The sequence below is a fragment of the Marmota flaviventris genome, chromosome 4 (genome assembly GCF_047511675.1).
Source record: "Marmota flaviventris isolate mMarFla1 chromosome 4, mMarFla1.hap1, whole genome shotgun sequence".
Lineage (NCBI taxonomy): Eukaryota > Metazoa > Chordata > Mammalia > Rodentia > Sciuridae > Marmota > Marmota flaviventris.
This window is the reverse complement of record NC_092501.1, coordinates 144,116,460-144,187,894: the sequence shown is the minus strand read 5'-3', so window position 1 is coordinate 144,187,894 and position 71,435 is coordinate 144,116,460. Positions and strand designations below refer to the sequence as shown.

The following is a 71,435-nucleotide window of genomic DNA, read 5'->3' as shown; positions in this document are numbered from 1 at the left end:
CTATACAAACCCCACTTCCCAGGGATAACCACTCCCCCTGCTTGGTTTTCCAGATGGCCTCTGTAGGAGGAGGACATTGTGGCATCTTCAGGGCTTTCCACCTCTCTTCCCCTTTCTCTATTTCCATTCAATTCTGCCACTGCTCTTGCATCGTCATTCTGTTCTTTAACTATAATTAAGTCTGTTGTGCTTTGTCCATGAGTTTGTTGCAGAAAGTGATGTGACTGAAACCATAGAAAAGGGAAAGTATTCTTTCTATGTTATTAAGGCTGTGTCATGATTAAATAGAACATTTTTTCTAAGTTCTATATTTAACTCAACATAATATGGTTTTATTTAGCTTCAGATTCTGACTTTCTTACAGGGCATTTGTTTTCCCCAGTTTCTGGTTCCGTGGGGGGGGGGGGGGCGGCGGGGAGAAGAGAATTTGTATGTATCTTCTCCTGTGACAATACTATACTCTCACAATGCTTTTGACACCAAGCAGGTCTCCCTCAGACACCAGCTGTATGTCCAGGACTAATTCAATTCTGACACCATCTAGCTGGGGTCAGAGTCAAATCCCACAAGTTGAAAGGTTCAGTCCCACAGGTCTGCCCCTCCTTCAGACACCAGCAGCTACGGGTGTCATCTATATTTCTGACCAACTAGCTGCAAATAGGGAGTCCCACGAATGCTAGGAAAGCTCACAGAACTCAGAGAAACACATTTATTGATTTATTATAAAGGATATGACAAAGGATGAGCAGCCATGTGAAGAATGCATGGAGGAAGGGTTGTGAGAGGTGGCTTGGGCTTCCTTCCATGCACCCTCCAGGAACCTCCATGCATTCTATAGCCTGGAAGCTCATCAAATCTATTTTTTTTAAGTTGTAGATGGACCCAATACCTTTATTATATTTATGTATTTTCATATGGTATTGAAGATCAAAGCCAGTGCCTCACACATGCTTAGGCAAACACTGTACCACTGAGCTACAGCCCCAACCCTCATCAAATCTTGTTGTCCAAGAGTTTTTATATAACTGATCTCCAGGCTCCCACACCCTTTCCTGGAGTTTGATGTGTGGAGCTGAAAGTTACAACCCTCTAATCCTCAATCACTTGATCTTTCTAATGACGGGCCTCACACTGAAGCCATCTAGAGGGCCCACGCTTAGTCACCTTATTAGAGTAAACTCAGGTGTTATCAAAGGTTTTATTAACACTTTAGCTGGTGTGGTGACACGTCTCTAGTCCCAGTGGCCCAGGAGGCTGAGGCAGGAGGATCACCAGCTCCATAATTTAGTGAGGTCCTAAGCCACTTAGTGAGATCCTGTCTCAAAATAAAAAATAAAAAGGGGGGCTGGGGATATAGCTCAGTTGGTAGAGTGCTTGCCTTGCATGCACAAGGCCCCAGGTTTGCTCTCCAGCACCACAAAAATAAAATAAAATAAATAAAAAGGGCTCGGAATGTAGTTCAGTAGCAAAGTGCCCCTGGGTTCAATTTCCAGTACCAAAAGAAAAGAAAAAATAATAATACTTCACCCTCCTTTTAGCCTCCTATCATTCAGAAAACTCCAAGTGTTTCAGAAGCTCCATGACAAGAACAGGGACAAAGACCAAAAATATTCTATATCATATTCCCCCGCACACACACACACAAAGGGTATCTAAGCTAAGATCTGAAGAATGAACTGGTAGTACATTGGGAGAAGAGGAGGTGTGTGTATAGAACCGGAAGGAGGAGGAAGAGCATTCCAGCTTGAGGGAGAAACACATGAAAGTGTGCTGTTCCTGGGCAGGTGAGAGTGGGAACCTGAACTTCCTCATGACTCCTGGAGCAGGACTGACAAGGAACAAGTGGAAGAGAGGCCCAAACAAGCTGCCTCTGAAAGCTGACACCCTGTTCACCAGAGACTTTCCCTCCACTGTCACTTTTGTTTCCAAGGATGTGGGAGTCATCATGTGAAAGGACTTCTGCTAGAAATGCCTACATATAATACCTTCCTTAATTTTCCCAGAACACCTTAGAGATAAGGATTGTCATTACCAGTTAAGAAGAGAGGAAACTGGAGCTCAGAGAGGTTAAGGCAAGGTCACACAACTTGAGAGTGGTAATGTTGGGGTTTTAATCTGGGCATGTCCAGAGCCCAACTTGTTTTCCAACAGGAAGCACCCACATGGTAACAGCAATAGGGGATTCACCATTTTGTCCTATGCCACCAGGTTCTGGATTAGTTTCCTTTGCAAATTGGCCCAAGTAAAGTTAATCCTTGTTCCCCTCCCCTTAGCCAACATTGCAATTCTAAACAAAATGACCTTTCAATGACTGACATACTAACTGCTGGAGACATCTATTGTAGGAAAAGAAATGAGGAAACACTGGTCCTAAGACCTCCTAACCCATAATCTTTCTTCAATTTTTCAGAACCTGGAACATCTGATGGTCTTCAGATAACATCAAAGTATGGGCCAAGGACTTGCTAATCCTGTTCTTTAATTAAAAGTGGAATAATATTTAACTTGCAGGAAAGTGTGTTTGTCTAAAGAATGATAGGGACTGATCTAGGAAGCAAAGGTAATTGTTACCACAAGGATGTTCCAGAAAAAGAAAGAAAAACATCCCCTGAGTGATGGAGATGGCTTTCCAGTCTAGGTATGAGACTCAGCAGACTCTCTTCCTCTGTATTACCCCATTAACCTCTTTTCTTCTCCATAAAAGCCCATTTGTGTATCTGAGCTCCTTATGATGATAACCCTCTGAGATAATATCCCCCCATCTTCTCAGGATGCTTCCCCTTGAATAAAGCTGATTTCCTTCCCACTCTTGTCTCTCAAGTATTTGCTTTTGAGAGATAAGCAGACTTGAGTCTAGGAAGAGTATCTCTTTCTCTCTCATTTTTCCATTTATTTACTTATTTTTATTTATTTATTTATTTATTTTTTGGAATGGGAATTGAACCCAGGAGTTGTTAACCACTGAATCACATCTCCAGTTCTTTTTATATTGTATTTACAGATAGGGTCTTCTGAGTCACTTAGGGCATCGCTGAGATGCTGAGGCTGGCTTTGAATTTGTAATCCTCCTGCCTCAGCCTCCCAAGCCACTGAAATTACAGGCATTTGCCACAGTGCCCGACACATTTTTCCATTTTATTATTATGGTTTGGATATAAGATGTTCTCTGAGAGCTCATGTGGTAATGCAGGAATGTTCAGAGATGAAATTATAAGAGCTGTAACCTAATCAGTGGATTAATCCACTTAATGGATTAATAACTTGAATGAATTACTGTGTGGTAACTCTAGGCAGGTGGGCCATGGCTGGAGGAAATAGGTCACTGGGGGCATGCCCTTGGGGATTATATTTTATCTCTGGATTCACTTGCTGTTTTCTGCATGCCATAAGCTAAGCAGTTCCTCCACCATGCCCTTTTGCCATGATGTTCTGCCTTACTCAGGCCTAAAGCAATGGAACTTGACAACCAGGGACTGAACCTGTAAGCCCAGAATAAACTTTCCTCTTCTGAATTGTTCTCCACAGCATTGGAGAATGAACACAGATACATTTATTTATTCGTTTATTTATTTATTAAATATGCTATGTTAATACCAGCATGGTGGCGTTTTCCATTTGTATGTCCTGACTAATCTCCACCTTCTACATTTACTTTGTGTCCCATAGGCTGAACTGAAGAATTGACTTCCAGCTGGGTTTGGTTAATTGCAAGTACCAGAAAGAAACTGAAAGGTGGTAAACAAGAGAGACTATGTGTTTATTACTCTGGATTTCTCTCGGTTGGGATACTGAGGGTTGGTTGCTCTAAAGGCAACACTTTCTGGCACCTAGTTTGCAGCTAATGACCTAGAAAATGCTTTTACTATCCCCTCTATCAGCAAAAATAACTAAAGGAAGTTTGCCTTCATGTGTCAAGGACAACAATATATCTTAACTGTCATGCCTCAGGGCTAAATCAACTCCTTCTGTCATAATATAATTTGGAGGAGCATTTGTTTATCTTGATATTTTACAATCACACTGGTCCATTATGCTGCTGGCCTTATGCTAATTGGATCTAGTGAGCAGGAAGGACCATGTATCTTAGGTCCATTGGTAAAGCACACACATGCCAAAGAGGTCCTACATTGAGGACATTTCTTGAGGTCCAGTGATCTGTGGGGATCTCTTTCTAAAAGTGGGGCACCTTTCCCCACCTATCATGTAGGAGGCATGATGTTTACTGGGTTTCTCTGAATTTTAGAGGCAACTTAAACCATATTTTGGTTGCTGCTCCAACTTGATTCCAGGGCAATTTACAGGGCCATTTTTGAGTGGCATAGAGTACAAAGAGGCTTTGAAACAGGTCCAGACTGCATCACATGCAAGTCGACCAAAAGAACCCATAGGGTAGAAGAGTCTGGGAAACAGAAGTGCTTTATAGGAATGCTGGCAAGATCTAATGTAGTCAAACAAAGCTATGATCTCTTCTCTGGTTAACTTTTTTCCACTTGAAAAGCAGCCCTGGGTTGTTAGAGGACTTAACAGAGTCTGAATATCTGACCCTAAGCCACAAATGACTGGCTGACATAAACTACCCATCGTGACTTGGACATACTCAGCAACATTCATTGTAAAGTATGAATGATATTGTAGGGAGAAAAAGAAGTATCTTTCCCTCACCCATCACAAGGTTCATGGCTGAGGCCTTTACAATGAAAGACAGATTAACAACAGAAAAACATACAGATTTACTTAAGTTTTTTTTTTTTTTTTTTTTGCAGAGTTAGGGGTGTTGTGGGCCAGCCATGGGCTGTGTGTGTGAGCTATGGGCACTTGAGCTTATGGGAGGACTGGCCTGGTGTTGTGTGCTCTTTGGGCCATGCAACATGTGAGTCCTCTTTCCTCTTGCTCTGCCTGTGTTCCCACACAGCTCCTGAGATGGGTGTGACTTGCCAAGATGTCAATCAATCTACTGACCATAAAACATCATGAAGCTAGATTCAACTCCCTGAAATCTGATACCTTGCCTTATTTGGAACGAATATTCCATTGAACCTCACTTTGCGTCTCCACTCTATAAAAATAAAGAATTCAGGTGGCTCTCTCTCTTTCCAACGAACCTCTAAGGTCAAAGTCATCCCAGATTTTGAAAAGGTTTTTCTGTGTGCTTCTTTGCCATTTTCTTAAGTTATTGGTGCAGCCAGCTTTTGTGAACCTAGCATAGGTCCCCAGCCCAGCTAGCTGGTGATGGGGGGTGGGTACCAAGGATTGAATTTAGGGGCACTCAACTACTGAGCCACATCCACAGTCCTATTTTCTATCTTATTTAGAGACAGGGTCTCACTGAGTTGCTTGGCACCTCGCTGTTGCTGAGACTGGCTTTGAATTAATGATCTTCCTGTCTCAGCCTCTTGAGCCACTGGGACTACAACGTGTGCGCCACCATTCCAGGCTTTATGTAACATTTAATTTCTGCAGAAATAAGAACCCAAGGGCTGGGGGTATAGCTTAGTTGCTAGAGTGCTTGCCTCACATGGCCAAGGCCCTGGGTTCAAACCCCAGCACCACTTAAAAAAAAATGGTAAGTTAGTTAAGTGTATGGACACTTCAGGAGAGAAGGGGCAAGGAAAATTCTTCAGTTTCTGTGGTTGCTTCTTCTGTTTCTGCAAATGCCAAGGTGCCATATTTGGGGTAGTGTTTCCCTTAGTGTGATTCAAATCACAGTTTTCATCTTTATAGTGATACAAAAGCAATATACATTTAGTAGACACTGTAGTTGGAATTCAGTATTTGGATCTTTTCCAAGGCTACTGCTATGTGGTCCCATCCTCTTTTACCATTCTGGCCAGCAGCAGTGACCACAGCTCCCATAACCACAGCTCCCAGTCAGACCTGCAATCATGAATGCATCTAAACAACGTTCTGTAGTGTGATATGTTGCTGATCTATGATGCTCCGTAGGTTGTTTAGTTGGATTAACTGCATTTTTCACTTATATTTTTGACTTAAGATGGATTAGTCAGGATGTGATAAGGAACACCTGTGATGAGACCAAGCTCTGGCAGGTCTGGAAACCACAAACTTCAGGAGCAGGTGGTTTAGGCTCCATAGTACCTTCCTGCTGTTTCATTGCTCCTCCCTCAACGTACACCTGGGGAGCAGAATTTCAGGCATTATGGTTTCATCAAAGTAAACCTGGAACAGAGACTGCAAGAGGTGAGGCAAAGAGGAAGTTCCTTACCATTTTGAGACCTATCTTCTGTATCACCCTGCCTGACAATGATGATCATGACCTCCACCGTGTACCCTTTTCTAACCAGAACTTGGCAGTCTCAATTCACTTGATCTCTTCCTGAAGGTAGCACCTCTCTTACTCTCCTACCAAGGAGTTGTAATACAATGGGCTGTTAATGTTATTATTATTTTTTGTACCAGGGATTGAACCCAGGAGCATATAAGCACTGAGCTACATTCCCCACCCTTTTTATTTTCAGACAGGGTTGTTGCTTAGGGCCTCATTAAGTTTCTGAGTCTGGATTTGAACTTATGGCTCCTCTTGCCTCAGCCTCCCAAGTTGCAGTATTACAAGTGTGTGCCACTGGCTCAGATTTTTTTTTTTTTTTTTTGGTGCTGGGTATCAAACTCAAGCCTTCATGTATGCTAGGTAAGCACTCTACCATTGAGCCACATCTCCAGTCCCACTGTTAACATTTAATAAGTTTGCTTTTCCTGATCTTTATCAGACTAAGAGTCTACGGAAATGGAGATGGCAGAGGACCATATTAAATAACATCATAGAGTTAGAATCAGCAAAATCCAAACTATGGTTTATTTCACAAATAAGTTTCAAGAAAGCAAAAGGTTTTGAAGAAACCTATAGATTAAAAGAGATCTAAAACACAGATAAAAATAATCACAGGACAAGTGAAATGTGATCAGTAACTGAATATTTGACAATACTAAAGGAACTTTTGTTAAATTTTTAAATTGTCAAAATGGCCAGTTACTTGGGAGGCTGAGGCTGAAGGACTACAAGTTCTAGGCCAGTCTCAGCAACTTGAGACCCTGTCTCAATACAAAAAAAAAAAAAAAAAATAAGAAGGGCTGGGGATGTAGCTCAGTGCTTGCCTAACATGTGGGATGCCCTGGGTTCCATCCCAGTGCCCACCCACCCACAAGAAAAAAGGGTCTGGGGATGTAGCTCAGAGGTAGAATACTCTTGGGTTTAATCTCCAGTATTCCACCCCCAAATTGTCATACTGATATTTTGGTTGTTTTAAGAGATACACACAAAAATATATATAGATGGAATGAGCTGATAACTGGAATTTGCTTTAGAATAATTTAGAAGAGGAGGAAGTGGGTGCCGGCATAGATGAAATAACCATAAATGGTAGTTACTAAAGCTGGGTCATTAGTACATGTATGTTGTACTGGTCTAATTTATATGTGTTTGAAGTTTTCTGTAATTAAAAAAAAAAAGTTTAGAAAGCAAGTAGTATGAGAGTCTGAAGCGTTGGGACTTGAAAATGGGTTCAGAGCAAAGTCCTGTGATGAGATGCAGGATGCAGTGCCGAAGGACAGAATGCTCACCACTTCACTCTTGGTCAGGATTAAGTGGAAAAACTATTCCCAGTGGGAGACAGATGTTCAATTATTTCACTATGACTGGATCTACCCAAATGGTGATTTGAGCTGCTTCCAGGCTAAAGCTCGAATAAGAATCTTAAAGAGAAAAACGGGGGGGGGGGGGGGGGGGGGGGGGGGACTGGCTGGAGATATGGCTCAGTGGGAGAGTATTTGCCTAACACATACAAGACCCTGGGTTCAATCCTATCACCAAAAAGAAAGAAAAAGGGCGGGGGAATAGACCTATCTCCAAATGTACTGAAGTGCCACACAGGATAAAAAGCAACTCTGACTATCCAGTGTTTCTCAGACTTTAATTATGCATACACATCTCCTGGGGACTTTGCTAAACCTCAGGTTCTGATTCAGTACATCCAGCTTGTGGTCAAGATTCTGAATTCTAACAACTTTCAGGTAATGCTGTCTTCTAGCCCCACTTTTGAATATATAGAACTGTGTTTCACAAACTTCTTATACTTTAAAATCAATTATCTGGGGCCTTTAAAAAATTCTAATGGCTAAGCCCCTCTCCCAGATTTTCTGAATTCAGTTTAACTGGGGTGTGGGTATCATTTTTCAAAAATCTTCCAGATAGTGCTAATGATTCCTTGGAGGAATATTTTTGGGATCAAGTGACATAGTCAATTATTTCCAATTCATTAATGATGCATTAAATCGATCATTTATTCAATCATTCATCTGTTCAATTTTAACCCAATTGAATAGTCTATTTTAGAGAAATCATGTCTATGAATTCTCCATTTTTCAGTTTTTAGCATCTTCTAGAAATTTCTACCTTCTTTCTGCTGAGTTTTCACTGGGATACTTCATAATAAAATGAAACTCTGAATAGCATCCTTCCCACAAACTTCACACTATGTTGCTCCTTTTGGAACTAGACAATCACAAAGGAGAACAAAATTAAGTAGTCTAGACAAGGAAGAAAAAAGTCTATTTTCAGTTTATATTTTATTAGAGGTGACTTGCCAGTCAGATGATATGTTAAAATTATCCAGAATAAAAAAAGAATGAGTAGTTGTTTAAACTCTATTCTTTCTCAAGTACTTCACAAGGAAATAATTCATATAACTAAACTCCTAGATGACTTCAGCAAAGGGCCAAAGATGTAGACCTTTGCACCCAATATTTTTAGAAAGGGTAGAAAAACAAAATTTCTGTCTTGTTATGAATGTCCTCATAGATGTCTCCTTATCCACATGTGTGGAAGTTGTAGGGTACATGCAAGTGGACTTGTTGGGTTATTGGCTGTAAGAGTGCACTACTACACAAGATTCTCAGCCAAATCTGATGAGATGGGTATCAGATGCTACTGTCCCTTTATTGGGTGATACCACACACAACTCCATCCTTGGTACAGATATCAGCAAAAATAGCTGAGTAGAGATCTTCAAAATCTTGTATCTCTACAAAAGCAATGAATAAGCTTGTAAAAATGGTCAAGTTCAGAACTTTTTCAGAACTCTAGAATCTAAGTCAAAACTTACAACAGCCAAAGGAAAACTTAATGGAGAGAAAAAGCTAAATTTCTATAAGAGAACTCTGTGGCATTTTAATTTATCTAGTTACTATTTCTAGTTGAACAACTCAGCGGCAGACTTGAAGACAGAAGCCCACTTTTCTGGTTCAGGGACAACACAGATCTTATTCTCAAGGTATCTATGTTTTGACCTGGACAACTCTATGAAGGATGTGTTCAAGGGCTTTCATTTGTCTTGGTTCTTTCCCAGGGTTGAGGCCACTTTCAGGGTGACATTTGTCAAAAACATGTAGAGGCAAATGTATTACCTACTGCTTCCTGTGGCAAAGGAATACAGTTGGACAAAGAATAAACACACTAAAAATCCAGGGAAGAAAAAGGCTAGAGAAGGACATATTTCAGGGAAGAAATGTTTTGAAAGGCTCCCTTGTATTCCAGGGAATCTAGAAGCCACGTGCATGCCTTGAGCTGGACACATGCTCAGAAAACACCCAAGAAGACCCTGAGCTCTCACTGATGGCTGACCTCCAGGCCCTACTAGCAGGAAGTAAATGACCTGGCTATGTCCTGGTGTACCTCAACACAGGACCAGTTTGAAAAGAGGATGCGTTTGTCTTTTGGGCTTTTTGTTTTGTTTAGCTCCAAACATTTAAGGAAATCAGTGCCAAACCACTAGATGATCACTAAGCTAATGGACTAGAGACTTCAGTGGACACATATAACAAAGAATACACTTTAAATTAACTGAGCCACATCTCCAGCACTATTTTGTATTTTATTTAGAGACAGAGTCTCACTGAGTTCCTTAGCACTTCACTTTTGCTGAGGCTGGCTTTGAACTCATGATCCTCCTGCCTAAGCCTCCCGAGCTGCTGGGATTATAGGCATGCGCCACTGTGCCCAGCTATATTACCATATGTATCTCAATTAATCAAATCTCCTTTTGATTTATACGAACTTATTTATACTATCTATGTATATTACAAACCCAGCAATACATCATTTTAAAATTATTGCTTTATATAATTTTATGTCTTTTAAAGAAGCTTAGCGAGGAAAAGGTATAAATACATATACACACACTTGCATATATTTTATAATATTTGTCATGTTACCATCTTTTTTTTAACCATTTCTAGTTTTCCTCACTAGTTCATGTGGACTTCTGTTTCCACCTGGTATAATTTCTTTAGTTCAATATATCTTTGCCCCCACACACTTCCTTTATGCTGTTATTAACCAATATGCATTTCTGTGGGTAGCCCTTTCAATACAACTGTATAATATTATTTTAAATTAATCAAGTAGAAGAAATAGGCATTTACCTATAATTACCTAATTATATTTACCACTATTTATGTATGTGTGTATAAATTTGAATTACTCTTAGGGTCACTTGCTTTCAGTCTAAAGAACTTTCTTCAGTATTATTATAAGGTGGATCTGCTAAAAATTCTCTCAGTTTTTGTTTACCTTGGGAATGACTTTATTTGGCTTTTATTTTTAAAAAGTTTCGCTAGACATACAACTCTTGTTTAGCAGTATTTTCTTGTGAACACCTTGAATATACTATCTCACTGTTTTCTTGCCTCCATTGTTTTTGTATAATGAACAAAAAAAGTAAGCTTCAGTAATAGTTGGAGATTTCAATACACCAATCTCAATAACAGAATGATTAGACCAAAGATCCCCCAATAAACAAAAAAAAACTTAAGCACCACCCTATTCTTACTCGACCTGACATCTATAGAACACTCCATCCCCAAAAAGAAAATACATTCTTCTCAAGTGTATATGAAACATTCCTCAAGACAGACCATAGGTTAGGCCACAAAACAATTACAAAATTAAAAATTTTTGAAATCAAACGTATCTTCACTGACTACGATGGACTGAAACTAGAAATAAATGACAGAAAAAAGTCTGGAAAGTAATATGTGAAAATTAAACAATACACTCTGAAACACTGAATGGGTCAATGAATAAATCACAAGAGAAACTAGAAAATACTTTGAGGTGAATGGAAATGAAAACACAACACTCTAAAACTTATGTGATGCTGCTAAATAATCCTCAGAGGAAAATTTATAGCTACAAATGCCTATATTAAAAAAGAAGACCTCTATAATTATTTTAAGATGCTAAAAAAATAAAGATCTCAAATCAATAACCTAACTATATACCTTTGGAAACTAGATAAATGAAAGCAAACTAAACAAAAGCTGAAGGATGGAATAGTAAAGATTAGAGCGGAGATAAACAAAATGGAAAAAACACCAGAGAATCAAGGAAACCAATTTGGCTCTTGGAAAAGATGAAAAAAAAAAAAAAAAAAAAGAATAAACTTTCATGTAAATAACCAAGATAAAAAGAAAGTAGGCTCAAATTAATAAAATCAGACATAAAAGTGGGGGCATTACTACAATACCATAGAAATTTTTAAAAAATTATAAGAGAACCTAGACAAAACATGGTAATTCTTTGAAATACAAAAAGTACCAAAATTGGCTCAAGAAGAAATAGAAATTTTTAATAAATCTAATAAGTAAAGAAATTTGATTGCTGTTTGAAAATCCCCCAAAAAGGTGAGGAACAGATAGCTGCACTGGTGAATTATATCAAAGGTTTAAAAAAAGAATTAACACTAATCATTTTCAAACTCTTCCAAAAAATAAGAGCAGAATGGAATACATCCTAATTCATTCTCTAAGGAATGGTGGTACATGCCTATAATCCCAGCAAATCTAGAGGCTGAGGCAGGAAGATCGCAAGTTCAAAGCCAGTGTCAGCAACTTAGTAAGGCCCTAAGCAACTTAGAGAGACCCTGTCTCAAAATAAAATATAATTTTAAAAGGGCTGGGCATGTGGCCGGTGGTAAGTGCCCCTGGGTTCAATCTATGGTACAAAAAAAAAAAAAAAAAAAAAAAGAAAGCAGATAAACAAAAAGGACATAGTATGATTCCATTCATATTAAAAATTCAGAATAGGCAAACCAAAAGAGACAGAAAGCACATAGGTGGTTTCAGGGGTTTGGGAGCGTGAGGACAGTAGAGAATGACTGCTTAATGGGTACAGGGTTTCCTTTTGGGGTGATATAAATGTTTTGTAACTAGATAGTCGTGATGATTGCACAAATTTGTGAACGTACAAACTATAAAACTATACACTTAAAATAGTTCTAGGGCAGATTACAGGTATAATAGGGTGTACCTGTAATCCTAGCTATCAGGGAGGCTGAGGCAGAAGGATCAGGAGTTCAAGCCCAATCTAGGAAAGAGAGTGAAACCCCTTCTCAAAGCAAACAAAACCCAATTATATAAAATGGTTTCTATAGTGAATTTTATGTTATGTGAATTTTATCGCAATTAAAAAGGAAGAACTAAAGCAGGAAATTCACCCATTTGAAAAGGATTCCAGGATTAGTACTTTTCTTAGTCTGTTTTTTGTTGCTATAACAGAATACCTGAGACTGGGTAATTTATGAAGAATGAATTCTGCTGGGTACAGTGGTATAATCCCAGCAATTTGGGAGTCTGAGGCAGGAGGATTGCAAGTCTGAGGCCAGTCTCAGCAACTTAGCAAGGCCCTAAGTAACTTAGTGAGACTTTATCTTAAAATAAAATAAAGTAAAAAAGGCTGGAATGCCATCCTCTGGGTTCAACCCCTGGTAAACCCCACTCCCCCCAAAATAATAAATTCCTTGTAATTCTAGAGATTTGGAAATCCAAGATCAAGGAGCTTCACCTCAGGAAGACCTTCTTGCTGTCCAGAGCAAATTCTGCAGGGCATCACACGGTAAGAGAGAGTAAACTTGCCAAGAGAACATGCTTGTATAACAAAGCCACTCCTTGATGATCCATTAGTCCATTAGCCCCTGAGTGGATTAATTCATTCATGAGGACAGAGCCCTCCCTCCAAAGGCCCCACTTCCAAATACCATTAACATATGACTTTGGGGATTAAGTTTCCAACCCATGAATCCTGTGGGACAAACATTTAAACCACAGCAGTACTTTTGTAGGTTACACATTTATCCAACCAACCAACAAAACCCTAATTTGTACCTATTCTGAATGTCTGAATGATTATTTCTTCTTCTTCTTCTTCTTCATCATCATCATCATCACCATCATAATTTTGTAGTTCTAGGCATCAAACCGAGGGCCTCACACATGCTATGCAAGTGTACTATCACTGAGCTATGTCTCCAGCCTGACTTAGTATAAAAGGGCATAAAGAAGTATAGTGTGGTTCATGTTGAACGGAAAGATATATTTCTCTTAGTTTATGGTTCTATGTTTCATTCTAAACATAGTCAAGCACATGAACATATACACAAATAGGAAATATATACATTAAAATGGTGTCATACCTACCAGTAAGAATAAAAGATGATTGACCACATCAGAAAAACCATAGGATCCCAGTGTGGCAAATCCCAGTTGTGGCTTTAGTCTTTTCTGACATCATGGAGAGACCACACCCTCATGGAGGGAACCACTGGCTTGGCTTGATGGGTCTTTGGTTATGCCTGTCCTTTTTTCTTCAGCATTGTCCCTAACTTCTAACGGTACTTGGGGACAGTGAACCGCAGATTGGATAGCAATTCACCCTTTATCTTCTGCTAAGTACAGTGATTCTACATTCAGAGAGTAAGTCACACAGCTTTTGCTTAACTCCCTGGTTTTGTTGTTTTTCACTTCTGATAGTTGGAATTTTGTATTCAAGAGGTTCAATTTTTGTCAGCTTATGAATGGGCCACTTTCCTGAATTGCTTGCCTGAATTTTGGTACCATTGTTCTCAGGAGAGTCTCTCTTGGTCCATCTCGTGTTCCCTTGTTTTATGAACATTTAGGTCCCAGGTTTTGAGACAACTGCTGCGTAAAATAGGATGAAACAATCCTGATGGTGTTGTTTGTGAAAAGAATTTGCCAAATGCCTTCACCAGAAGCTGTGGAGTCTGCAGTTGTTATTCACTGATGAAGTAGCAAGCAAAGACATTATGGTAGTTGTCTACTATTATAGTTCAGTGATTCCTTGAACATATCGCTGAACTCCAAGATGAATTATGTCTGTACTGGGTTTAATGAAGTTTCTGTTGTTGATGGAAAAAAAAAAAGATGATCGACAACCTAGAAATTTTTTTATTACTAAAACTGAAAGTTATCTTTTATTATTTATATAAAAATTTCTTTTAAAAAATCTGCCTGTGTTTTATAGAAATTTCTTTTTTTCCTATTCCACATATCATTGATCAATAAGAATAACTTGACCAGCCTCAGCAATGGCGAGAAACTAAGCAACTCAGTGAGACCCTGTCTCTAATAAAATACAAAATTGGGCTCGGGATGTGGCTCAGTAGTTGAGTGCCCCGAGTTTAGTCCCCAGTACCACCCCCACCCCCCAAAAAGAAAAACTTGACAATTTTTTTAAAAACATTTTTTTAGTTGTTGATGGACCTTTATTTGCTTATTTATAAGTGGAACTGGGAATGGAATGCGGTACCTCACAGATACAAGCTCTACTGCTGAGCTATAACTCTAGCCCCTAACTTGACAATTAAAAACAATTTTTTTTGAAGTTGTAGATGGACAGAATGCCTATATTTTTTATTTTTATGTGGTGCTGAGGATCAAACCCAGTGCCTCACACATGCTAGGCAAGCATTCTACCTCTGAGCTACAATCCCAGGCCAACTTGACAATTTTATATTCTCCAATAAATGAATACTGTTCATGGATATGGATGTAATCATCTATTCCAGGAAACAATTCAAAATCTATTGGCTCTGTGTGCCCTATGCTCTTCTCTTTCTCTCCTTGTTTGATGCCTCCAATTCTGGGAAGTCTTTCCTGACCTCCTTGATTAAAGATGATGTTACTGATGGTCTCAGAGCCACATTGGTCCTTCACGGCTCACATGAAAAGTATTGTTAAATAATCTTCTAATTACTAGGTTAGGATCTGTCTCCCTGGAGATGATGTTATTTCCTTATAGGAGTGGACTTTGTTCTTATCTCAGGAATGGGTCCTGGTATCAAGGAGACAGGCAATGAATTGCTTAATAAAAGGTTAATGAATAAATGTTACACATAGAGCTTTTTGTGAAGAAAAAAATCTTTTTTTTTCTTTTTTTTTAATGGTCATGTTTCTGGTTTTTATAGAGAACAGGGTCAATCCTTATTCCTGTCTCATCCTAGCTTTTGACAACTACAAATCTACTTCCTGGTCTGTATGTTTATCTACTCCAGTTTTTCATAGAAGTAGAATCATACAGTATTTATTTTGTGACTAGCTTCTTTCACTAGCATAACATTTCTGAGGTTCATTTATACATCTCAGTACTTCATTACTTTCTCTGTCAAATAATATTGCATTATATGGATATACTACATTTTGTTTGTCCATTCACCAATTGATTGACATTTGAGTAGCTTCCACTTTTTGCCTATTGTGAATGTTGCTGCTCTTAACGTTCATATAAAAATCTTTGTGTAAGGTGCAGGGGTGCATGCCTAAATACTGACTCTGGAGGCTTAGGCATGAGGATTTCAAGTTCAAGGCCAGCCTCAGCAACTGAGACCCGTCAAAAAATAAAAAGGAGGGCTGGGGCTGGGGCTCCGTGATAGAGCACTTGCCTAACTCGCATGAGGCACTGGGTTCAATAAAATAAAATAAAAGGTAAAATAAAATACATAAATAAAGATATTATATTTACCTACAACTAATATATATATATATTTATTTAAAAAAATAAAAAGGGATGTAGCTGTACTTCAGTGATAGAGTGCCCCTGGGTTCAATCCCTAGTTAAAAAACAAAAACAAAAAACCTTATCTAGGAGTGAGATTGCTATGTCATATGTTAGCTACCATTTAACCTTTTCACAAATTGCCAAAGCATTTTCCAAATTGGCTGCGTGATTTTACATTCTCACCAGCAGCATATGAGGGCTCCATTTTCTCTACACCCTTGCAAACATTTATTGTTGTCTTTTTGACATAATGTCACTATTGCTAAAGTGGTATCTTACTGTGGTTTTTGACTTTTTCCTTAGTTATTCATAAAGTTAGGCATCTTTTCATCTTTTCACTGGTCATTTGTATATCTTTTATAAAAGTCTTTTGCCCGTTTAATTTTGTTGTTGTTGTTGTTTGTGGTACCAGGGATTGAATTCAAGGGCACTCTACCACTGAATTACATCCCAGGCCCTTTTTAGTTTTTATTTTGAGACAAGGTCTCACCAAGTTGTCAGTGCTAGCCTTGAACTTTCGATCTTCCTGCCTCAGCATCCTGAGTAGCTGGAATTACAGGTGTGATCTACCACACCCTGCCTATTACTGTATTTATTATTTGTCTTTCCTCACTAGAACATAAACTTCAAGAATACAGTGATATTTTTCCCTGTGTATCTCCAGCACTAGATCACTGACTGTCACCTACTAGCTGATCAATAAGTGCTAAGCCTATGACAGAATTCCTATCCTTATGAAACCTGCTGTATAATTTTTTGAGATTCACTTTGCCAAAGTAATCTAACCACAGCCCCAGAAGTTTCCTATCATTTCCTTCCCAGTTTCAATCATCTTCAAGATAACTACAATAAAATTCTAGCAATTTTAATTAAACCTTGACAATCTCATGCACATGAATCAATTTCAGATAGTAAAGAAACTAAATTTGAAGCACCAAAAATATTTGAAAACCAGTTTGAAGAGAACAGTTGGCAGTAGAGTTGCATCTATAGAACTTGGAAGCATAGTACAAATTAGCAGCATTAATATCTAACACATGTTCTTCACATTACATTTTATGTATCAGCTACAAATCCCAGTGCTAAAACTTTTTTTTTTTTTGGTACCAGGGATTGAACTCAGGGACACTCAACCACTGAGCCACATCCCCAGCCCTACTTTGTATTTTATTTAGAGACAGGGTCTCACTGAGTTGATTAGCACCTCGCCACTGCTGAGGCTAGCTTTGAAATCGCAATCCTTTTGTCTCAGCCTCTTGAGCTGCTATGATTATAGGCGTGCGCCACCAAGCCAGGTGCTAAAACTTTTAAAAGCATTTTATATCAAATATTTTGCAGAAATATTTTGATGTCATTATGATTCATTATAATGGTTATTGTCAAGTTTCCCCAAAAAAGATCTATTTTATTATTATTTTTTTAGTTGTCAATGAACCTTTATTTTATTTATTGATATGCGGTGCTGAGAATCGAACCAGTGCCTCACACATACTAGGCAAGTTCTCTGCCACTGAGCCACAATCCCAGCCCCCCAAAAAAGATCTATTTTAAAAAATTCTGGCATATATGAAACTTCAGCCAGACCAATTTTCCTAATGGCTAAAATGGTTTTAGTCTTTTATCAGCAAGTACTATAGTCCAACTATTTCAACTATAAATTGTTCTTATTCTGTCGGAGTATAGCCAAATACCTGAATGATAGCTCAGAGGTAGAGACAAGAAACAGGACCAGTCAGCAGAAATTTTATAATATACTCAGATAGAAGCTTAATTGCTCACCTATTTCATTTGACTATTTTGAGGACACTTTTTGTGAATCTTATTTAAAAACTGCTCCTGAGATAAATTTTAACAAGCATTGATAAATGCTAGTTCCTTATCTGATTCCCCATAAAATTTGACCTGGTTGGTTTATAAGCAGTTTTACTAAAAATCTCAGAACATGACAGAATAATATTGAAGAAAAATCAGCAATAATAACAGGACAAATCAAAGGAGAAAATTCAAAACCTTAATCCTGAGGTAATCCAGCAAAGTTATAGTATCACTTATCCTGAATTCACAAAGGAAAATGGAAATAATCCTGAGCCCATATTCATAGAAAATTTTGCAAAAGCCAAGATCACTGTGGGAACATGGTATTTTGGTCAAGGACTCATCCAAATAGTAAATTAGTCAAAAGTTTTCTAAAAAAAAGGGGGGCGGGGCAGAGAACATCTCAGGAATAACCAATGGCATCCCTGGCTTTGCTCTAGGAGAGTCAAGTAAAATAGAAGTGGCACTAGAATGTAGACCAGTGCAGTGTTTTTCAGCTTTTTAGTCTTGGGACCCCTTTAGCTCTTAAAAATTATTGATAATCAGTAAGAATTTTTGTTTATATGGGCTTATCTATCAATATTTATTGTATTTAAAATTAAAATGAAGGGCTTTTAGAAATACTCATGCACTGGGTGTGGTGGCACATGCCTGTAATCCCAGAGATTTGGGAGGCTCCGAGTTCAAAGCCAGCCTCAGCAATTTAATGAGGCACTTAGCAACTCAGAGACCCTGTCTGTAAATAAAACACAAAAGAGGGCTGGGTCTAGAGGAAATGGAGCAACTATTAGAAATGTAATAAAAGACAAGTAGCCAGCCGGCTGCCTGTTGGGGATAAAATTCTCAGAAGTCACTATAGACATCTTCTTGGCCACAATCTTTTAAGACTTACCATCCTCAAAGTGAAAACAGTTTCTGCAGTACAAGTAAGGGAATGGGGATTCCTTTAAACAGCTTTCCCCACCTTCAGATTGGTCGACTCTCCTGAGCATCATTTGTAGATAAGGGAGGCCTATAAGAGCAAACCTGGAAGCTTGACTCACCTTGTAGGCAAGAAAGCAGCACACCATTCCAATCAGGAGACTAAAGCAGCTACAACCAGAGACTCTAGAAGGTCACATTCAGGTTTATAGGAAGAAAGCCTTATGTTCGGTAGAGCATAAGAGGTCCCTGAGACATCACCAAGGAGCTGAGTTGTCCCCTTCTAAATTGGAACACACATTGTCCCATCCTGGTTGGATTTTTACACATCATTGACTTATGAACTTGAAGTTTCCTCAAGTTTTTGGCTTAATAAATGGAGTGAATATATTTAGTAATAACACCTACCTGAAACAATACATCTTGGAGCTTTTAATGTAAATCACATGGTTTTTTCTTAAGTACTACTTTCGAAATAAATATTTATATAACTATTCTGACTGAAAAAGATAAAAGTGCTGGGGATGTAGTTCAGTGGTTAAGGACCCCTGGGTTCAATCCCTGGTACCAAAAGAAAAAAATTTATATAAAACTAATAAACCCTCTCATTAACATATTTTATGACAAATAACTATATCTTCCAAAAAACTCTAGGAAGTGTGGTGTTGTTTTACATTTTCCCCGAAGTCCTTCATGTCTAGCTAACTAAAGACAGCTGGGTACTCATGCCTGCTTCTGTACCAAACTTACTGCCATATGCTGTTAGGTTGAATGAAATCTATGAAGAAAATTCAACCTCATGGACATGTTATAAAAGGGAGAGTATTTTAAAACCTTTTCAGATGATGTGGTTATTTAATACTGTCCCAAGACTCCAGTGACATATCTTTAAAAGGTAGGTTGCGATGTGAAATCTGAAGGTCTAACAATGAAGTTTTCATACTCTGTAATACTAAACTCTGTTGGTTTATCTTACACTTCAAATGAGTCTTTTCCCACTCATTATTTTGTAATGTTGCAAGTTGGTCACTTGGAAAATATGGTTTACTTAGTTATATAAATCTTTCAAATGCTGACACATTTCTTTATTCAATATAAAACAAACCACATTTGTTAATATCATCTGATCTGATCAGAAAAGTTTTGGGGAGCTACCAAGTGGTGAATACAAGTTTTCCAAAAATTTAATTTTCAATTAGAGGCTCCAATTTTCATTGGTGGAAAACACTATCAGTTGTTTTCATGGAAGGAGCAGTTTTGTTAGGTTTTTTTTTTTCCCTCCAGAAATACCTACCAAATCCTGTACCCAGGTCTGAATAACTAAATAGTTTGCTCTTTCAAGGAAAAAAAATGTCCAGTAGAATAACATAGGGGTTATTTAAGCTTTCAACTCAAAAGTAAAGTGCTTTTCCCAGGAATTGTCATTCTGGTTAGGTAGCACTATGCTTTATATATATTCCCCATTTTGTCACACACTCTACATAAAAGCAATATGTACTCAAGGATGAAAATTAAAGGCAAATGAGGGCCAAGCACAGTGGTACATGCCTGGAATCCCAGCGGCTCAGGAGGCTGAGACAGGAGGATTGAAAGTTCAAAGCCAGCCTCAGAAACTTGATGGGGCCCTAAGCAACTCAGTGAGCTTCTATCTCTAAGTAAAAAATTTTAAAAAGGGGTAGGGATATGGCTCAGCAGTTAAGTGCCCCAGGGTTCAATCCCTGGTACCATAAACAAATAAATAAATAGAGTCAAATGAGGTATTTTTTTTTTCAGTTGCAAATGAGGTCTTAACATGAAAATTGTGTGAATGTGGTACTGGGACAGAACTCAGGGCCTCCTTCATTTTAAGCATGTGCTCTATCAGTGACTTGCACTCCCAGTTCCATGAAAAAGGTTTGGAACTCAAAGATCCCTTACAAGGGTCTCAAAGACATCCAGGGTCCTACAGGCGGACTAGGAAAAGAAAAGCTGTAAAAGAGAGCAAGGAACATTTTCCTGATATGCTTTGTATCTACCAGGTTCTAGAAATTCTACAAAGTGGAAAAGATGTCTTACATCCATTATTTTACATAGTACTGTAAACAGAAGATCCTCTTAAACATGTATTAGTGCTTTTGTTTTAAAAACTAAGAAACACAAGCTTATAGGAAGTGACAGAAGAGATTTGGGACAGTGTCTGTTTCCAAAACTCATTACTTTTTATTTCCCACAGTGGAAGTTACTTTCTCCTTTACTACCGTGGATAGAGAAACCCCTATCTTCTATAGTACCCATAAATGTTTTTTTCTGCTATCTCCTAGCTTGTTTTCATTTCTGTGCAGGCTCCATCTTTGAGTGAAATTATTTCTACTACCAGTTGTTTAAGTCAGAGGTGACAAAAATATCACCTGTGAAGGTAAGCTTTTCTTGCTGTCAGCTCACTTTAGGTATTGTGTTTAATTTTCAGTGAGTCTGGAATTAATTAGCCTCCGAAACTTTTCAACTTAGGCCCAGTTAGCCATAATCAATCCATTCATCAATCAGGGATAACAGAAGTGAAATTTCTCAGTCCTCATCTCAGTCAACATGAAATAAATGTGTATGGAATCAGAGGGTAAGCCTCTTCCTTTCTTCTTCAAAAATTCAAAAGAGTAACTTTGCCAGGAAGATGGGTACATAGTTCCGGGTGCTGGTGTAACCTAGGAAAATCAACATAATCATGAGAAGTGAGCCGTGGTGACTGTTACTGACCAACTGGTCTTGAAGTTATTACAAGTCTACTAGGTGCTTCCCACCCACGTCAAATCTCTAACATATTTGTCTCCATGTTTCTAAACAGTGTTTTACTCTCTAAGCAGAACCAGGAACTGTAAATAAAGGCAATGGCTTTTTCAATTCTCCTTATCACTTCTATGCATTTCCTGTCTCAACATATTTGATAATTTTTGCGTAAGCACTGCCTCATATGGTCCCTGCCTTACAGTTTATGGCAGTTAAAATGTTTTAGGAACTGCAAAAAAAAAAAAAAAAAAGCAGGATTCAGGAAAAGAAAAGTCCAGATGCAGATAATGAGATAATTGCATACCCAATTATAGGTTACAGACCTGGTTGTGCCTCCCTGTGTTCATATAGAGAATCAGATTTCAGAAGAGTACAATCTTTGCCAAACTGTATCTCATCTGGTTCATTTCCCTTCTTTCTGGAATCTCAACTTAAAAGTTTGGTGGAAAAAAAGATTAATTATTTCATGTAATTATTCTTAGTGATATATTTTTCAATTATTCATATTTCTATCCTTCATTACTTTAGCTGTCATTACAGTGACATTTTTCTAGAGACAAGAATTCTCATTATATACTTTCTTTACTAGAAACTCCCCATCAGTTCTTGTTTGAAACTGTTCTCCTATCAATCTACCAGACAAGGGGTAAACTACAAATGAGAGGTGAGATGCTCAAACAGGCACCTAACTAGAGCTTCACAGAGATGACAGAACCATGTTTCCTTTCAGCTTGGAAATTTGTCCTCTTGAAGTTAAACTGCCAAAGTGTTCTTAAAACCAGAAAGAGACAACATATATACTTTATTAAAATTCTTTCACAGGAGAAAACACAAACATAAAAACACTGTAACATAGAGGTGAGTTTAGTTTCATGACGAAAAGCTGGGTCTTATCTAGTCTTTTACTCAAGTCCAGTACAAAATAAATTTCTTTCATTTCAATTTTCTTAAATTTTTAATTTGTTATATAGACAGCAGAATGCATTACAATTCAAATTACACAGAATAAATTTCCTTCATTTTATAGGTCACATTCTTGCTTATTTGTTGATCTTATTTTCTAAAACTATTGGTCTTAAATTTCTCTTGAGTTCTTTAACTTGTCATCCATCTTTCTGCCTTTACATAAGCTGTTCCTTCTGCCTAAAATACCCTCTGCCTAAAATACTCTCACTTTTCATTTTTCTGGTCAAAGTGCTGTTCTTTCAAACAGCTAGATCTCCTCTCTGATGCTTCCTCTTTTGCCCAGGGTTTTTCTCTCTTCTGACCACTTTCCTTCAATCCAGAGGCAAGGGTTTCCACCACAGAACCCCTAAACCATTCATACTTGGGCATCTTCTATTAAGCCATTTAGGATGGTGTAATGAACTCTCCTTTCTCCCCCACCTGGCTCTCTGTAGGTTCCTTGAGGGCAAGGAGCATGTTTTATTCATGTTTATCATCTCATCACTTAGTACAGTACCTGATTTAATCTAGATTCTCATAAATAGTAAATGAATTTTGAGTTCTACTACTTTCTACATTTAATTTATTTCACATTTCTTTTAAAGTTTCAATACTTTTCTCATTCTCTGAACATTAATGACCTCAAACTAGAGACAAATTGACCATTAGAGACTCAGGAAACCACTTTGATTTTAAGATCTGTATAATGGAGCTAGTGACACAGCTATTTTAAAAGCCTGTAGAGCAGAAGGGTGTAATTCAGTGATAGAGCACTTGTATGCATGAGGCCCTGGGTTTGACTGTCAGCACTGTGAATAAAAGAGAAGAAAAACAGAAAAGCAGGTGATAAAAGTAAATGCCTATCTGGACACAGTGGTGTGTGCTACAGTCCAGCTACTGGGGAGGCTGAAGCAGGATGATCACTTGAGCCTAGGAGCTCAAGGTCAACCTGGGCAACATAGTGAGACCTTGCCTCAGTAAAACATAAGTAAAGAGAAAAATGCTAAACAAATAAATTGAGAGCTGGATGCAATGGTGTACACTTGTAATCCTAGCTACTCAGGAGGCTGAGGTCAGAGAACCACAAGTACAAGGCCAGCATGGTTAACTCAGTGAGACTTTGTCTCAAAATAAAATATTAATAAAACAAAGGACTGGGGCTGGAAACAGTGGTATGCATCTATAATCTCGCTGACTCAGGAGGCTGAGCCAGGAGGATTCCAAGTTTGAGTCAAACACTGGCAACTTAGCAAGACCATTTCAAAATTTAAAAAAAAGTTTTAAATGTCTGGGGATGTAGAGTGCCCCTGGGTTCAATCCCTGATGAAAGGAAGGAAGGAAGGAAGGAAGGAAGGGAGGGAGGCAGGCAGGGAGGGAGGGCAGGGCAGGGCAAGGCAGGAAGGCAGGCAGGCAGGCAGGAAGGCAGGCAGGAAGGCAGGAAGGCAGGAAGGCAGGAAGGAAGGAAGGAAGGAAGAAAGAAAGAAAAATTGGGGATGTAGCTTAGTGCTTACCTAGCATGTGTAATGTCCTGGGTTCAAGTCACAGTACTATACATAAATACATAACATTTTAAAACCATTAAGCCAAACAAAAACGGCCAGAGAAAAGAGGACATATTGTATGGTAGCATTTATATGAAATTCAAGAATAGGCAAAACTAACTTATGGCTATAGAAATCAGAATATGGGGGGCTGGAGGTATAGCTCAGCGACAAAACACCTAACACCAGATCCCCAGCACCAGAATCAATCAATCAATCAATCAATCAATGAAACCAGAATATTGTATGGTTCTAATGAGAAGAGATTGACTAGAAAGGAGTACCAGGGAACTTTCCAGGAGGATAACAATGTATCTTCATTAGGGGCACTGGTTATAAGGCTACATACATCATTCAAAAATCATCCAATCGTACCCTAGGATCTGTGTGTCTTATTTAAAAAATCTCTATCAATCTCTCTCTCTCTACATATGTATATACATACACATATGTACATATATATACATGTGCATACAGATGTACATGTATATACACACAAATGTTTACACTAAGACTATAAGAGCAATGTGCAAAGTGTAAGATAGTGGACCACAGCAAGAACACACTTAATCTTGTAATTCATCATTAGTATACTATCATTTTTATTTCCTTACTTGTACTTTGTTTCTTTGGTACCAGGGAAAGAACCCAGGAGTGCTTTACCACTGAGCCACATCCCGAGCCCCTTTTTATAACTTTTTATTTGAGTTGCTTAGGGCCTCACTAAATGGTTGGCTTTAAACTTCTGATCCTCCTGCCTCAGCCTTCCAAGCTACTGGGATTATAGGCATGTGCCACGATGCCTGGCTCTTAATTGTACTTTTCTTAGGATAACAGTAATATCATTTTGGTTACACATAGCTCAGATCAACTGAGTGAGATAAATGTTAAAAGGAAAAAAACTGCTTGGGAATTAAAATCTTGCTAATAACAAAGATAAAAAATTGTTAATTAAAATAAAATAATAAATACTTTCATCATGAATATTTAGATTTGCTCAATAATTGAAACCATGTATTAAATTCCTGGTTATTCAAAGTTTTTCACCCACTGTAGATAAATTCTGCAATGTTACTACAGAGTCTTGAGTTAAGGCCATCTTCTAGTCCAAATAATTGGAGATTATTTGTTTCAAGTAACAATCTTACCCTGATTGACTTAATCAAAAGTCATGCAATGATGCATGCCTGTAATCCCACTGACTAGGGAGGCTGAGGAAGGAGGATGGCAAATTCAAGGCCAGCTCTGGCAACTCAGCAAGACCCTGTTTCAAAATAAAAAATACGAAAACTAAAAAAAAAATAATAATAAATATTAAAAAACTTTCTGGGGCTGGGGATGTGACTCAAGCAGTAGTGTGCTTGCCTGGCATGCATGCGGCCTGGGTTCAATCCTCAGCACCACATACAAACAAAGATGTTGTGTCTGCCGAAAACTAAAAAAAACAAATAAATAAATAAATATCAAAATAAAAAATAACAAGGATGGGGATGTAGCTCCGTGGTAGGAGCAGCCCTGAGTTCAATCTAGAGTACTTCAAGGAAAAAAAGTCACTTTCAGAATTCAAGAATAATCAAGAACTGGGTTTATAATAAGCAGAAGCAGGCCAAAGGAACTGAAGATTTTTGGTAACAGGAAGTCTGATAAGTATAACCCTGCCACAATCAGCAGCCTCTAGATGTTACTTATGTCCTTGCATCATTCATTCCAGAACCTAAAGATGAAACATACACACATTCAGGTTTCAGCTGTTTTTGAGTTAGGTCAATGTCTGCCTCAGGACTGTATGGGAACAGGAAGAGAGAGTCTGGTCCCTTTGGTTTTGATGTAGGTGGGGATTACATTTTCCTAAAAAATATATATACATTTATATATACATATCCCCATATACATATACGGCAGGAATTAGTTCCCCAAAGTAAACAGAGGGGCTCTTGGGAAGGAGGAATGAATCTGAACAGCTGAAAAACAACAATGTCCACTTCTCAATCCAACTCCTCATCTAGTATTGGAACTCTCAACAGCCAATTCAGTTAAGACAATAAATGGGTTAACCTGATTATTAGAAATTCTGCTTCTAAATAATTCATCCTAGAAATTTCCAGACTGATTAAATGCCTTCATCTAATTTTCTTCTCTCCTGAAACTCCATTACAGGTATGTGTGTGTGTGTGTGTATGTGTGTGTGTGTGTTTGTCTGTCTCTCCCTGTCTCTCTGCCTGCCTGCGTTATCTATGGGAAAAATGCAAAAAAGACAGCAATGATACTTTAATGCTAAAAAACAGAAGGACAAATATCAATTACTGATTTGTGAAAGTTGAATGCCAAATCAGTAATGGAAAAAGCTGAAAAGCAATCCTTTTTATATTTTACAATCTTTCCAAAGTATAGGAACAGGTGGCACCAGTTACCTTGTAGGATTGTTGTGAAGATTAAATTACATTTACATTTGTAAAAACTTACAGGCACACAATAAGTAAATATTAGTTATCACCTCTACCATCATCATCAAGTTTTGTTAAAACTTGTCATGGATCCTGGAAGATTCAACAGCACTATATTAAGCACCTTCACAGTCTACTTTTCCAGCTTCTCATTGTTTTTTTTGTCTTGCACCAGCAATGCCACACTGCTTGAACTTACCTGTGCATACCATGTTGCTTCTACTTGGAATGTTGTTTGAATTTTCATCTAGCTCCCACTCATTTTTCATCTGATAGGCATCACTTCTTTTAGGAAGCAAAGCAATGAGATAGATCTATTTGAAGGGCAAAGGGAAGAGAATGCATAAAGATCCCAAGGCTAGAAAGAGCTTGAAATGATTATGAAATTGAAGAAGATAGTGGTATTTCAATTCATGAGGCAGAAAGTGGGAGATACCATGTGAACCTGAAGAGAGAGGCAAGAACCAGTTTATGCAGGATTGTGTAAACCAAGGAAAGCAGTTTATATTTTTATTGTAAGGGCAACAGAAAGTCTTTGGAGGGCTTTAAACTATTTTAAAATACATTTTAAAATATGACTATGGGGACTGTATATAAAACTAGGACGAGAGAAAAGCATGAACATAAATGCATACTGCTGTGGTTCAGAATGAAATACCAGTGGTGGTATTGACAAGAGATGCAAAGAGGTAGGCCAACTGCTGGTATATTTTACAGGTGGTACTGGAAAAAAATTGCTGATGGATTCAATTTGGAGGTGATAAGGGACAATTTAAAAATGAAAACAAGGTTTCTAGTTTATATCTTTTACTGACATGGAAAATATTGGAGCAAAAACAGACTTGGGGTAGGAATAGGAAGTTTTATTTTGGATATGTTAACTTTTAAATGATAAGTGTTATTCAAGAATAGATGTCACTAAACTTAAGTGTTGAGGAGATGCCCAAATTAAAGAAATAAATTTGGTAGTAAGCAGCATGGAGAAGAAATTTTAAATTATGGGAGAAAACAGAATTACCTAGGAAGATAATGCAGAAAGAGAAGAGCAGGGGATTTAGTTCCAATACACAAAAGAGAGAAGGAAAAACAGCAAAAATAGACTAGAGAGGTCAGAAAGGGCAGTGTTTTAAGAAGCAAGAAGTGCTCAATAGAGTCCAATGTTTCTGAGCAATCAAGACAGATAAGAACAAGAAATGTCTTTGGTCAACATAGAAACTGTTGTTGCTTTGATAAGAGCAGTTTTTGTAGTGACTGGGGGGAAAGTTAAATTAAATAGAAAACAGAATGGGAGATGGGAAAGAGATGATAATGTTCATTTTTTAGGTTTAGTCATATGACTTTGCTGAAATTGGCCTTTTTTTTCTCTTTTGGCAGTGCTAAAGATTGGACCCAGGGCCTCACATGTGCTCTACCACAATGCCAGCTACATTTTGATGTTCAAAACCAATAATTTCATGATTTTTTTTAAAGTTTGATGGACAAAGTTTGGAGCTGATGCAGTTTTTTAGAAAATTCAGAAGCATCAGGAGAACGAGTTAAAGAAATGAAAATTTCAAAAACAATGGGATATTATTTATATTCAATCAGATAAGGTTTTTATGTTATTTGGCTCATTTTTTAACAAATGCATCCTAAACATCATACATGAAACCATGAGAAAAACAGCAAATTCCAATATTGGGCATACCATAAAAATACTAGGCCAGTAGTTCTCAAAACTGTCTTAAGTCATTAAAAATGAGGAAAGTCTGAGGAACTTCCACAGTCAAAGGTACAAAAGGAGACATAACTATACAGAAAAGAGAATATTAGGTTCTAAAAATCTAAGACAATATAAATTATGAACTTTAGTAAAAAAACAGTGTTCAGTACTGGTTTATTAATTCCAACAAATGTACAATAATAATGCCAAATATTACTAATAGGGGAAACTGGATGCAGGGCACATGGCAATTCTCTGGATTATATTTTCAATTTTTTGTTACATATCTAAAACAACCATAAGAATATGGTAATACATACTTTAATAAGGTTTAATTAAGGAAATGGTAATCACCCATTTATCCAAAACCCAGCTTAATGGTCAAAACTGTTACAGCCTCCTTTTGTAGTTTTCTCCCTATAGACATGACCACTTTTCTAAACTTGATTTTCATTTCCTTGCATTTTTTATTACCCTAAGCAATATATAGTACTGTTGAAATTAAGTTGGCATACTATTTATTTCTACAGCTTCCTCTTTTGCCTCATCATATTTCAGAGTTCAGTCTTGTTTTACTAGCATATAACATTCCATCTTGTTAGCGATCCAGTGTATTCATTCTTTGATAGATGTTCCGCATTTCTTGCTTCTATCCACACTATAGTTACTACACTTTTGTCCACATATCAAAATTTCTATAAGTCATACACTTAGGAGTAGAATTCTAGGGTTTAGAATTGTAAAATCTTCAATTTTAACAGATTTTGCATAATTGCTTTCAGAGTGGTTCTAACCTACCAGCAGGTGCGTTCAGACGTGTAGAGAGGGGTAACAACTCTAGAAAAGACTTACTTATAAACCAGGTAGCTTTTTGTTTTTAAGTACTAGGATTGGACCCAGAGCCGGTTTACCACTAAGCTATATCCCCAGTTCTTTTTATTTCTTATTTTGATACAGGATCTCACTAAATTGCTGAGGTTGTCATCGGACTCACGATCTTCCTGCCTCAGCCTCCCCAGACGCTGGGATTACAGCCCTACGCCACCGCGCCCGGCCAGGTAGTATTTTTGATTCACTCTAAAATGGGTTTGGGGTCCACGTAATCATTTCAGCAACAAACCAACATCAACTACTAGCACTTTAAAAGGTACTGACGCCGCTAACCTCGACACAGCCTATCCCGGGAGATTCTGACACACAGCTCCCTTCCGACGTAAGCGTGACGCAGCGACGGACGTCCACACGCTCGGGACGACGCGACTTGTTTGACGCCCTTGAAGGCCCCTTTCCGGGCTGCCTAACGCGACACAAGTGTCAGCTTGTGTTAACTGAATGCCTATTGTTTGCGTAAGGAGAAAATATTCCCACATAGTCTCCTTGTTCTCAGGGCCAATCCGCTTCCCTGGAAGAGCCTCTTTCGGCTGGCTTTTTCTTCAGGCAGCGCCGCGGGCAGCCCGCAGGCCCTTGTGTTGCGCGCGCAGCGACACCGCCTCCTTCTTTTCGGCCGGAACCGCCATCTTTCAGGTAAGGACTGTTCGTGGCTCCCGGGGCCCTGCGTTCCTTAGGCTCGAATTGCGACCCTGCGGCCTCAGATGACATGCACTGGGATACTAGAGAGTCTGTTTACCCAATCTGGGGTCCACTGTCCTGGGCGGTTGGGTCTGTGTCCTGCCAGACCCGGAGCAGCATGCGCTGTGTTAGGGCCTGGGCAGTGGGCTGAGGACCCGACCTGCGGTGCCGTGGCCCTGAGCTGCTACGGTTAGGAAGACGAAGCCGACTCACTGGGGACGAAGTGAGTTAATCTGCGGTTAATTTGACTAGGATTCAGTCTCTCATATCTCTGTGACTTCGGTCGCGGAGTCCTGGGCCCTCGTAGGCTGTGCGGGGCCGCGTGGCCTGATGCTTTTCTAACTCCTTTCAATGTAACGTGGACGGGTAGGCACTTCCGGGTCTTAAGAACGGGTTTAAAACAAGTCTTGGATTTAATCTCCAGTGAGCCTAAATGTCTGAATTTCTGGCTTCGTGGTTGGGTAACTAAGTGGCTGCCCGCCGAGTCAAATCTGGTTAATGAGTCTCAGATCACTCATGGATTGTGCGTGAATTGATAGCCTGTTGCTTTTAGTTTTGGCTCGGGATTGCGAGTGGATGAAGGGAATATATGTTAAGGTTGCCTTACCAGTGCTCATATATCAAGAGGGGAAGATGTGTGTTGAGTGAAAGCATTCCACAACAGCAATATGTCCGATTTAGGAGTTTAGGGGTGAATTTTAATAATTATTTAACAAACTGCTGGCTTCACCCCACATAGCGATTCTAGTTGGCAAATTTGATACCATTGTAGGCTTCAGGCATCATTGGTTTGCATGGGTAAGGTATCGTTTTGGAAAACTGGTTCAGTTTTGTGTGTGTTAGGTCTAGGCATAAAATAGATGCCAGGAAAATGAGTTTAGAGGAGAAGAACTTACTGATTTTGACTGTGGCTCCACAGTCCTTTTATCTTGAGAGGTTCATCCCTAGTTTATGAACTTAATTCAAGTTTACAAGTTTATACAGATGTAGAGATTTGATTATTATAACAATTGCTTAGTTCCTTTTTTGTAAAAAATTAAAGTCTTCCTTTATAATTGGCCTTGTGGGTAGGGGTAATTGCCCTGGATGGCCCAGTGTTCAAAAATGTGTTTTGGCCCTTGAGGGAGCCCAGGAAAGGTTCAAATCTGAATGTTTATAGGTGAATTTTTAGATGGTAAATTAGCTTTCAGTTCAGTTATGCTGTACTTGTGCTAAGAATTGCTTAGTGCTCTGTAAACATTACTTCAATGAATTATAAAAGTGTTTTTAAAAAGAGGGAAGAGAAAAAGGATCTTATCTACTGTATAAAAATGCATGGTTGAGTTTTATTGGGTTCTCCAATAAATTATCCTTTAGATACTAATTTCCAATGCTCTTGGCATTGTTCTAGCATGGATTGTACAGATAAAGTGAGGTAGAAGTCCTGTTAATGTTTTTATAAACTGTTGGAAAAAAGTAGTGATCGTTCATCTGATTTATCTGACTAATTTTATGCTTTCTTCTTTTAGTAATTCGCCAAAATGACGAACACAAAGGGAAAGAGGAGAGGAACCCGATATATGTTCTCCAGGCCTTTTAGAAAACATGGTAAGTTTGTTTACTTGAAGCCATGCTTGGCGTACATTTGGATTTTTATTAGTGTTTGTTGTGGTTCATAAATAGCATATTTTAAAAATCTGGCATATTTTGTAATAGATAAATAGAAAGTATGAATTTTATGTAGTTTCATAACTAAATATCTATGCAGGATTAAAACTTTGGGGAGAAGGTGTGTAGTAGACTGATTTTTTGCTTTCAGGAGAAATTTTCAAAAATATTATGATATTTTTATTTTAGACTTGTCTTGAGACTGACTACTGAAATTTTTTTGCAGGAGTTGTTCCTTTGGCCACATATATGCGAATCTACAAAAAGGGTGATATTGTAGACATCAAGGTAAATTATAAAATTGAGGAATAACACTATAGATGTTAGAAAAGTTGGAATTAATGGAGTGCTGGGTTTTAGGTACCAGTATTTATTACATCTATTGGATCCTTTTACTCTGAGTTTTATGGGAGGAAATCTGCTTGAGTTCATAAGAGTAAAGAACAGATTTTGTGGGGGGTGGGTATTGGGGATTGAACTCAGTGGCACTTAGTTGCTTAGTGTCTCGCTTTTTGCTGAGGCTGGCTTTGAACTTGGGATCCTCCTGAGCTGCTGGGATTACAGGCGGTTGGTACTGTGCCTGGCCAGACTGGTTTTTGTTGTTGTTGTTTTTTGTTTTGTTGTTGTTGTTTTTTTAGTATTTAAGTATTTTGTAGTAGATGAACACAGTACCTTTATTTTTATGTGGTGCTGAGGGGATCGGATCGGACCCAGTGCCTCACATGTGCAAGGCAAGAAGAGCTCTACCAATTGAGCTATAACCCCAACCCTGGACTGAGTGTTTATATCAAAGTGAAAAGGAATGCCTTAGTATAAAATTTATTAAAATGGAGATTATTGTTTTTATGGAAACTCCAGTGAGAACTGTGTTCTTTTGTGATCAGTATTTAAATATGTCCTGGCTCTTGAGCTTAATGATGATTGTCTTTTTGATTGCTTGAAGCAATGTGAAAAACACATTTCACCGGCTCTGAAAGCTCAAGATGCCATTTAAAGGAAATTTTACGACATCTTATTTACTTCAATAAAAAATTAAAGTTTAAGAGTAAGGAGGAGTTGGCTGGAATAACATTTGTCTCCTTTCCTATCCAGGGAATGGGTACTGTTCAAAAAGGAATGCCCCACAAATGTTATCATGGCAAAACTGGGAGAGTCTACAATGTTACCCAGCATGCTGTTGGCATTGTTGTGAATAAGCAAGTTAAGTAAGTAATGAATGGTATAGTTCTTTGTGATTAGGTCATATTCATATACCCCCACCCCTTTCACTTTGCCAATTGGACTTAATGTCTTTATTGGTCATTCAAGAGGGGCAAAGGAAGTATCCTCTTAAAACTCAGGCAGACTGAGTGTCTGTCATGTAACCTGTCAGAGGAAACAAATTGAAATAGATTTCCTGGAAGGTCCTACACAATCTGGTATTAAAGCAGTTCTAGTTTTATAACATAAAAAGTTTATTAAGTTTTAAATTGTACTAGTGATTTGATTTTGGTTCAACTAGTGGTTCAGAGGCTGTCACCTCATCACAACAGCTGCAAAGTAGGGGTGGTTAGAGGAAAAAGAATACCAGTAAAGGAAGGAGAATAAGGTGAGGGAGGTGGGGTAGGAAATGAGCAGGCCACCTGGGACTGATTGGAGTAAATAAATTCAATACATACAATTTTAATGTACTGATAAAAGAAAACAAAAGGATTGTTTACTTCAAGGCCTCTTCCAAGTAGATCAATAATTGAAAAACTAATCAAGCCATCATAACCTTGTTGGTTTATTCGGAGTAAAAGATTCATGATTTATCTAATAAGTGGAATTGTCAAAACCATTTTCTGCATTGCTGTTGTGTTTTTGATGAAACACTTATGAGAATTTCTGCTCTCACCAGGGGCAAGATTCTTGCCAAGAGAATTAATGTGCGTATTGAGCATATTAAGCACTCTAAGAGCCGAGACAGCTTCCTGAAACGTGTGAAGGAAAATGATCAGAAAAAGAAGGAAGCCAAAGAGAAAGGTACCTGGGTTCAGCTGAAGCGCCAGGTGAGAGCTTGACTTGGCAGGGTTTATTGGTGTTAATCTTGGGGAACTATTAAAACTGTTGCTCAGATATTTTTTATTGGAGTTTAAGAATTGAATTATATTTAAAGTTTATTTCCTCTTTTCCCCTTCAATAGCCTGCCCCACCCAGAGAAGCACATTTTGTGAGAACAAATGGAAAGGAGCCTGAACTGCTGGAACCTATTCCCTATGAATTCATGGCATAATAAATGTAAAAATTAAATAAATAAAGGCTCGTGGACTACAAAAATGATTTTTTTTAATTGAGCAGAAGTGTATATTTAATTGTGTCCCAGTTTGTTTGTTTCTCTGCCGTTCAAATTTAGTATTTTTATTGCAGAATAATGTGAAGTGACTTATGGTGGTGCATCAAGTATATACTCAATTGGTTAAGAAATGGCCAAAGATTACTTATGAAATGTAGTTGCTTGGTCTCTAAGTTACCTTGAAGAAAGATACACAAAATAAGTGAAAGGAAAACTGTGTAATTACAGTTAAGGTTAGGAAAAGTTGATTGGTTATAATTATAAAGAGCTTGATTTTAAGGATTATGAATTTACCTTTGAAGCCAACTTCCTTTAAAAAATAGTACCCTGTTCTTTGGGTGTTACTAGTTCTGAATCACTTTGAACAATAGTGTAAAAACATTTGTCTTTCTCCTACTGTAACAAAATAATACAGACTTTACTAATTTTGTAAACAAATTTTTTCAGAGTTTTAGAGACTGGGAAGTCCAAGTGCAGATGCTGACAGGTTTTGTGTTTAAGGGCCTGGTCTGCACTTAAGTTTTCTTTTTTTTCCTCTTGGTCTGCACTTGAAGTTGGTTTCTTTTTGCTGTTATTCTCCTGGGGGGACAAGTCCAGAAGAGAAAAATTAGTAGCCAGTGGGGTTGGGCTAGTTAACTGGGTTTGTGTGTTTTTACTTCATTTAAAAAAATTAACAGCCTTAGTCTTCATCCTTGAAATATTAGTATTCCTGAATTGTTTTTTCTTGCCCCAGTCTGTTTTATTTCTAACTAGGTTTTCCACGTTTCTAGTTCTGCTAATGTAGTTTGTACTTAACTGTGTGTGTAGCTGCTTTTAATTTTATTCCATTATGATCTGATGGAATGCAGGGTATTATTTGCATTTGTAACTGCTTTTAAGTAGTGTTCTGTACATGCTTCCGGACTTGACCATCTTCCTTTTTGTAGCCTATTTAGCAAATGTTGTGGTTGGAGAAAAGAGCCTAATTGGTGGCCTGTAGTTTTCTCTCAGGATAGGAAATAGATACTGCTTTTGCCTAAGCAGACCTGGACTTGGATCTCTCTGAATGCTTAACATAATAGCTATTAACTATCCTCACTTTCTAGAGGGTTGCCTTTAAGTGGATGATTATTGTATTTGAAATTCGTTTTTCACCACCACTTCCAAAAGCAACAAAACTTGGATCAGCTGGAGTTCCTGTCTTATATTTTCTGATGGGTCCTACTTAGTGGGCTACTGTGCACCAAATTGAAGTCAGCTTAAATTTACATGTCCCCCACTTTGTATATTTTAAAATTGAATATCTTTCATACCTATTTATTTCTGGCCCTGTTCATCTAGTCATTCTTCCATCAGCTACCAAGTTCAGAAGTTACTGTTATATGCTGCAAATTACTTGACCTGTGTGACTTTGTTTTCTTTTTGTAAAAGGAATTATTAAAGGATTAGATGGGAATAATTTATAATGCACTTAACATGCTCTTACAATCAGTAACTGCCAGCTTTTTATTATCTGCATATTCATATTTTTCACTGCAACTGAGTAGAGAAATATAGTTTTTAAGGATACACATGATCCCCCCACCCCTTTTTATATATTCTTAGGATTGAGTACTATATGAAGTTGAAATTTTTATTTTATTTTTTTTAGCTAGCAATACTGGGGTGCTATACCGTGAACCTCATCCCCAGCTCTTTTTAGTTTTTATTTATATTCAGTGGGACACTTAAAGGGCTCATGACAGCTACCTTAATGATAGGTTTGAGAAGGGATTACCATGTTTTATTCATTAAAAAAAATGACTCAGGGAGTTCAGACATGTAGAAACCCTTACACTACCATACGTCTAATCCTTTGTAACAGTTCCTACTAAATTGTTTTCCTTTTAATTTCCAGTTATAATTTTTCTACTCTATGCCTTATCTCTTAAGAAAAACTTGGTTTTTCAAGTTCCTTTGCACATGTGCTTGCCTTTTCCTTGCTTCAATGATGAATTCCTGCTTGTTCAATATAGCTTAAGTGTTATAGGGGTTAGCATCCCTGATGCAAGAAGAGAAATGAACAAAGTACTTGGGATCAGAGAAAGACTAGCTCTTAAATGCTCCCACAACATTATTCCCATGTTAGAGGTTTTGCTACTTATCTTCCCTTTGCCTTGGTTAAATTCTGTCATTCAACTTTGCATTCTTAGTTCCTAGCACATTGCGTATTCAATAAATGCTCTTTAAATTAGAGGAGTAATAGGAAACACTATTTAAAAATGAATAGGGAGAAAAAAAAGAAAAAGAAAAAAAAATAAAAATGAATAGGTATTTTAATTCTAGTTTCTGTGTGTTTAATTTTATTTTCATATGGATTTAAGAAAACAAGCGTTTCCTTAAATTTTGAGGTTCAGGTAAATACTTGCTTCATGAGTAATTGGGATTATTCAGTCACCTGTGTTATGTGGAAGCATCAGGAGACAAATTACTTTGTTCATTGCCCAGCGAATCATATTACTCTCACTTAGAGGTTCTTTATGTCCTTAAGGGCTATGATTCTGTTTTACCACAATCTCATGAAAAGAAGTATAATTGTGACTTTTCAAAAAGGAAATGAGGGCTGGGAGTGTCGCTCAGTTTCAACGCTTGGACCCTGGGTTCAATCCCTAGTACTACACAACAAAAAGGAAACGGAATATAATACCTCAGTTTAAGAGGACTGGTGAAGCTGGATGTGGAAGAAGAAAGGAAGGAAGGGTGACGGCTTAGAGAGCCACTATCGTTTGGGCACATATTCAGAAAATAAGAATGTGTTTATGTACAGCACCACTATTTTTTAAAACATCAGTGGAAATACTATGAATTTGTGTTTTTAGTGTTTTTGAATTAAACGCTTTCTCACAAGCACAGCACAAGATTTAAAAATATGTGTACCTTATAGGTTGTTGATTGGTTTTGATAAATTGATTTCATAAAGTGTTGTACAGAGTGCATTCAATCTTAAGTGCATGAAAATGCTTGTCTCAGCACTCTCATAAAGCATTGATTATTATAGACTTTGCTAATTTGGTTGGAGAAAATGTGACATTTCTTTATTACTGGGTTTGGCTTCAATTGGTTTCTTGAACACTTTCCTGGTTTCATTTTATCTACTCTTTGCAAGCTTTCTTAGGTCTTTCTGACCTCTCTCAATATTGAATGCTTTTATATTCTGGGTGATATTCAGCCTCATTGTTTGAACAATGATGCTGCCCTACAAAACACTCCATCTTCTGGCTGTGGCAGCCTCTTTGACTTGTGCAACATTCTGCCCCAAAGGATGATTCAATCACACTTAGCCTTCTTGCTGTGCCTTTGCTATGCCAAGCACATTTTTGCTTCAGAGGTTTTGTACTTGGATGTTTCCTCTGTAGGGAATGCTTCATAGGTCCCCATGGTTTCGTCCTAGTATTCAGCTTTTGCTCAGATTTTATCAAGTCTGTCTCTTTGTATCCTATATATTATTTTCTATCCCTTGTTATCCTTATAGTATTTACCATGACCCAATATATGTTTTGTTGGGAAGGGGGTCTGAGTTTTTATGAGATTATAGATACTTTTAGCACATTAGGGAATATTTACTGGTACTTACTCTACTGGGGAAGATGGGCAGAACAACAACAGCATAAAGCACCATTTTTTAAAAATGTATTTATTTACTGTAATTTGTTATAAATGACAGCAGAATGCATTTCAACTCATAGTACACATAGAGCACAGTTTTTCATGTCTGGTTGTTTACATAGAGTCATCATTCTTGTCTGTATACATGTACTTGGGGTAATAATGTCCATCTCATTCCACCATCTTTCCTATCCCCATGCCTCCTCCCTTCCCTCTTCCTCCACTTTGCCCTATCTAAAGTTCTTCCATTCTTCCCAAGCTCCCCCCCCAACCATCCCCATTATGAATCAACATCCACATTATCAGAGAAAACATTCAGCTTTTGGTTTTTTTAGGATTGGCTTACTCAGCATAATATTCTCCAACTCTATCCACTTAACTTGGAAGTGCCATGATTTTGTTCTTTTTTAATGCTGAGTAATAGTCCATTGTGTATATATACCACATTTTTCTTTATCCATCTACTGAAGGGTATCTAGGTTGGTTTCACAGTTCAGCTATTGTGAATTGTGCTGCTATAAACTGTGAAGTGGCTGCTTCCCTGTAGTATGCTGTTTTTAAGTTCTTGTGGGATAGCTAGGTCAAATGGTTGTTCCATTCCAAGTTTTTTTCCATACTGCTTTCCAGATTGGCTGCACCAGTTTGTAGTCCCATGAGCAATGTATGAGTGTGCCTTTTCCCCACATCCTCACATTTATTTATTTTTGGTACCAGGGATTGAACTCAGGATACTTGACCACTGAGCCACATCCCCAGCCCTATTTTATATTTTATTTAGAGACAATGTCTCACTGAGTTGCTTAGTGACTAAAGATGCTGAGGCTGGTTTTGAATTTGTGATTCTCCTATCTCAGCCTCTCAAGTTGCTGGGATTATAGGCAGGCACCACCGGTGCCCAGCTGTTTGTATTCTTAATAGCTGCCATTCTGATTGGAGTGAGATAAAATCTTAGAGTACTTTTGATTTGCATTTCTCTAATTGCTAGAGATGTTGAATTTTTTTTTTTGTATATTTTTTGATTGATTGTATATATCATGTTCGAGAAGAATCTGTCAGTTCCTTGGCCCATATACTGATTTGGTTGTTTCTTTTGGTGTTAAGTTTTTTGAGTTGTTGATATATTCTAAAGATAAGTGCTCTATCTAATGTGCATGTGGTAAAAATTTGCTCCCATTCTGTAGGCACTCTATTCACCTCACTGGATTGTTTTTTATCTCAACATTGTGAAAACTATGATAAGCCCCAGGCTAACATCATTCTAAATGGAGAAAAATTGAAAGCATTCCTTCTAAAAACTAGAACAAAACGGGGATTCCCTTTTTCACCACTTCTATTTAACATAGTTCTTGAAACTCTAGCCTAAGCAATTTGACGACGAAATTAAAGGGATACGGATAGGAAAAGAAAAATTCAAACTATCACTATTTACCGATGATGATTCTATACCTAGAGGATCCAAAAAATTCCACCAGAAAACTTCTAGAACCTAATAAATGAATTCAACAAAGTAGCAGGATATAAAATCCAAACATAAGCTTGGGAATCAATTTAGTGAAAGAGGGGAAAGACCTCTACAATGAAAACTACAGAATGCTAAAGAAAGAAATTAAAGAAGATCTTAGAAAATGGAAAGATCTCCCTTGTTCTTGGGTAGGCAGAATATATATTATCAAAATGACCGTACAGATTTAATGCAATCCCAATCAAAATTCCAGTGACATTCCTCATAGAAAAAGCAGTCATGAAATTCATCTGGAAAAATAAGAGACCCAGAATAGCCAAAGCAATCTTTGGCAACAAGAGTGGAGTAGGTGGCATCATTATACCAGACCTTAAACTATACTATTGAGCAATAGTAACAAAAATGGCATGGTATTGGCACCAAAATAGACTTGTAGACCAATGGTGCAGAATAGAGAACACAAGAGAAAAACCCACGTAAATACGGTTATCTCATACTTACTAGACAAAGGAATCCAAAACACATATTGGAGAAAAGATAGCCTCTTAAACAAATGGTGCTGGGAAAACTGGAAATCCATATGCAGCAAAATTGAAATTAAGCCCCTATCTCTTACCATGCACAAAACTCAAAGTGAATCAAGGACCTAGGAATTAAACCAGAGGCCCTGCACCTAATAGAAGAAAAAGTAGTTCCAAATCTTCATCTTGTCGGAGTTGGCTCTGCCTGCCTTAAATAAGACTCCTACAGCGCAATAAATGGGATTGATTCAAACTGAAAGGTTCTTAGCAAAATAAGGCACCATTCTTAAGGAGGTGACAATATAGAGGGACAGAAAGACATGAATACTTACACAAAACAAGCCAGAAGTTATTGGGGGAGTGTAAAAGGGGAATGGAAGTGGGGAGTCAGTGTCCACAGGGCTCTTGTTTTTGTCCTCTTCTTGATAACTCATTTCTGTCTTCATTGACTTAAGCCAACAGACTCAGAAAACTAGCAAATCAACCAAGCAGTCTCCTGTGCTTTCCTGGTCTCTTTCCTAATTAAATTTCCTGGTTGCCTGTGACAAATTTGGTTTCCACCTCCACCACTCTGATGCAACTGTATTCTCAGAACTTGTTAGTTAAAAAACTTGGAGACCTTTTTCCAGTTTAATCTGCAGCTCCCTAATATTAAACCAGACCAACAAATTTTCCTTTTCTACCAGAGGATTCTATCATCTTTATTCAGGTTCTTCTACCCATTTGGCACCTCCTTGATGTTCCACATTTGCTACTGTCTTCCTTCTCTATAAGTTCTTTCTGGATGATCTAAGCCAGTGGTTCTCAAAGTATGGTCCCCTACCTAGCTGCACCAGCATTATCTGGGTAAAGTTGATAAAAGTGCAGATGGAGGGCTGGTAAAGTTGTTCAGTGCCACAGTGCTTGCCTGCGTGCCAGAGGCCCTGGATTCAATCCCCAGCACAGAAGGTGGGAGGGAGCAGATCTACCCCTACTGAATTTGAAATTCTGGGGATAGGGCCCAGCATGGCAATATAATAAGCTCTCTGGCTAATTAAGTAACATGCTTAAGTTTGAGAACCACCTATCTTTGTCTTTAACTTTCTCTGATACACTTGAGTAACAGAGCTCACATTTGCTGAAGCTTACACTCTCTCCCTGTGAATGTCCTACAAATATTATACAATTAATTTAGAAAGTTGTGTAAAAGGAGAGACGAATTAAAAATCTGAGATTTGAGCAATGTGTGTTTATGTGTGCTGACAAAATTATGTGTCTGCCTTGAAATGCAAGTTTTTAAAATATTGAGCAACCACCACAAATTGTGAATTTATAAGTTCACCTCTTACCAGACAATTCCCTTTTGTTAAGAAAAATATTCTAACTATAAAACTTCTCACCTATTTTTTTTTAAGCCTGTTAGAGCCATGACACTAAATGAGACTGCATATCCCCTTGAAATATTGAATTCTGTCTCTTTATCTGGCCTGGTATCTTCTGAGGTCTTCTGTTTTTGTTCAGTTGAACCCAATCCCAAACTTATATTCTTTGAAGTTTTCCTCTATTGTGGCAAAAACAAAGAAACAGGTTCAGGGGCTGGGGATGTGGCTCAAGCGGTAGCGCGCTCGCCTGGCATGCGTGCGGCCTGGGTTCGATCCTCAGCACCACATACAAATAAAGATGTTGTGTCTGCCGAAAACTAAAAAAATAAATATTAAAAAATCCACCCCCTCTCTCTCTCTTAAAAAAAAGGGGTTCATATCTCTTCCATATTCCCACTAGTATAGCATTAACAATTTCTCTGTATTGGGATAGAAAAATGCTAAAATATTATAAAGAAATTCCTAAAATTTAGTGATAGAATTGGTAAAATACAAACAAGGTGGACTTATTCTTTTCTGAGCACAAGAATAATCATTTGAAACTGGGTTTACTTGCAATGAGTGTTTATGCCATATTTCTCCATTCCCAGCCCTACTTAAGGGGAGAAAATTGTATTATGCATGCAAAAAACTCAGCACAAAAATCTATTAGGTTCCTAGTTTTTCATTACAATAGGCAGAATCTGCAGCTGTTAATGCTAAGGTGGAAAATGTGTATAGAGAAATGAATAAACAACTGAGATTCTGTATTGTGTTTCTTTCCAAATAGTGAAAAGTGTGTGGTGAGGGAGCACCAGACAGACCATCTCATAAGCCATTAATGGAAAGGGCTCAGAGAAATTGCTCTCATACTTTTCCATCAAGATTAGAGCTTTATGAAATTATTTGGGTTGGAAAATAAATCCAGTGGGGTACTCTTTAGTTAGTCTCTGGAAAATGAGGTGATAGCTCAATTCAAGATGCAATTGGATTTTTACTTTTGCTCCACCTGAGCAGGAAAAGAAAATTAATTGCTCATGGGAGATGAGTAAGTAAATTGTTTTAAAATCCTTGAGAAGAGAATCCATATCTGTTCTTTGTAGCTCCTAGCGTTAACACTGTTGCCTGTGAAAAGTCGCCCTTTGCAAGAACATTCAATACCTTTTCAGAGCTTCCTGGTAAACTTCTTAGCAAGGTGCATGTTGCAATCCACAGGCTGGCCCCCAATCCTGTGGTCCCCACCATGTCTCTCCTCTATGAGACTACTCATATTTCCTCAGACTTGCCATTTACCTTCTTACCTTTTTGCACATACTCTTCACTCAACTTCATATGTCTTTACCCTCCCTCTGAGCCTCCACCTATCAAATACTACTCAGGCTTGGAGATCAGTTGTTCTTTCCCTGTAACTCCCTGATATCTCCCTCATCTCAGATTTGATCTCCCTGTAGTTGTCCTATTGGAGCTTACACCTGATCTGCTTTGTCCTTGCATTTACCTGTCCAGAGTATTCTTCATCCTGCTCTCCACACCAGTGGAAAGGGGCAGATTTACAGTCAGAGGGCTTAGGGTCTCTACTACTAAATGTAGCTTGTCTGAACCCTAATTTAGAAGTTTTTTTTTTTTTTTTAACCTGTTACACAGGTTTGATAAAGACTTAAATGTTAAGAATTGAGATAATATTTGAGAATATTTTTTTGCTAAATTCAATAATTTATAAATGATAATTAATTTCACTACAACAGGGATGTCTGTGAAGGCAGGCAGGAGTGTCTGGTGCTTTGTATGTTTAATAATATAAAGTTAGCTGTTCTTTGTGTTCTGTACTAGAGCCTTGCAGACAGTAGATTTTCAACAGTTTTGACTATTGTTAAAATAATATAGGGAATTAGTAGAGGACAGAAGCATCATTCCTATTCTAGGGAAAGTACCTCAAAAGCAGAGTCTGAGGCACCAGAAACTCATTATCGATGGATTTAGGATACACGGTAAAGATAGTTGATATTGGGTTATGGATGGTGGGGTGCGCGATGTTCATGAATTAGAGGAGGACCCTTTTTCCCAAGGGCTAGAATTCAAGCTCTTGTTGGACTGGTAAAGAGTTAATAATTTCCCAAGTCTGATGTTATTTGTGTATTACTAAATTCTGACCTTCATACTCATTCTAAACACCCACAGATTTGTGTATTTGAGTCTTTGCCTACGCATTTCTATTATCTTTTTAAAACTACTTCAGCATGCCTGTGTTATATTGGTTGCACCACAATTTTACATAACTCTGGACACAAAGAAATCTAAAATGAAATAGCAGAACACAAGCAGCAACACTTGAGAAATGCTATTTATAATTCTTCATTTCAGTAGCTTATTATCTCTACAAGGTCACAGATTATCTGTATTTGTAAATGAAAGGAGGATAGAATAACATTTTGAGTTCTTCTAAGCAAAGTGCAGGGTAAGTGCGAAATGGAGCATAATTGCCACTGAGCAAAGCATAGTCTTAGGAATCTTCACTGTTGGGTGATCTTAAACTAAAATAATCTTATTCCAGAGAGGGGATGTAAAGTAGGGAATGAGGTAAACAGATATGCTCAAGATTTAATAAAAAATGACTCATTTTTTTTCCCTTGAAAGTTCTGCATTTTCACCCCAGAAAAGTGAAGTGGGTTTGTGGCAGATCCCCTTAGCTGCTACCCAGCAGCCATGCTCTCTTCTATTTCTTAATTTTGAATGGGAGCAGCACTGTGTCCATCCTCCGGGAGTACCCATGATCACCTAAGCTAGTCATGGCAATCCCAACCTTCATGGATCATCTCTTTCTTGATTTCTTTGCTCTGGCCCATGAAATGTAAGGGAAAATCGATTGAGTTCTTGTGAGAATTGTTTTATTTCACAATAAAAGAGACAAAGCAAGATAATCCTTCCCTTTCTGTTTGGGTGAAAACTCAGTGCTGCAGAGCCATCTTGTAAACAGTGCCAGACCCCATCACGGAATTACCCAACAACTCCTAACAGCTTCACAGTGGCTTCCTAAACAGTTTTTTCCTTTTTAGTGCCTCTTCCTCTGTCAGGGAGGAAGGTGCCCTGTTTCAGGTCTTTCCTGTTAAACTGAAGTATAATGGAAGAAGATTGCCTTGTGAACAGCCAAAAGTCAGTACAACTTAAATAGGGCCAGTTACCTCAGATGTTTCCTGGTATGCTTCCTCCTGAGAGCAAGTTGCTTACAAATGCAAGGGATGATGGTCATAAGTATGACTTCTGTTTTTTCTAGTTCCTACAGTGAAGCCATCATTCATCCATTTATTCATTCAGAAAGTCAGCCAATAAACAAACATTGATTGAGGTCTTTGTCCCAGGTACCACTACATGCTGGGCACTAGCGATAGAAGTAAGCTAGGGTTCTTACCCTCTACAGACAGACATGAAACAAACATTCCACCAGAAAGTAATGACAGTTGTGATCAATGCTGCCAAGGGTGCCCTGAGAGTGAGTAACTAATTGCAAGATAGGGGTGGGCAGTGATCAGAGAAGACTCTGCAACAAGTAAACTGAATTACCATTTATTCTAGTCTATTTCATGATTATTCAGAATTCTTCAGTTGAAAAATGAGAAGAGCAATAAAGATGGAAAAGAGGAGACAGCAAGAAACAGGGCAGTAGAAATAATAGAATGTGGTGATTAACCGATAATGTGAGAGGGTGAGAGGTTGAGGTCAAGGACAGCTCCACAGGCCTGCTTGGGCTGCTGGGTGCATGGAGGCACCTTCATCAGTGTGTTCAATTCCAAAAATGGATCCCATTCTCTATTGCTTTCTGTCCTAGCTATTTCAAATGCAAATTTGCTGCTGCTTCCATAAAGATGTGGAGTGTATTTCCTCACCCCTTGAATTTGTGCTGACCTCATGACTTACTTTGGCTGGCAGAAGGCAACAGAAGTGATTTTTTTTTCTTTGGAGCCAAGGCTTCAAGAGGTCTTGTCCACTTCCACTCACTCGGTTGGAACTCGCCACATAAGAATAAGCCCTCCAAACTGCTGGATATAACACATGTGATTTTGTCACTGCTCCTCCCCCATTATTGCCTTTAGCCAGTTGTCAGACTTGAGCGATGCAGGAGCACAGTAGCCAGTTCTCTGCCTCTCCCAAGACCAGGAACTCTGTTAGTGCAGCAAAGAGCTCAGCCAAGATCTGCAGAGCCTGGCCTAGATTAAATGACTCACCCACTGACCGTATAGCCTTGTGAGCAATAGCAAGCAGGGATTGTTGTCCTATAGCTATTAAATTTTGTGTGGTTTGTCAAGCAGCAAAAACTGATAAAGCCAGGATAGAGCAAGGGAATGAATAGGGTGGGGCTAATAGGCAGTTGGACAGAAGAGTTTGGAAAACAGCAGATCAAAAGCATGAGGTCTTTATTAGGCTCCTGCCTTACTATGGTGGGCTCCTGAATTCCAAGAACTAGGCCATTTTTCTCTTTCTGTGTCCTCTTCCTCCCTTTCCCCCGCCCCCTCTCTAAACTCCACCGTGTATCTAGAAGTAAATACTTGAACAATGAAGTAAATCCGTGACTCAAGTGCGTAAACAGAATTAATGATGGAGAATTAGTCCAGAACCAGAGCTCTCAGCAGGTGGAATGCTCATTGTTTACCAATGAGTCAATTCAGCCTGCGCCAGCAGGGCAGGGGCTGCCAGGGTTTGGATGCTGAGCTGCAAACGACTGCCCCCAAGGGGACTTCACATGTAAGTGACTGTAGTTACCCCGAGTGATACTTGGAGGGGTTGGGGGGGGGGGTGGCTCTTGCCTCCTCCGTCCCTTTTTCCAAAAGAATGTCACCTCTCAGCACCTTTTGAAAATAAAAAGCAACATTCCACAGGAATCTATCCCTTCCATTGTTGCAGAAATATCCGACCAATTGCACTTTTCCCTTTTTCTTTCCTGCATTATCTCTAATCTCAGGTTGACCTACAGAGCTAGTGACCCAAACTGGCCACTGTGGGGCGGAGGGGGCCGGGGAAGTGCCAGATACAGCCTGAAAGCCAGGATGATGGTCTCTATGGCTGGTGGCCGTATTTCCAGGGTTCGCGAGCTCAGAGCCGTGCAGGTTCCCTAGCACTGCGCGTCAGACTGCGAAATGGTGCGCACGCCCGCGGTGACGGTCCCCTTGGATCACCCTACTCCCGCCCCAGCTCGCCGCTACGGGAAGGGGCGGGGAATAGGAGGAGCTGGAGGCGGCCACCGCGCTCCCCCGCAAGCCGAGCGCTTTTAAAGCCGCGGAACTTGACAGCTAGGCTGGCCTCCGCCACAGTCCTGGCGCCCGGTGTTCCCGCGCTCTCCGCTCGAGAGCCGATTCCAGGTGCGGTCGAGGCCGGGACCGCTCGGCTTGCGCGCTTCTCTGCCCGACGCGCTCCATGCGGCCACTCAACATGTCGGGGCACTTTCTGCTGGCTCCCATTCCTGAGTGCTCCTCCGACTACCTCCTACCCAAAGACATCAAGCTAGCGGTGTTGGGAGCCGGGCGTGTAGGAAAGAGCGGTGAGTGGCGGAGACCTGCAGCGACAACTGGAGGTCCTCCAGGGAGGGAGCTTTGGTGGAGGTTGGAGGGCTGGGGACCGGATGAATCTGGCCGTTTTGGTGCTAAGAGTGTCTCCCTTCAATCCCGGCCCCTTTACGCCCGCCTGCTTCTTCTGGGCGCATACTCCAAGACTTTCGCTGGGGTGGACGCCTGTTTGAGAATGGGGTTGCCGGAGGAAGTGTCCCTCCAGTATGTCCCTTCATAAAAGCTGAGGGAGACCAACTTATGGCACCTCCGGTCTTGCAGAACCTTGGGCTTCAGGGCGTGCATGCGGCTCAGAGGCCCGTCGCTGTTGTCTTCTACTCTTTGAATTGATTTTGCCTATTTCCTTTTCAGCAATGATTGTGCGCTTCCTCACCAAGAGATTCATTGGCGACTATGAGCCGAATACAGGTTAAAATAATTTTATAATCAATATTTTTGTGCCTTCATGTTTCTTTTTGCTGATCCGAGTGTGGGAATTTAAAAGCAAACTCTCTTTCCTTCTCTAGGCAAGTTGTATTCACGTCTCGTCTATGTGGAGGGAGACCAGCTATCTCTGCAGATCCAGGACACTCCTGGGGGCATCCAGGTAAAGACTGCCAGAAGCAAAGAGCCCCTGCTAGAACATTCTGGGGTGGGGGATGGAAGTGGGGCCAGGGTGGGGGTGAGGGGAGACCAGCATATAGCTGGTCAGAGGCTGTGCTATGGGTCCCAGTGACATGCTAAAGGTATACATTTAAATGTAAGAGTCAACCGTCTACAAGTGTGGGACTGGAAATTGTAGTGTTGGAAGTCCTCCAAGGTGAGGTTGGTTAGAAGTAGCTTCCTATGGGCTGGGGATGTGACTCAAGCGGTAGCGCGCTCGCCTGGCATGCGTGCGGCCCGGGTTCGATCCTCAGCACCACATACAAACAAAGATGTTGTGCCTGCCGAAAACTAAAAAATAAATAAATAAATAAATAAATATTTAAAAAAAAAAAGAAGAAGTAGCTTCCTCTTAGCTCCCTGACACTTCTCTCTGCTGCCCTGGCAGACTATCACTACTTAGGTGGGTCTTACCAGTTTCAGAGATCAACCATGAAACAATTAAAAAAGCAAACCCAGCCTCAGGCTATAGCTCAGTGGTAAAGAATGTGCTTAGCATGTATGAAGTCCTGGGTTCCATCCCCAGCATCACATAAAACAAAATAAAACAGAAAAAACTGGTGGGATTCTGGTGGGAGAGGGTCTTTCTGGTTAGCAAGTTCTTCTGGAGTGCTTCTGTTACTGGCTGTTCCCCCAAGTCAGGAATTGCAATCAGATAACCCCTTGGCCAGTTCTGGAATGTAACTTAACTAACAAGTTACTAATTGCTAATCCCTTCTAGGGAGGAGAAGAACCCAAAGAGAGGAATTTGTTTCTGTAACATTCTCAAGAAGTTGCTTGCTAAAAATATTTTCATAGATTTGGGAATAGATATTTATCTTGGCTTCTTTTCAAAGTTTTGTTTATTATGAATTAGTTCCCTAAAAATTGAGCCATTCTGGTTTGAAGTAATTCTTCAGTCAGCCAGGGTTCACCAGAGATTGCCTGTCAAGCAGAGGGTTTAAAAATATCCCATGGATATCAGCAAATAAAATAAGCCAAGCAGGGAGTTTAAGAATTTGCACTCTCCCTGTTAAAAGTCTCCTTTAGCAGAAGCTGGGTAGAACCTGTAAACTATATTTAGTGTTTTTCTTTTCCCAGTGTTTCTTCAAGGGTTACTTTGATGTTATAATTGAGCTTGCCTCTCATCGAGGGCTTCCTTGACCGATCTCATTTTGATCTTCCTCAGGCCCAAGACAACCTCAGCCAGGCCATTGATTCTCTATCCAAGTGCGTGCAGTGGGCCGAGGGCTTTCTTCTTGTCTATTCCATCACAGACTATGACAGCTACCAGTCCATCCGGCCCCTTTATCAGCATATCCGGAAGGTTCATCCTGATTCTAAAGCCCCTGTCATCATAGTGGGCAATAAGGGGGACCTTCTGCATGCCCGGCAGGTACAAACGCATGATGGTATTCAGCTAGCCAATGAGCTAGGCAGCCTATTCCTTGAAATTTCCACTAGTGAAAACTACGAAGACGTCTGTGATGTGTTTCAGCATCTTTGCAAAGAAGTGAGCAAGCTGCACAGCCTCAGTGGGGAGCGGAGAAGGGCCTCCATCATCCCCCGGCCTCGCTCTCCCAACATGCAGGACCTGAAGAGACGCTTCAAGCAGGCTCTGTCTTCCAAAGTAAAAGCACCCTCCACCTTGGGGTAAAACATCTCAGACAGACTGACGTCCTTTTTATTATGCATTTGTGCAGCTACAAAGACTGGACCTCTCCCTTTTTAATCACACATTCAGAGTTTATTTTTATAAAGACTTTATTGGTTTCCAAGTGTATGTGTGTTACTAAAAATTCAAACTGATTGCCTAGAAGTTGGGTAGTTTTTTTAAATAAAAGATTTTTTTTTTTTTTAACTGTAACTGCTAGCCACTTTTCCATTAAAGGCAAAATGGCAACATTGCTCCTTATTTTCTAATGTCTTTTTATAGAAATCATACTTGCACCAGAGCCCAGAACTGCTCAATGCTTGCCTTGAGTTTGAACTCTGATTGGTGTCTTTCAGTAGGGAGTGGGTTATGTAGAGGGAGTCTGCTGTGGGAGAAAGAAAGTATGTGGAGGAGGAAAGGGATTTGAATAACTGCAGGATAGCTTTAATTAGTGCACTTTGCCACAGTCATGAAATTGACACTGTGATTTTCACAGGAAGGGGTACATTGTGAGCTGATGCTAAAAAGTTACAAATCATGAATATTATTATTTATTGGTGCAAATACAAGTACAGTCTTTCTACTCATTAAAAAGAAAAAACAACAGCAATTAAAAAAAAATCTAGAATTCCTTAAGTCAGTAAGTGGGCCTTACCATCCAGGAGTTGTCTCAAAATTTTCCTTCCCTTCCTGTCTCCTTGACCCTCTGTTGAATATGGTGGAAATAAGGAGATGATCAAAATATGGTTTCATGAATTACTGTATATTGTATCTAAAGAAAATTTTTCTTAAGTTTACAATGCTTAAGGAAATAATGTGAACTATCCTTCCAAGGAACAGCTTCCATAGATGAGGTACATTAATCCACAGTGAGTGAGCTCCACAATTGTTGGAGTCCCATTGCTCGACTAGAATGGAAACAGGCCTGTATGGAAAGAAAAGTCTAATTAAAGTTTGAGGTGAATCCTTTTTCAGAGGAGGGTAATGGCGATTGCATCCAAGGCCTAGCACTCTACCACTGAACTATATGTCCAGCCCCTGAGGTGTGTGTCTTTATACAATTATCTGGAGCAGCTGTTTAACTAATGAAGTGGAGTACAAGACATGTGAGGTCTCTCAATCTAGAGGGAGGTGCAGGTGTTGGTGGGTGTGATAGGTTTTCCTCACTATGACCAAAATACTGGACAAGAACAACACAGAATAGGCCAAGTTCATTTTGGCTCATGGTTTCAAGGGTGGGCTGAGTCCATATCTCTAGGCCCAAGATGAGGCCGAACATCATGGCAGCAGAGTGTGGTGGAGCAGCACTTCTTCAATCATGCAGGGCCAGGAAACAGAGATAGTAAGAGGAAGGGGCCAGGAAAAGATGCAACCTTTCAGGACATGCCCTCAGTGACCCACCTCCTCTAGCCACACCCCACCTACCTACAGTTAGCACCTAGTCCATTCAAACTAGGACTGATTAGGTTACAGGTCTCAAAATCTGATCATTTCTCCTCTGAATATTTCTGAATTGTTACAGGAGCTTTCAGTGGACACTTTACATCCAGACCACAGCAGTGGGTAAGGCTTTGGAAATTCCCTCCAATGTTAATAGGGTATCACCCTATTACAGCCTGAGCTCTAGGTTTTCAGAGAAGCAGCCTGCAGACGGTAGCCTTGCCATTGCATGTCAAGCTTTTGTGTATATGTATTTCAAAGTCCAGTAATTGAGGTCAGTAACTAGGACAGTAACTCACATATGGTGTCTGATAAGGTTGGATATCACATTCCCTAGGGAAGAGGGAGTTCCCTCCAAGTTCTCCCATGTGGGTTCTGGTATGATGTTGTACTTTCAAAGACAAGAGGAATACACTCCAAAAAGAGACCTGGCAGAGCAAGCCGTGTAAGTGTTTGGAATCATTTCAAAGCTGTATATCACCCTCACATCCATCCAGCCTCCAGTTCTGTCAGTCTCTCTCCTGTTTTTCTCTAAAGACTCCTCTGCCTTAATATGGGTTCTTGTAGCTCTTGTCTAGACTGGGAGGCAAGCAGCTAAGCAAGCCTCTGTTTTCTTGGCTTCCAGCATGATATCCCTCCAATTCTTTTCTTTCTTTCTTTTTTTTTGTTTTTTTGTGGTACTGGGGATTGAACCCAGAGGCACTTAAACACTGAGCCACATGCCCAGCCCTTTTTTGTATTTTATTTAGAGACAGGATCTCACTGAGTTGCTTAGACCCTTGCTAAATTGCTGAGGCCGGCTTTGAATTTGCAATCCTTCTGCCTTAGCCTCCCGAGCTGCTGGGATTACAGGCCCTCCAATTCTTTCTTCACACCAGAACAACCTTACCTATACCAACCCTAATAATTTTGTTTTCATGATTGAAAAAAATATTCAGCTGGCTTCCCTATCTATAAAATACATATGAGATGTGGCATCAGAATTTTTATCACCTCTCCAAAAGCAAACACACATACCCAACAAACACTCCATACCAACAGAACTGTCTTCCTTTCTTAGTGCATACCAGTCTCTTTTACACCTCCTACCTTGGCATAAACGAACCTATTGGCAGACCTATGCCACAAACGAACACAATATTTTTTTTCCTGTTCTACACCTTAGGTCTGGCTAACTCATCTTTAAGACTAAAGTCACATGCTAGATTCAGCTCCAGGATGCCTTCTTTAATTGTCCCTCTCTACCCCTGCATTTGTATTATAACCCAACTATGTCACATAGTTATTTGTTACCCCACTATGTAGGGAGTATCCCTTGAGAGCAATAACTTCATTTTATGACTTTGTATTCCCAGCTTCTAGTCCAGGGCTTATGAATAGAGTGGTCATTTTTCAGTAAACATGATGAATAAATAAATGAACTATTTTTTTGGTGCTAAGGGACAATAATAGGAGATTATAGTGAAATAAATTATTACTTTGCAAAATAAAGACTCTAGGGCTTTTTTTATATTTATTTTTGTAGTTGTAGTTGAACACAATAACTATTTTTATGTGGTGCTAAGGATTGAACTCAGGACCTTGCACGGGTGAGGTGAGCGCTCTACCGCTGAGCCATAACCCCAGGCCCAACTCTAGGGTTTTTGCATAAAGACTTTTCACTAGCAGTGACAGAATGGAACTGATTGATATCACAGCTTGTGGCGATTGCAGATCATTACCTTTCCATCCAAGGACACCTCTGTCCCTACCTGTGGTATTGAGGGGAGCTCACCTATACAAAATGGCACAAAGGTTTAAAAAAATTAAATAATATATCTAAAGGAGTGTCAAAATACTTAAAAATATAATTTTTGGGATTCTATCATCTTTTAAATAGGGCCTTCTCTTTGTTGGTTTGCATGATCTCAGAACAAAAGGAGTTCTATCATTATCCATTGTAGCTTCCTGCCATGCATTCTAACATAGACAAAAGAACAACTGATTCTCCGATTCATGGCTGCAGTCTAAAGGTGTCCAGATTACTAGCTGGTGCCAGAGGCTTCTCTGCTCTCAAGGATCTGAGATCAAATATCCCATGGGGAAAATTTAAATCATAATGTAAAAGCTAAACAATGCACAAGTCGTCTCAGGCAGCCTCTGATCAAGTTGCCAGGAGTGAATGGTAAGAACAGAAAGTCCTCTGACCTGAGAGATCAGAAGTTGCATCCCAGGGCAGCCTCTGTGGGCTCAGATGAGCAGATGGGCCTAGCAGAAAGTGCTGTCTTCAGGCCAGAATCCACCGAGCACAAAAGCTGCTGGCCGGTGCTGGTCCCAGAGGGAGCTTGTTGCCTGCTGTCTCTTTTTCTCAGCCTCCTGCTGATTGGCAGTGAAGTCTCTTGGGGATAATGGTACTTAGGGAACATCTGGAAGGCTCTTGGGATGGTAGCCTTGAAAGTGGAAGATATAAACATGCAGTTATCAGGAAACAGAACAGGAAGTGGTTGGATTTGTGTGTAAAGAAGAGGACCCTTTGAGGGGAAGCTAAACGCTAAGCCAACTCAACCCCTCCCCTCAAAAGTGGAGAGAGAAGCACATGCGTGTGATCCCTGATACTTGGGAGGCTGAGGCAGGAGGACTGCAAATTCAAGGCCAACCTGGGTAACTTAATGAGACCCTGTCTCAAAGTAAAACAAAAAGGGCTGGGGGTGTAGCTCAGTGGTAGAGTGTTTGCCTAGCATGCAGTGAGGCCCTGAGTTCAACTCCAGTGCCCAACTATACCCCAAAAATGGAAAGGGAAGAACCATTAAAGATTTGGGTGTCATCATTTTCCTCTGAAGCACTGGAAAGAAACATTGGCAACTTGGGTGCATGTGGAAAGGACAGTGCCCGTACATTTTTTACCCATAGATCTTCCTGGCCTCTGAGGTATTATATCTGGGGTGAGAATCATCTCCATCTTCAGGAGGCAGGTGGAACCACAGCCTCTCTTGGTCTCTGCTATAGTTTGGATCTGGAATGTTTACCAAAAGCCAAAAGGCGTAAAAGGATTTGTCCTCAGCTTGGCACTATTGGGAGGTGGTGGAACATTTAAGAGGTGGGAGAAATCTTCAGGTTATTGAGGTATGACCTCAAATTCTTTACATTCCTTTTTTGGGTCCCTGCGAGTAGGGGAGCAACATTCCTCTGCCACATGCTTCTTCTGTGATGTGCTGTGTCACCACAGGCCAAAAAAGTAATGGGTCCAGCTGACCATAGACTGAAACCTCTGTGAGTCCAAATAAACCTTTTCTCTTTATAAGTTGATTAGAATAACCGAAAGCTGACTGACATAGAACTTCTTTACTTCCCAGCCGTCTCTGCCTCAGTAATAAGAATTGTATGTGTGCACGTGTGTGACGCTGGGGACAGAATCCAGGGCCTCTCACATGTTAGGCAAGTGCTATACTCTGCAGTTACACTCCCAGCCCCTCTTGTCTTTGATATTTCCATTCACTCGTCTTTCTCTGGTCAAACCTCAGTTAATAATTTTGCTCTAAACCCCTCTGCATGATTTAATTAATGTTGCAACCAGTGTAGTCCCAGAGAAATGGACGAAAGCCAAATGGCTAGATTGTACATCCTGCAAACATTCTGTACTTCACATGCAACTCAAGAGAAGCAAACTGGAATAACGGAAAAATAAATCAATCATAACAGAAGAAAACAAATTTGTTTTGCTTATGTCGAGGTGAAGGGCACAACGGAAGTTCTAAAGTTTAATAATATGTGTTTAGAGAAAGGAATTAAATAAACATCTGTGGAAGGCAGAGGGAAACAATAGAGTGAGTAGGAAAGATGAGGCGACTATTTAGTCATTAATTTTGGGCTTAAATGGCTTTTTTGCTCCTTGCATACGTTACAATTTGAACATCTCATTGTGCAAAGTTACTAATTCAAATTTACAATGCAAAGATATTGTGTGCAATGAATAAGCTGTTCTTACCATTTGATCGCTCTCTAAAAGGTGGAATGTTTTTGAAGGCCTTTGTTAAAATTAGTCTCAAGCTGCTTTGAAAGATGTCATAATGGGAAAAAAGAGATTATTTTCTAAACACTGTGCAGTTAGTGAAGGGCTGTAGGAAAAATTAATCTATGTAGGTGATGATTTGTTTGCAATAGCAGGATAGTTTACAGCATAAGAGTAGAAATTTGCCTATCCCAAACAGAATAGAGTCAGCTCTTATGCCTGGATGCCATTGCGTACTTTGGCCAGGTAGGACGTCTGCTCCATTATGGTTGAGACAGGTCGTTATTCATCCTTGACTTCATAGCACCTGCTGGAGTGTCAAATACACAACAGGATTCTTGAAAATATTTGCTAAGCTGAACCATTAGAAAAAATTAGAGTCCCTGAAGTTATTTTTGGATCACTTATGAATTCAGACATATAAACCTACATTCTGAGTTCCTTCCATTGAATTATCCAAGACAGCTCCTCTTCCCTTCTTGCGTTGGAGAGCAAACATTCTCCAGAGATGGGCTACTTGAACACAAAGGGTGCCTTCAATTTTCTAGAAAGACCACTAAAATTGTGATTTGCATGATTTCAAATCACATTCATGGAACACCTGCTTCATGCATTGGTGTGTGCTTGGCATTGCTGTGGTCAAGACAACCCTACTTCCCCAGGAACTCAGTTCAGTGGAGATCTGGGGGCCCAGCTCTGAGGGTGTGACTCTGTGGGGTAAGATGTGAATTTAAGACTCTGACCCCCATCTGAGGGTGTTGGCAAAATCCATGAAGAGTACAGATCACTGAGCTGCATGGGGAGTGAGAATACCCCAGAGTGTGAAATTACTCTTAGTAAAGCCTTATTTTCTTTAAGGCATATGGTCAGTGAAAATTAATGAATTGACATAATCCTATGTCCTATCTTCATTCTCTATGTAAATTAGGAAAAAATATATATTTTGTATTGGGATGGAACTCAGGGGTACTTTAGCACTTGAGCCACATCCCCAGCCCTTTTAATTTTGTATTTTGAGATAGGGTCTCACTAAGTTGCTTAGGGCCTCACTTAGTTGCCCAGGCTGTTCTGTAACTTGTGATCTTCCTGCCTCAGCCTCTCGGATTGTGGGAATTAGGTGTGCACCACCACACCCAGTATTGTTATTTTTTAATAAAACTATTTTTATTCTTTTTTAAACTTTTAATGAATAAGTTTTAACTTAAACTTTTATTCTTTTTTTTAACTTAAAAACTTTAGAATTCTTTTTAAACTTAAGATATAGCCTATTTTTATTAGAGTATATTTATTATACCAAACAATGGATTTAATATGTGCCTATAACATATTTCAATCATTTTTACTCCTCCTGTTACCCTCCCCTCTTGATCCCTTTCTTTCCTAATAGGCTCCCTTCTACTTCCACTTAATTTTTCGTATTCTAGACTCCTTGTGTGAGAGAAAACACATACTACCTGTCTTTCTAAATCAGGTTTATTTTTCTTAACATGATGATCTTCCAACCATTTTCCTACAAATGAGTTTTCCTTACTTTAAAGTGGATGTAATACTGTCCATCAGGTAGAATTCTTGGTAAAAACCTGACACAGATGGTGCTCAGTAAGTTGTGGCTGTATATATTTTTAAAGATATATGAGTTGGGCTGGGGATGTGGCTCAAGCGGTAACGTACTCGCCTGGCATGCACGAGGTGCTGTGTTTGATCCTCAGCACCACATAAAAATAAAATAAAGATGTTGTGTCCACCGAAAACTGAAAAATAAATATTAAAAAATTCTCTCTCTCTCTCTCTCTCTCTCTCTCTCTCTCTCTCTCTCTCTCTCCCCTCTCTCTCTCTCTCTCTCTTAAAAAAAAAGACATATGAGTACATTATGAAGCTCTTGTTGAAAAAAGAATGCTTCTTGGTCTTGTTTCTATGTCTAAAACATGCAGTACTTGCTTAGAGAGATGATTTTTCCCAATTTTTATCTGGGTTGAAGAAGGTTTTCAGGGGAGCAGGAGCAGTTATTTCTTCAATAATAATACCTAACAATTATTGACTTTTTACTATATGCTGGTGACTGGGTCCATTTTCTGTTGCTATTGCCACAGGTGGAGTGGTTTATAAGAAAAAGGCACTTATATAGCTCATAGATCTGAGCGCTGGGAAGTTCAAGACCAGGCAGCCATCTCTGAAGGTCTTCTTTTTATTTATTTGTTTAGCAGTGCTGGGGATGAATCTTAGGGTCTCCAGCATGTTAGGCAAGCACTCTACCATTGAGCCACACTCCTAGCTAGGTGAGGGACTTCTTCTTGCTGGTGAGGACTCGCTCTCTCTCTTTTTTCTTATGCCAGGGATTGAACTTAGGGGTGCTTAATCACTGAGCCACATCCTCAGTCCTTTTTTATATTATATTTAGAGACAGGGTCTTGCTGAGTTGCTCAGGGCCTTGCTAAGTTGCTGAAGCTGGCTTTGAACTAGCGATCCTCCTGCCTCAGCCTTCCAAGCCTCTGGGCACCACCGTGCTGGGCTAGTGGGGAACTCTCTTTAGAGTTCTATAATGGTACAGGGACCATGTCCTAGCTCAGGTCTCTCCTCTTCTTATAAAACAACAGGCCCCCTGGATCAGGGCCCCACCCATGCCTCATTTAGCCTTAACCTCTACCAAATTTCTCACCTCCAGATGCCATGGTAGATTAAGTTTCCACCCTTTTAAAACCTCACAATGGGGATTAAATTTCAACATGAGTTTTGGTGGAGATGTTCAAACCATAGCAACCAGGCCCTTACATTTTTCTGTATGTTCATTGAGACAGAATTATTATCACTCTCATATTTCAGTTGAGGAAACTGGGGCTCAGAAAGGTCAAGTAATGATCTAAAGTCACAGAAGTCAAGAAACCAGAAGATGTGGCTCCAGGGTGGGACAAGAATTCCCTTTAGCTCAGGCCTGTTTCTTCTAGCCAGATCTCTGTGCATGCTAGGATCTTTTGAGAAACTTGTTAAAAGGCAATTCTGGGGTTCGATCCCAGGGATTCTGTTGCTGTGTGTCTCAGCCTTGGGGGAGGAATCTGTTCTAAGAGCTCTGGGTGTCTTAAGTTTGAAATTGCCAGCAAAATCGCAGCATGGATGCATCCCAGGCTCCCTGTTTACCCAGGGGAGCAGCTAGACTAAGAAGGAAGCAAAATCCTTGATGAGAGGACATGTGCGCATGGTCCAGTGTGCTTCTGAAGCTGGGCACTCGTGCTTTGACCTCGTGGAGCTGCGTCCAGTCTTTCTCGGCACCACCCATCAGAGCTGCGTCCCTCTCTGTGAACCTGAGACACCACTTTGAGAGTCATGTTGGGGTGAGGACAGTAGGTGGGAGATGGAGGTGGTGGGCATTAAGTCAGCATGTCCCAGGGACACCCTCCGGCTTGCCTCATTCTGTCCTTAGACTCTCCTATGACCAGTGCCCTGAGAAGCAGACCCTGTGATTCATATGTGGGGAGATAGCATGTTAGCACCCTGTGGGGGAGGAGGAGGATGACTGAATGTAACCCCAGAGTCCCGGGGCTGTGGGAGTGAATGGTTTACTACAGAGGAGGATCAAGGTCAGAAGCAGAAATTCACAGTGCATATTCAGGAACTAAGTCCATCTCCTGCCACCAGTCTAGTCCAGAGCTGTCTTTAGGAATTGCATGCCTCTGTGTGTGTGTGTGTGTGTGTGTGTGTATGTGTGTGTACGCATCTGTACATATGCTGGGAGAGTAAAGAAAGGCCAGCAAATTTCCCCACATTTGGAGGCGGCACAATATTTGAGAGGCCCTAGCTGGGGCCTGTGTGCTGGTCCCATCCTTGTAACATAATAATAAAGCTAACAACAATAATCTGTTACCATAGTTACTAAGCATGCACTCTTGGTTCATGTGATAATTGTATCAATGAGAACTCTCCAGAGAAACAGAGTACAGACACACACACACACACACACACATATGTATATATGTATGTGTATATAATATCCATATATATATATATCTTCACCTAGACCTAGGCCCAAATCAGTATTAGGTATACACGGACCTACATAGAGATTTACTGTAAGGAATTAGCTCATGTGATCATGCAGGGTGACAAGTCTCAAGGTCTGCCCATCAGCAAGCTGGAGACTAGGAGAGTGGATGGTGAGTCCAAAGGCATCTGCTGGCAGAAGTCTGTGTTTCTTGTGGGAGGTCAACCTTTTGTTCTATTCAGGCCTCTGAAAGATTGGAAGAAGTCCACCCACTTTCCAGAGGGCAATCTGCTTTACTTAGTCTGATTCAAAATGTTAATGTCATCCAAAAACACCTCCCCAACAGACAAACTCAGAATGGTGTTTGAACAAATATCTGGGTACCATGTGGCCCAATTATGTTGATGTATAACATGAATCATCACATATCATAAGAGAGTTTTAGATGTATTATCTTATTTAAATTTCTCAATACGTCTATCAAGTAGCTTATCTTTTTTTTTTTTTTTTTTGTCTGTATGTGTGTGGTACTGGGGTTTGAACCTAGGAACATTATACCACTGAGCTACTTCCTCAGTCCTTTTATTTTTAATTTTGAGACAAGATCTTGCAAACTTTCCCGGACTGGCCTGGAACTTGTGATCCTTCTGCCTCAGTATCATTATCATCACCATTTGACAGATAAGGCAGTGAGAGGTTAATTAGCTTTCTCATGGTCTCTCAGCTAGTAAAGTGGCATAGCTAAGAATTATACCTGAGTGTTTGTGATTTGAAAGCCACTATACTGCATTGGTTCTGTTGTCCCACCATACCCACCCTCCTGGGCCATATGGCTCCTCCCTCCTAATGACCCATTTGCCTTGAACACTACACAGTATTCATCAAGGGTGTCATTTGTAAGCAGTAGGATACCCTGTCTTACTTAGTAAAAAGTGTTTTATTAACTCATGGGATCACTGAAAAGCGTTGGAGAACCACAATTGGAGCTGAGTAGTTGTGGGGGAAGCTGAGTAAATGAACATCTGGCATGTTCAGCCTCTGTAGGGTTCAGGGGTCCTTGGTCTCATGCAGACTCTCCAGGCAAAGGCTTACTCCAGGTGTTTGAAGGGCTTTGGATACTGAGAGTAGCCAGAAAAAAATGGCCATGACTATTGCACACATTCAGTGAGGAGTGACTGATGGGAGACGGCTTCTACCTTCAAAACTAAACATGATAGTGCAAAGTCCAGGTCCAAGGTGTGTCCCAGGGACTTCCACTGGGGAAACTGAAGTTCTAAGCTAATAGGTTAATGTCCCAAATCTGTTTGTAAGGAGAGTTGGTATGACGGGTTGAATTGTGTTTGTATTTTTTTTTTTCCCAAATAGCTTTGTTGGATTTGACCCACAGTACTCAAATGTGAGCTCATCTGGAGATGGGTCTTCACAGAGGTAATCAAGTTAAAAAGAGATAATGGCTTAATTCAGAAGAGCAAAGCTATGGAACCAACCTAGGCGCCCTTCAACAGATGAATGGATAAAGAAAATGTATTATATATACATAATGGAATATTACTCAGCCATAAAGCAGAATGAAGTTATGGCATTTGCCAGTAAATGGATAGAACTGGAGACTATCATACTAGGTGAAATTAGCCAATCCCCCAAAACCAAAGGTTGAATGTTCTCTGTGATATGTGAATACTAACACATAATAAGAGGGGTGGGGAGGGAAGAATAGAAGTTCATTGGATCAGACAAGGGGGAATGAAGGGAAGTGGGGGATGGATGGGAATAGGAAAGACAGTAGGATGAATTGGACATGACTTTTCTATGTTCATGTATGGATACACAACCAGTGTAACTCCATATCATGTACAATCATAAGAATGGGATCCTAATTAGAACAAATTATACTCCATGTATGTATAATATGGCAAAATACACTCTATTGTCATGTATATCTAAAAAGAAAAACAAAAAAAGAGGTTAGTGGGTTGGGTTGTAATCAATATGAGTCACATTCTCATAAAAAGGGGAGACTGAGACACAGAGACAAAGGGAAGGCTAAGTGAGACCAGGGAGAATGCCAGACAAGTCTGAAGGTGGAGATTGGGTGATGCACCTACAGGCCAAGCGGCTACCAAAAGTCAAAGAACGGCCTGGACCAGTCCCTTCCCTTGAGCCAACAGAGAGAATGCAGTCCTCAATCACTCCATCTCAGACTTCCAGTCTCCAGAAAGAGCAAACAATGAATTTCTGTCCTTTAATCCACTCAGGCTGTGGTACTTTGTTATACAGCCATAGCCAATTGAGATTAGCACAGAGTGCACAATCAAACCCAAGTCTGTCTGGACCCAAAGCCAATGCACTATCCACTGTCCACACTGCTGCCTCTTGTGGGTAGCCCAGGGTGGAAGAAAATAAGATACTGGACCAGCTGGGAATCTAACCCAGGACCTTGTGCATGCTAAGCAGAGGCTGTACCTCTGGGTACACTCCTAGTCTGTATTGAATTCATGAATTTTGAATTAGGAGGGAGCTTTAGCTGATATAAAATCCAAATGGCTTAAATATGGGACAAGTGACTTTCTCCCATGTGCACAGTTCAGGTGGGGCCTTATGGCTCTGCTCTTCCTAGAGAAAAATCCCTTTGCAGGGGTGCAAGAGCCCCCTCTCTGTTTCTTGCCATTCCCAGGAAACATCCTGCTTCCTGGGGTCTGATTCTTGGCCATGTCCATGTTCCAGAAAGAAGAAAGGGGGCAAGGGAGTGAAGGTCCCTTTCTTTTCAGGCTGGGGCCCTGAGAATGGCCACATCCTTTCTGTTCACATTCTATGATGTGCCTGAAAAATGAAGTCCTTATTTAGGCACCTTGTATCCCACTAAAACTTCTATTACTATTATTTATGTGAGGAGGAGACCATATCGTGATAGGGTTCCTGGGGTTTACAGATTGACAGGAGACGAGGAAGAGAAAGGGAGCTTTTTCTTCAAGTCTGGCTGTGGGAGGAAGAGGAAGTTAGTTCCCAGATGGTTCTGCTATGTGTAGTCCCAGTGGCTTCTCCATTCCTGGTGTCTGAGAAGCCTGGAGATGCCAGGGAGTCTGTCTGAGCTCCTCTTGCGTTACCCTCACAAATCACAATGATGTCTTCTTCCTTGGCTGCCTCTGGTCAGACTGGAGAGCAAATCTGGTGATCAAGGTCATCCTTATTTATGAACTTGAGGAGTCTTGGGATGGAGGAAATGAAAGAAGTGGCAATTCATAGGTTTGCTCCTCTAACTTCAGGCATAAACGCAGTTGGATATGATGGCTAAAGCTGAGCTTCCTACCTGTGCCAGTTCTGTGGCTCTGGTACCCTCCAGGGTGCCCAGGAGGTAAAAGCACCCCTGGGTAGGGAAGATATCTAAAAATCAAACTTAGTTGGCACTGCTTAGCCTTGATCAAGCCAATAAATGAGTAATGGTAGACTATATAGTGAAACGTGAAAGTCCTTGAGAGATTTGAGTTGCATTAGTAGTTCCCAGAATCTAGCAAATGATGGAATTGTCTGGGTCTACTCCTCGAAAATGTGGCCCCATTCTTAGAGACTCTGACACAGCAATTCCAGGTGGTGCCCACAAATAAGAACACCTGCAATCTATCAAGCACTTGATCGCATATCATTCTCAAAGAGTGTTTTGTGGATTCATTCATTTTATCCTGTAATAATCCTATAAGGGCTGTACTATTATTCTTCCCATGTTACAGGTAATGTAAATTGAAGCACATGGTAACTACACGACTTTTCCCAGGTCACACAATTCAGGAACAGCAGAGCTGAGAAATGGGACCAGCAACCTTGGGGGCCAATCCCGTGTTCTTGGCTACTGTTTGAACAAGAGGCTGTCATCCATGATCAGCTAGCCTTTCTGCTGGATGCACAAATCAATAGTTGCCCTTCTGGAACTTGTAATTTAGTAAAGAAGCTAATTTGAACACCCAAATCATGGAATATATGACAAATGCATAGAAGCTGCAAGAAGGGGATTAGAGACGGAAATCCAGTTCTTCTGGCAGGAGCATCTCAGAAGCACTTCATGTGGCCCTGACAATGAGGAGCTGTCATTGGTGAGGGCAGCAGCAACTTCCAGGCTGAGGGTGTGGCCCCAGCACAGAGGACCAGGTACTCAGGTGACTGGGCCTTTGCTTGGCCTGCCTGTGGGAGCACATGTAAGAGAGGGGTCCATGGGAGGCAGAGCAGTTCTGCAGGAACATCGATGTTCCTCCAAGGCAGGAGGGAGGCAGGCTTCATTTTCAGGTGGTGGGAACCTCAGAGGTAGTTTGAGGGATCTGTTTTAGTTAGCCTTTTCTCTGCTGCAACTGAAAGACCCTTCAGAACAACTGTAGAGAAGGAAAGGTTTATTTAGGGGCTTAAGGTTTCAGAGGTCTCATAAGTGGCTGGCTGCATTCCTTGGGGCTCAAGGTGAGGTGGGACATCATGGCGGAAGAATGTGGCAGAGGGAAGCAGCAGCTTACATGGTGATCAGGAAGCAGAGAGAGAGACTCCACTCTCCAGGTACAAAATATATACCCCATAGCCACGACTCCAGTTTCCACCTCCTCCAGCCACATCCCACCTGCCTCCAGTTACCACTCAGTTAATCTCATCAGGGATTAGTTCACTGATTAGGTTAAGGCTACAACCCAATTACTTCTCCTCTAAACCTTGCATTGTCTCACATGTGAGCGTTTGGGGGGTACCACATCTAAACCATAACAGGACCACAGGCTGCAGCTGTAAGGACATGTTAGGGGATGAGGACGCTGCAGCCATTTCAACAGTTCCCTGGACCAGGACAGCATCAGAGGGGACAGACGGGACATGGCAGATGCAGGAACAACAGTTCGAAGACAAAGTTCAAAGGAAAGAGGGGTCTGGACCTGGAGGTTCAGAGTGAAGGGACAGAGATGTCCAAGGTGACTCAGACTCTTCAGTGTGGGAGAATTGGGTGAAGAGAAAGAAATGTTCTTTACCCAAGGAGGAAACCCCTTGGCAGGGCTGAGGATGTCACATCAAAGAAATATGAGATGCTTCAATTTAGAGGATAAGCCTGGTGGGAGGAGATTGTGGAGGTGCAGGGAGGTGTGAAGAGAGTACTTTTGAAGTCCTTTGAATGAAGGTAATTGCTCTGTAATGTGACACTCCTTCTTCTGAAGGAGAACGCAAATGCCTTAGAATTTAACATGAATTTTTTTTCCTATAAAGTTGCTTCATTTCATAATATTAACAATACAGCCTTAAAAGAGGAGAATATGCATTTTGTTAAGACTCTGCTTTTCTCAGCCAAAGGAATAGGCACACAAACCAAAAAGTGGTGTTTTTGTTTTGCTTCCAATTCTAGAAACAATTTCTGCATTTTCTGGGTACCACCACCTAGAGGTGGCACAGCATGTTTGTTTTCCATGATGCGTATTTATCGAGCATATTCCAGTTGCTCAGTACATTCTCTATTTTGTTACTGCTCTGCCTCTAAATCCTTGAATTTCTTCCAAGTAGCTTGTGGGCCCCTGTTGTGAAGAGGCTGCCTCTTCTTTAATACTAGCACATCATTCTTTTAAGTTTTCTCTGGACATTCCCTACAATAAATTGTTGGTTTTCTTTTCTCCCTGATTTCTCTGCCTGGGATTCTTATGTGAGGAGGAGAAATGGAGAATGGAAGGAGAAAGTCTCCAGGAACCAGGGCACAAACGGCCTTGCTTGCTCATTTTTTGTTAAGTCTTAGTCTCTTTAAAAATTTTTGCTTTAATTTAAGAATAATTTTAGATTTAAAGAACAATTACAAAGATACTAACAAGGCTTCCCATGTGGTCTTCACCCAAGTCCTCTTATTGTTATCCTTGTACATAACCATGGTGCGTTTAGGAAGATAATGCCATTGTGTTTGTTCTCCACGACTACTATGACACATTACTACGACCTTGGTGGTTTCAAAGAGTGTGAACGTATTTCACCACTCTGGAGGTAAGGAATCTGAAATAGGTCTCATGACTCAAATCAAGATGTAAGCACAGGGGTGAGGGATGCTGGCCTATGGCAGAGCGTTTGCTTAACCTATGTGAGGCCCTGTAAGCCGGGTTCTTCCTGGGGTCTCTTAGGAAGAACCTGTTTCCTCATCTTCTCCACCTTCTAGAGGCCACCTTCTCTTCTTGGCTTGGGATTTCTTCATTGTCCCTTGCCCCAGCCTACTTGAGGAAGTCAATTTGTTCACCTGTGATTCTCTTTTATAGAATCTGGCAGTAGGCGCTAACTTCCATCTGGGGCACCATCTTGAGATGCAGTAGAAGCTTCTTTGACTCCCACCATCCGTGCCTGAAAGGAAGTATTTGCATAAGCAATAAGACTCATCCTGTGAATGGTATACAAACAAAACCACTCAACCCCAGCAGATTTGGATGCTCAGAAATAGGCATCAGACAAGTGACTTTTCCATACTGACATGCAAATCTGAACACCCACTCCCATGGCTTGAATCAAGAGCAACTAGAAGATTGCAGCTGGTAGTCATCACTGTATCCTTCCTCTATGCATCCTTTCACCGGAAGAAAGAGAGATCTGCTACCCTCCCCATTCTTCCTCTCCCTTTCTTTGGGCTCTGTAGATTGATTTCAAGCCTCTCAGAGGCAAAGCACAGGTGAAATGGAGTCCTCCCTTGTAGGCACAGTTCTTACCTACACATCCAGATCAGCTCATGCATTCCTGACAACAGTCGTTTTTCAGTTCCTATGAGACGTTAGCTGCTTGTCAACCATAAATAGGGTTTGTCTTTTGTGTTTGCTGGCTTTTATTCATGCCATTCCTTCACCCAGGATTCCTTCACCCACCAGAGTCTTAGTCTGTCTGCAAAGGCAAATTAAATGTCACTTCCTCCATGCAGCCTCCTGTGATCTCTCTGCCCCTTCCTTGAGCACCCAATACATAGTCGGTACTTGAGCAACCTGTGTTCAATGAGTGAATGAATGAAAAAGGGAAGTGAAAAACATTTGCAGCCTCTGTTGTTCTCACTGACACTAATTTATTAGCCTCACAGAATGTTGGGGCATTAGTAGCCTTGGGGCGCATGCAGTCCCAAGGGGGTGGCTGGATTCTGAGTCAGGGCAAGAGTGCTAATGGTTCTAGTCAGAGGTCAAACTGGATTAATTTGAACTATTTACATTTTCTTATTCCGTCTGTGCTAGGAAGCTGGGGACAGAGCTATGCCTCACAGGGCTCTAGTAGCTGTGACTCTTCTGTCTCATGTAGATGACAGTGGCCTTGCTGACCCAGGGTTTGTTCAAGGAACCAGAAGTCTGATGTTTGTAGATATTCCTCTCAATGGAAGCAGTAAAGCGCTGACATTGTTTGTTTAAGTTCTTCTTGAAGGGGCAGAGAGCCCAAGTACAACATGATCAAAATCAGAGTTCTCGGACTGAGGAGTACCCTGCCTTGTGTGATGAGCATACGGGCCAGCTATACCTACCTCCTGCTTCCCCTCCTCCAGCCCCCTACCCGCCATCCCTGCCCTGGGGGCTCAGAGAAGCTGCTCTGGGTTAAGTCCTAATTGTTCTAAGTTTCCATAACTGTGGATAATTCTATTGGGCACCTATAGCATTTATGTGGGTTTCTTCTCCAGAAAAGGTGCCTTCTGTTATGTGCTAAATTGTGTCCCCACAAACTCATATCCTGAAGTCCTAACTCTCGGTATCTCAGAATGTGACTATACTTAAAGACTGGGTCTTTCAAGAGATGATTAAGTTAAATAATTATAATGAACGTGGTCCTAATCCAATATGACTACTATTCTTATAAGAAAAAGAGATCAAAAAAGAGACACACAGGGTGAAGACACTGGGAGAAGATGACCATCTACTACCAAGGAGGGGGACCTCAGAAGAAACCTGCTCTGCCAACACTTTGGTCTTGGTCTTCTAGTCTCCAGAATTGAGACAATCAATATCTGTTGTTTAAGCCTCTCATCTGTGGCACTTTGTCATGGCAGGCTAAGCAGTCCTTTAAAAAAATTATTTATTTTTTATGTAGTGCTGAGGATTGAACCCGATGCCTCACACATGCTGGGCAAGTCCTCTACCAACTGGGCTACAACCCCAGCCCCCCAATGTCTTTCTTATTAGGACTGCTGTGGAGAGCTCTGTGACAGCCATTTCCTCCTCCCCAGCCTCCAGGATGCAGCGTAGGGCACGCTGGGTGCATTTCCCCCTGATAGAATGGATGCCAGAGTTCTGTTTCCGCTCTGAAATGAAGAGGGACTGTAAGATTTTGTCATTAAACCTTTAATAATGGCCATGTGTTTTCTTTATGCAGTTTTTTATTTGCTCAATGCCTTTGTTCCACTGAAAATTACAGATGTGTGCTTCTCTAGCTCCACCCACTCAGCCCTGGCCACCCTGTCTTTGCTGGCTTTTCTCATCACTCCAACATGTGCACTCGCACACACACTGCCACCTTTGAGGGCACAGGATGTTGACTTGCCTTGGCATGGCTCCCCCTTAGAAGCCAAAGGAACTGCAGGTTGATGATCACGGTTTGCATTCTAGAATGCTCAAACATTTCTCACGTTACTCCATTCAGTCGTCCAAAAAATCTTGAAACTTAGGCAGAGCACAGCCACTACAGCATTTTCATTTATAGGAGGAACTGAGGCTCAGAGGGATTATGTGTTCAGGGTCACCTAACTAGGATGTGGTGGCTCAGAGATGAGCCTTCTTTTAATTACCGTTCCAATGCTCTCTCCACCCCACTACACTGACTTGTGCAAACATTAGGAACTTTGTATCATAGACTGTTCTTAATTGAATGGAATCAACTTATCCGGTGATAATGAAAATAGCAAACACTAATGTTGTGCCAGGCCCTGTTCTAAGTAAGTGCTGGGCATGGATTAATGTCTCACACCCTTGTGAGGCAGGTCCTGTTACTCTCACTCACACTTTACAGATGTGAAGACTGAGGTACAGGAATTCAATAATATGCGCAAAGTCATATAACTGGCAAGAGGCAGGTTCCAAATTCAAACTCAGGTGATTCGGCTCCAGGCTCACCATTCTTAGCTACTCTGCCATAACTGGCTCTCACCAAGAGGCCTTGTAAATGTGATCAGTACTATATGGAGACCGGGAAGGTCATCACCTGCCATGTGAACTGAATGCTGTGTGTCTCCCACTCCAAATTTATATGTCAAGCCCCCCCCCCCCACGCCCACCTATATGACATAGTAGGAGGTGAGGCTTTGGGAAGTGATTAGCATTAGATGGATCCTCAGGGTCATGACAATGGGGTCCTCATGATGGGATTAGTGTCCCTATAGGACAGACACCAGAGTTTTGAGTCCTCTATCTGCCATATGAGGAGAGAGGAAGGCATTATCCATGAACCAGGAACCAGTTCATCAAATCTGCTGGCTTCTTGATGTTAGACTTCTCAGTCCTGGAAATATAATGGAAATTTCCTGTTGTTTAAGCCACCCAGTCTATGGCATTCTGTTACAGCAGCTGAGCTAAGAAACCTGCTACCTCCTCTACCCAGTGAGTGCTGTGTCCAGAACCAAGCCCGGCCTCCTTGCTCTCATCCTCCTTCTGCAAGCACCGGCTATTCTTAGTGTCCCTCCATCTGGTGTGGCTGAGTGTTCCCCACACAGTGGGCACTGGGTCAGCACCAGCAGAAACAGGCAGCCCGATCTTCCTGCTTCCTCTCACTCCCTGAGCAATCTGGTCCTGAGGCTGGGAACAAAATCTTCTGATGCTGAGGAAATGACCTGCTGACAAGGAGTGATTCAGGCTGAGTCCCTTGAGCTTCAGAACAGCTCTGAGTGTGTCTTGATGGTTCTGCCTACTCCTCCTTTGTGTGTGTCAGAAACTGCTGTTCTGCTAAAGAGGTTTTCTCAAGCTCCCAGAAACTGTAATTGTGTGTCTGGCAGCACTCAGGGGAGGGGGCAGGCTCTCAGGAGGTGAGTGAGCCCCTGGGGTGCCAGGAGAGCTTCTGTGAAACATGCAGCCACGTATGGAAGCGACTGCAGAGAGAAGGACTATTTCTGGATTTTGCTTCTCACCAGCTCCATGACCCTCAATAGCAGTAATTACAGTAGCATGCCCAGGGCACTCATTATGGGCTGGACTCTGTGCTATAAGCTTTAATAATTTTTTTTTTCCACATGGGGATTAAACCCAGTGGTGCTCTATCATTGAGCTACATCCCTAGTCCTTTTTATTTTTTTCTTTTGTGACATCTTTTAAGATGTCCAGGCTGGCCTTAAACTTGTGATCCTACTGCCTTAGCCTCTTGGTAGTCAGGTTTTTTCTTTTGTTTGTTTTTTGCTGCTGAGGCTAAAAGACCCAACCAGAACAACTGTAGAGGAGGAAAAGTTTACTTGAGGGCTCACAGTTTCAGAGGTCTCAGTCCAAAGTCTGGCTCCATTCCTCAGGGTTCAAGATGAGGCAGAACATCATGGAGGAAGAGTATTAGCAGAGGGAAGCTGCTCACATGATGATCAAGAAACAGAGAGAGGGGCTGGGGATGTGGCTCAAGCGGTAGTGTGCTCGCCTGGCATGTGTGCAGCTCAGGTTCGATCCTCAGCACCACATACAAACAAAGATGTTGTGTCCGCCGATAACTAAAAAATAAATATTAAAAAAAATTCTCTCTCTCTCTCTTAAAAAAAAAAGAAAGAAACAGAGAGAGAGCAGGGGTTGTGGCTCAGCAGTAGAGTGCTTGCCTAGCATGTGCAAGGCCCTGGGTTCGATCCTCAGCACCACATAAAAATAAATAAATAAGATAAAGGTATTGTGTCCAATTACAATTGAAAAATAAATATTTTTTAAAAAGAAACAGAGAGAAAGAGGGATCTTCCCTTGCCAAATACAAATATATACTCCCAAAGCCATGCCCCCAATACCCAACCCCTTCCAGTCACACACCCCACCTGCCTTCAGTTACCACTCAATCCCATCTGGTGATTAATTCACTGATTGGGTTAAGGCTCTCATAATCCAATCATTTCTTCTCTGAATCTTCTTGCACTGTCTCACACGTGAGCTTTTGGGGGACACCTCACGTCCTGTCAGGAGTGGCAAATGAATCCTAGTCCTTGAGTTGTCCGGAAACAGAGGCAGTGCCCTGCCTGGGAACTCCCAGAGCAAAAGGGTTGATTTGAAACTGCCCAGCTGCTGTGGTGATGCCCTGTTCAAAGGGAAATTCTGTGCCAGCCACAGATTTATCAATTCTTCACCTTGGATTTATATGCCATCTGTAGAGAATTATGGATGCAAGCTCATAGTTCTAATTGGGCTGTTTATACCCTCAACTTCGATTCTGTTTATCTTGAAGAAACTTTCTCAATAAATCCTTTTGGTGTTAAAACCTACGTAATAAACATGCAGAGCTCGTTCACGGTCCCGGCTTCCCTGCCAGGGCTGTTAATGAGCCACCGGGACCCAGCTTTTTCTCTATGTGTGTGTCTGTTTGTCTTTTCTTCATCCCCTCACCGACGGGTTTGTTACCTGAATTAATGGCCATGCAGGTCACGGCAGCCTCCCAAGTCACTGTGATGACAGGTCTATGCCACCATACCCAGCTATGTTAAACTTGTATAAATCATCTCATTCTTCCCTCACAACAAGCCTGAGAGGGCACCTTGTTCTGCAGATGAGGACACTGGGCCTCTGTGGGACAGGGAGCTGAGTGATAGGCCTACGGTCATACATTGAGTTAATAGCCAGGGTTGACCAAGGTTGTTTCTTTATTCTTTCTCTCCCTTCCATCTTTCTGTCTTTCCTCCTTTCTTTTTTCTCTTTCTTCCTCTTGGCAGATATTAGAGCCCATAACACAAGTCAGGGGCTCTATAAGCTAGGGTAGAACAGTGAACACGACATGTTCTGTGGTCTCCCAGTGAGCTCCACATGGAGGCAGCTGCCCCTGGAGACCCTCAGGTTTTTCCTTTGGTTTTTTGGAGGTGAGCTTGTTTAGACTGAGCTATCAGGTCTCTTAGGTATATCTATCTGAAACTTGGGGACAAATTTGAGAGCCAGCCTTTGGGAGTGAAGGATATTGTCCAAATTGAGGAATGTGGTGGGAAGACAAACTCAGGATAGACTAGAGTGGGTGGCAGGACTGTGGGAATGATAGGGACAAAGAAGAGAGAGCCTATGATAGGGCTGTGGAGGAGCATCAGTGGGGGAGGGGCAGAACCAAAGAGAGGGCTGTCCTGGAAGTCAAGGAAGGTTGGGGTGCCAGGCCACAGGGCGTGGTTCACAGCATCGAGGTCAGCCTGAGAAGTCACCGGATCTTCAGCAGCATTTTTTCCCCTGATACGTAGAATTCCTCCTTTTATTTCTTTTTGATAGAGTGAAAGGCAAGACATTCTCTTAGTTTTGACTCTAACCACCAGGACTCACACCCCAGAGCCAATCCTCTTTTACCAGGTCCCTGTGACACAGTCAGGGGCACCATCCAATGAACCCCTCAGGACTAAGACAGCCTTGTTAGCTCTGCCTTACTGGAAAATTAGGAGTTAAACGTGCACCAGTCTTCAAGCCTGTGGGAGTAAGAGATCACACACCAGGAGACAGGAGACTGGGAAAGTCCACTCAGCCTCTTTGAGATTATGTGCTCAGTAGAAAATGCCAACCAAAGCCAGACAAAGTAGGGTCTGCCTTATTCAGAAAATAATAATATTAGGGACTTTCCCAGAAGACAAGGGTAAACTCCAGGTGGTATACAATAGACACAAAAGTGACCTATGGTGGCCTTTACCTAATTAACATAGTAAAATGTGCACCACTAGGTGGAGACTTCAGATGGTAATGAGACCTGCAGCACGTGGGGAAGCATACAGAAGAGTGCAGGCACAGCTAAAACCCCACCTTTTTCTTGTGCTGGAACCAGGCTGACACTCTGGATCAGTGCTGGGTCATCCTTCTGGCTCCAACAGAGACTCTCTTTGCCCCCAATAAAGAGCTTTGCTCCTATGAGTCTGTGCTTCTGTCTGATTCTTCTGGTGAAGAGCACAAGAAGCCATTGAGCTGGTGACGTACGTGCTGACCACGAAGGGACATCCCCCTTGAGGAGTTTCCATAGGTGAATGCTGATAGTGGAGATAGTTGACCCGGACTTTCCTTGTGATTGACTAACGCAGCTGCCTGATCACTTGTTTTTGAGTCTTCACATAGGTGGGTCTGCACCCCTAGCTGTCCCCTGGGACGGCTCCCTCTCTACCCTCCCTTTGTTCTTCGGCCTCTGATTTCCACCCCTTTCCTTCTGTTTTTTTTTTTTCCCCTTCTGACTAATAGGACACAATCTCAATCTATCTGCTCAAGTTAGGGGTCCCCTCTTTGGATGGTGGCTGAGAACTTCTGAATCATGTGTATTCAAGTGGCTGGTGGGCAGGGAGAGACATCACTCTCAAGATTTGGTGGAGACCCAGATCTCCAGTGTCATCCAAATCTCAACTGGTCTTTCCTCTCCCTTCATTTTTTTCCTTCTCTCTTCTTTCAATCTGGGAAGTGAAAACAGTGCTTATAATTAATGTTCTGCCCCGTCCTGTCTCTTGGATGTCCGAGATGGCTGGGGAACAAACTAGTCAGACTTTGAACCTCTTGCCTGGACTATTCTTATCTTTTCAGAATGATTCACAGGGTTAGGATATCCAGATCTTCACAGGGTGTGTTAGTCAACTTTTTCATCACTGTGATCAAAATTCCTAACAACTTAATAAGGAAAAGCTGATTTTGG

At 40.6% G+C, this 71,435-nt stretch overlaps 2 protein-coding genes and 2 non-coding genes across 4 annotated transcripts; all 4 read left to right on the top strand.

Annotated features, from left to right (window-relative positions):
- Window positions 1-29,416: 29,416 nt before the first annotated feature.
- Window positions 29,417-33,507, top strand: Rpl21 (ribosomal protein L21). Its single transcript, XM_027928955.2, has 6 exons — window positions 29,417-29,514; window positions 31,068-31,146; window positions 31,433-31,494; window positions 32,299-32,411; window positions 33,086-33,236; window positions 33,371-33,507. The coding sequence occupies exons 2-6, from the start codon at window positions 31,080-31,082 to the stop codon at window positions 33,458-33,460; spliced, it is 483 nt and encodes a 160-aa protein (XP_027784756.1). The 5' UTR covers window positions 29,417-29,514; window positions 31,068-31,079; the 3' UTR covers window positions 33,461-33,507.
- Window positions 32,115-32,185, top strand: LOC114087511 (small nucleolar RNA SNORD102). Its single transcript, XR_003581844.1, has one exon. It is a non-coding gene; the product is annotated as a small nucleolar RNA SNORD102 (small nucleolar RNA).
- LOC114087514 (small nucleolar RNA SNORA27) lies at window positions 32,462-32,589 on the top strand. Its single transcript, XR_003581847.1, has one exon. It is a non-coding gene; the product is annotated as a small nucleolar RNA SNORA27 (small nucleolar RNA).
- Window positions 33,508-45,691: 12,184 nt separating the features above from the next.
- On the top strand, window positions 45,692-48,532 carry Rasl11a (RAS like family 11 member A). Its single transcript, XM_027928906.2, has 4 exons — window positions 45,692-45,997; window positions 46,374-46,430; window positions 46,529-46,608; window positions 47,833-48,532. The coding sequence occupies exons 1-4, from the start codon at window positions 45,874-45,876 to the stop codon at window positions 48,298-48,300; spliced, it is 729 nt and encodes a 242-aa protein (XP_027784707.1). The 5' UTR covers window positions 45,692-45,873; the 3' UTR covers window positions 48,301-48,532.
- The last annotated feature ends 22,903 nt before the right edge of the window (window positions 48,533-71,435 follow it).

What these genes read in the sequence shown, in the direction of transcription:
- Rpl21 (XM_027928955.2), top strand. Translation starts at nt 31,080, where the DNA reads ATGACGAACACAAAGGGAAAGAGGAGAGGAACCCGATATATGTTCTCC. An exon ending in CAGGCCTTTTAGAAAACATG is followed by an intron (nt 31,147 to 31,432) that starts GTAAGTTTGTTT and finishes ATTTTTTTGCAG; the next exon opens with GAGTTGTTCCTTTGGCCACA. An exon ending in GGGTTCAGCTGAAGCGCCAG is followed by an intron (nt 33,237 to 33,370) that starts GTGAGAGCTTGA and finishes CCCCTTCAATAG; the next exon opens with CCTGCCCCACCCAGAGAAGC.
- Rasl11a (XM_027928906.2), top strand. Translation starts at nt 45,874, where the DNA reads ATGCGGCCACTCAACATGTCGGGGCACTTTCTGCTGGCTCCCATTCCT. An exon ending in CGGGCGTGTAGGAAAGAGCG is followed by an intron (nt 45,998 to 46,373) that starts GTGAGTGGCGGA and finishes TTTCCTTTTCAG; the next exon opens with CAATGATTGTGCGCTTCCTC. An exon ending in ACACTCCTGGGGGCATCCAG is followed by an intron (nt 46,609 to 47,832) that starts GTAAAGACTGCC and finishes GATCTTCCTCAG; the next exon opens with GCCCAAGACAACCTCAGCCA.